The following is a 71434-nucleotide window of genomic DNA, read 5'->3' as shown; positions in this document are numbered from 1 at the left end:
AATCCCAGGCAAATCTGAGTAGTAGAAGGAATGATGAAACTGAGTGCAGTACATCCTTGGAAGGGCCTTTGCATATATAAGTGGTTAATTTATTTAAAGGCCTCACAGAAGATGAACAATGGGAGATTATCGGGGAAACTGGTCAGAGCAGAATTGCAAAAGGCTGCAGAAGATTCTCCATGCTCAGTCACTTTACCTGCTTCCAATTCTCAGTTCAATTCCAATAACTCCTTCCTGACTCCCTCTGGCCATAAGGATTCACTGACAGTCCATGTTCATCACCATCAGAGTGAGAAAAGGGTGGTGGGGAAGCCTCATTTTGCGGTTTTAATGACTCACAATTTGTAAGCCTTCTGCGAGCCTTTGCTGCTCAGGAATGGGGTTTGGATAAGTAAATCAAATCCCCCAGGGAAGAGAGCTGAGAAAGACCCCTCCCGAGTTACTGCCAGTCAGCGCTGACAATGCTGAGCTAGATGGAGCAATGGCCTGACTTGGTAGCTAGAAGCTTTCCTATTCTGCCTTTCATGCTTTGCACCTCTTTTTTAAGGGGGTGTATGCACCTCTGTACTTTTCTTTATTAAAGTAATAAATAAACACATATTAAAGTAACAAAAGTCTCACCCTTCTGCTGCGCAGGGGGAGAATATTATTTTTCTTTTGGTCCTTCACATTGATATGCCACCTCCTTGGAAGAACTCAGGATGGCATACCTGGTTCCTCCCCTCGTTTTATTCTCACAAAAACCCTGCGAGGTAGGCAAAAAGAGCGTGTAACCCGCTCAGAGCTGTGCCCCCCCTTTCGTGTTTGAGGGGAGGGAGATTTGGATGCTGCAAGTTTACCGCTTTAATGACTGCCCCACACTGGCTTGCCACACAAATGGTTAGTGGTAATAGGGGAAGGGGGGAATAGAAGCCTTCTTCTCTTGACTTAATAACCCCTTGGCTGGAACGGCCTGGTAAACAGAAATCTGGAATCTCTCCAGTTTTGACTCGCTGGAGGTCAAAAGATCTCATCATGGGGAGAGCGGCCTCAGGAAGCTGGTTGGGGGGGAGGAAGGGGGAGCTGTCAAGACTGCTCCAAAGCTTTTACATTCCCAGAACTCAGCAGGCCTGTAGCTTTATGCTCTATTAATCCTTATCCAAGTTCTGTCCTCACTCTGAAGCATATGTTTCTTATGAGATCGTGCGAGCCAAGTCTTTTACCAAGAGGAGAACTGGGTCTGCAAGGTTCAGTATAGGACCAAGTGCTTCAAAATTCCCAGAAATTCTTCAGAAAGTTGCAGGTTTCTGTTGTAAAACAAACAAAATTTTTCTCTCGTATCCGTGTGTGTAAATAACACAATGTTTTTACCACTATCCAGGTGCCCTGGGCTTTGCAACAGTGGTTCTCAAAGTCCCGGATCTTGAGAACCTGCTAAGTCTTGGCGGGGACAGACGCAGTAGTGACCACTCTGCAGCAATCGTGGTGTCATCACGAAGAAGGGACCTGTAAACATACCTGGAAGGAAATGGTGGGCATTGGGAGGGTGTGGGAGGCTCACAGCCCCCTCTGTGAGCCTCCCTACAGCTTAGAAAGGCTGTTATCTCCAATTGCAACCTACTTCCTTAAGGGGAAATTGCCATCTTCCAGTTCTCCTGGTGGGTCACGACCCACCGGTTTGAGAACCACTGCTTTGCCATATCAAAGAGGTCTCGTCCCTGCACCAGGTCTCTTATAATCAAGAAATAGGTACAAAGGAGAGAAGGATGTTTGAAATTTCATTGTACCTGGTACAATGACAATAAAATATCTATCTATAGTTGTGAAAATATGCAGTGGTGATGATACTTTATAGTGCTTTCTCAATGTGCAAGTAACCCATCACATATATCATCAGAAGAAGAACCTTATAAAGTAAGTTACTTTATGTCCATTTTGCAGATGGGGAAAGACTGAGGATGAGAGGGAGTGGCTTGTTTAAAGCCACCAGGTGACAATTTGTAGTAGAGGCAAGATTCAGACTAGGAAAGTCCTGATTTGTGGTTCACTCACTTAGCTATTACACTATTTTGTTATGTCCATGTTTGATTTGTGCAGGGCAAAAGAGGTAACAGAGAGGATGGATTTTCAGGAGGTAAGAGAGGAGGCAACAAATAAATGACCTGGTAATGAGTCAGGATGATAGACAGATGATAAAATAATTGAACTAATAATTGGTTAGTAATATTGATGCATTGCTCTAGTGGTCTCCAAAGTGGAAATTGCTGCACGCCAGTAAAGGCATCACTGTCATGGACTGAGCTTACCAATCTGCCCGGGGGGCCTCTCTGTCACGCTGCAGATCGCCCCCAACCTTTGCGCTGGCCAGCTTCTTCCGGGGTCTGACACCTCAGCAGGCTTTGTGAATTTCCGGGCATGCACAGCTGGCTGGTGCGAAGGCTGGTGCAATCTGCGACATAACAGAGAGGCCCCTGGGTGGACCCGTAAGTTCCGTTCACCCAGGGGAAGGATTGTGGCAGGCATTTGATCCGGTCTGAAGGCCAGGGTTTAGCATCTGCTCCTTTAGTTCAGAGTAGTGCCAGAGTTTGGGCCTGCTTGAAAGGCAGGGCTTTGACCTGTAAGCCGTTTGGATCATCCTAAAGCAGGGGTCCCAACCCCCAAAAGGTGGGTCACGAAACTGACAAATAGACTAGACCAGGGATGCTCAATACGTCGATCGTGATCCACTGGTTGATCGCGAGGCAAAATGAGTCGATCGAAGGCTTCTCTCCCGTCCACGCATCCCTGGGAGTGAGCCCCGCCCTGGGAGTGAGGCATCATCTGCTTCCCTCCCCCACTTGTATTGGAATCGAGGAAGATCTGGTGAGGAGGTAGATGTGGTGTCAGCAGTGGCCCCTTTAAGGGTAAGGCCTGGGCATCCAGCAGAGTGTGCTGCACAGCTGCAGCCACTTGAAGGCAATAGGGCCCTCAGGGATATAAGAGCACCTGAGGCAGGAAGGGCTCCACTTATTTATGTGAGTCAGCCTTTTCCTACATGAAGATCATTAAGTCCAAGTAAGTTCCACCATGACTGATGAACATTTGGAAGTGTGCTTGAGGCTGGCTGTCAGCAGCTACTGTCCGGACTATGCATCCTTGGCTGATTCACTTCAGTGCAAGTCATCAAAGTAAACTCAAGTAATTACAAAAAATGTTTATAGTTAATTATGTTGTGTTGTGCACTATTGGCTCATGTGGTTATGCAAGGTACACCAACATACATTGTACACATAAATGTTATATGTTATGATGGCGCGAACATTGTAAAAAAACTCTGGTAGATCTCCAGGCCTTGCTGGGTTTCAAAGTAGCTCTCGAGCCAAAAAAGTGTGAGCACCCCTGGACTAGACTATAACTGGACTAGACTATTAGATTGAACTATGTGCATCAAGGTTAAACAATCTGGGGAGAGCACCATGGCCAAATTACCTTTATAGCCACTGAGGCTTGAGTGGTTGGTAAAGTGTTTATTTTTAGGTGGGTCCGAATGCTAAAAAGTTTGGGAACCACTGTCCTAAAGGCATGTAGGTTGTGCTGACGCAGATGTGGGGGAAAAGCACTTTGTGCATGCCCAGAGGCAATTTCTTACTTCATAGGAGCTGGAGCCCTTGCCACTTAAAACAGGGGAGTCCATTTTTGTGGGCCATGGCTGAAACTAAACCCCAGTATGGGATTGTGGAAATGGCTCATTATTACGAGGAAGCTATAAATGTTTGCCAACGCTCATTTTTCATGCTAGAATTCCATACTGGAACTATGCAAAGTCTCGGAGCATGATCTCACTCAGCATTACCTGCATATGTACATCTATAGGATCTAGGCTAGCAGACCAGACATTGTGACTATCAGGCAGGAGTGAACGCCACTACCTCTCTCACTTGAAGATCCTCACTGTATATACACCAGCTTTGAATTTTTCACATGTTGGAAACTACATCCTTCCGATATTGCGTGGGCAGCCTGGCACTTACTGCGGCAACCAGAATGCAGTGCAAACACCATTCCCCTCCTCCCAGGATGATGGCATTTTGCTTCTCTCATTCTGAGCCAAGAGGAGCAACACTAAAGTCTTCTAACTGCACGTCACTCTTGCTAGTTGGACGTCACTCTTATACGCACGGTAAGTTTTTTGCTCCTCTCCCCCGCTTGGCCCGGTTACCGCATCTGTGGGCCGGACACCCCTGTGCAGTCTTGGAGCGTTTACAGAATCCTTCTCTCTTTCTTGCTCCAGGCAGAACCTTGGCTGATATTCCAGTCCCAGAAATGGGATTCATCAAAGGAACGCTTGAAGCCACAGGGGGTTTTCAAGGCAATTTTGCTGGCCCTTGGTCAGTTTGAAAGGGGGAGGGGGAGTAATGCCATTTAGGGAGGTAAATCTAAAGGATGCTTTCCCACCACCCAGTTCATGTTTCAGAACACATGTGGAATTATTCTTGAACCCGTACATTCCTGGCTTGCAAACTGGGTGCCTCATTAACCCTTCCCACTCCTCTTTGATTCTCCCCTACAGATGCCCCCACAGAGTGTTTTTCTAATTATATTGCCAAATTAGAGCTTGGCTGGGGAGAGCAATGAATTTAGCACAGCCCAGGGGGAGTGTTTGCAGGGGAGAATCAACAGGTAAGCCTTTCCATTTTCCCCCTACAAATATCTCTCCATTCCAGTACAAATCTCATGCTTTTCTTCCACGTTGACCAAACTGTTCTACAGCAGTGCTATAAATTAATGTAAGATCTAGAAAATAGCTGCAAGCTTTTGAAAATATACCAATTTGTCTCCCAAGCCAACCTCCACCAATGGCAATATACCCACCCTGTGCACCACAGGGGTGTAGCCACATTTCTTTCAGGCAGGGCTGTCGCACCCACAATTGCTTGACATGGACAGAGATTCAGATGAATTTCCCATGGTTGCTTCACTGGGCCAGAGGAAAACTTGGCTTGCTGAGAATTGGTGCCCATTATAACAGCAGTTGTTGTTGTTATTAACAGTATTTATATGAACTAAAAGTTCACAAAGCGGTATACAGTTAAAGGCACAAGAGGGAAAAGGCAGGGAAAAATAAATGTGTAACAGCCCCATCTACTCATGTCTACTCAGAAGTAAGTCTCATTAGAGTCAATGGAGCTTACTCCCAGGAAAGTGTAGATAGAATTGGGCTGTAAGTTGGCAACCCTACACAGACGTCTCTGTCAACATTAGGAGTTATAGGAACAAAAGAATGGCATATTGAATGGGTGGTTATTGAGAGGTGGCTTCTTTTTTTTTCAGCAACACAGAGGCGTCTCCAGAGGGCAGCAAGCCCCCTAGACAAGTAGCTCTCCCCACACTGTTGGACCCCTGTGGTTACTTGAAGGAAAGGCACTTTTCATATTCTCAGAGTGTTTCTTAATTACCATCAATCAATAGAGAGAGAGAGAGCATTTCTCCCACGGTCTCGCTTCCGTTTATGTTTAAGTTGGGAGCGTTAATGCCAAATACAGCAGTATTCCTCTTTCAGAAATCTCACATGTGGGATGAAGCTTGGCCATCCCTTCAGACTTGCACTTTGTCCTTTCTGTGCCTCTGAATGATTTTTTTTCTCTCTCTCCTGGTTTTGTGGCTGCAATTACACCTGCATTTTAGGCAGAAAAGCGTTGGGTGCAGTCCTTCCAGCAGGTACATGGGGAGACCTTCACCTCTTATGTGTTATTCTAGCAGGTTAGCAGAAACGCATTTGCCAGGATATAGTTTGAATAATGGGGAAGAGGCTTTATTTTATCGTTTGCCTGGCAGACAGAAATGCTTCAGGTGCAGTTTTGCCAGCACATACATGGAATAAAGGAGAGGTTTCACTTGTTATATTTTGACCTGGCGGGCAGTTGTTAAATATGCAGAAGCTCTTTTTTTTTTTGTGAGTGGTGGTGGTTGGGTAAGGGAGGTAGCAAACCCTCTTTCTTTGGGTGTTGTAGCTCTTTGTGCGTGTCAGTATCAGATTGCTGAATGTCCTTAAACCCCCAAAGCCAAGACAAGTCTACAATACACACACACACACACATGCATATTCACAATTAGTGATTTGTTCAGTGCCTGCTGGATGAAATGAGCAGGAAGGCTTGCTTTTGGAAGGGGGAGAGGGGTGTCCATGAACATTTTCTTGCCGGCCTCTCTCTTCGTTACAGAAAAGAAAAGAAAAAAAAATCATCAGAAATGAAGGTGTGCTGCTGTTTGTTCAAGGCTATCCAAACATTTGCAAAAGCTGCGGCAGCCCAGAGAATACAGGAGGCGTGGGAAAAGGCTGCTCTCCTCAACCTTTACAAGCCTTGTTCCCCTACCACCCCCCCAGGCAAGCAAGCGGTTCAATTAAAAAAAAAGAGAGAGAGAGAGAGAGAAACCAGTGCCAAGAGATTTATTGAGCTGATAATGACAGCTCTAGTCAGCAGCAAGCAGACACAGGAGAGAGAAGGGAGAGAGATCACAGGAGGGGAAGAAAGAGAGGAGAGCAGGCAGCAGCCAGGAAGGAGCTGGTGTCACAGGAAGGTGAGAGAAGCAGAGCTGCTGTTTGCTAGTTTCGGTGCTTAATCTCTAGGCTGAGAGCGATCAGGAGGGTAGGGTTACGTCTCTATTGGCGCAGGCCTCCTCTTTCTCTCTAAAGCTCCCTCTCCCAGACTTTAGACAGCTGACATGCGCTGACTAGGCTGCCGCGTTTCTCAAACTGTGGGCCGGGACCCACCAGGTGGGTCGCGAGCCATTTTCAGGCGGGTCCCCCTTTGTTTCAAATTTTTTTTTTAAAATACATTAGACTTGGTGGTTGGCAACCGTCAGTCTCGAAAGACTATGGTATAAGCCTACAGCACCCGATATTGCCAAGCGGTCTCCCATCCAAGTACTAACCAGGCCTGAGCCTGCTTAGCTTCCGAGATCATGGTAGAAGCCTACAGCACCCGGAATTCCCAGGCGGTCTCCCATCCAAGTACTAACCAGGCCTGAGCCTGCTTAGCTTCCGAGATCATGGTATAAGCCTACAGCACCCGGTATTCCCAGGCGGTCTCCCATCGAAGTACTAACCAGGCCTGACCCTGCTTAGCTTCCGAGATCATGGTATAAGCCTACAGCACCCGATATTGCCAGGCGGTCTCCCATCCAAGTACTAACCAGACCTGACCCTGCTTAGCTTCCGAGATCATGGTATAAGCCTACAGCACCCGATATTGCCAGGCGGTCTCCCATCCAAGTACTAACCAGGCCTGACCCTGCTTAGCTTCCGAGATCATGGTAGAAGCCTACAGCACCTGATATTGCCAGGCGGTCTCCCATCCAAGTACTAACCAGGCCTGACCCTGCTTAGCTTCCGAGATCATGGTATAAGCCTACAGCACCCGGTATTCCCAGGTGGTCTCCCATCCAAGTACTAACCAGACCTGACCCTGCTTAGCTTCCGAGATCATGGTATAAGCTTACAGCACCCGATATTGCCAGGCGGTCTCCCATCCAAGTACTAACCAGGCCTGACCCTGCTTAGCTTCCAAGATCAGACAAGATTCAGCATGTGCAGGGTAACAGTTGACGCTACCATGATATGCGACTGCATTTGGGGAAATGTTATATAGGCATGCGCTGCTTAACAACTGTCCGCTTAAGGACGGACCACATATATGACGGTGGTCAAAGCACAATAAAGATGCTCTTAATGAGGCAATCGTGTCTCCCGTAGCCTGCAGCGGAGTGTCAGTTTACACAACAGAGAGGCTCTTAATACAAAGAAGAGGCAATCAATCTCCAGTAGTCTGTGCAGCCAGCTAGTGTCTGGCAGGGACTGTCTGTTTACACAACAAAGGCAATAGATTGGACTGAATGTTCACTTAATGACCTAATTGCATAACAACGGGGATTGGAGACCGTATCCCCGTCCTTAAGTGGCACACACCTGTACATCTATACTTTTAACAGGCTACTATGTATATGATTTAGGGCAGAATCCTAACCAGGTCTACTCAGAAGTAAGTCCTATTTTGTTCTCTCAGGAAAGTGGGGTTAGGATTACAGCCTTAAACTGATAGTAAATGAAATTTACTGCTGGGTAACTGTGGGTAGGATTGCAGCCTAGGGTGGTTAAAAATTTTCCTGCTTGATGATGTCACTTCCTGTCGTGACATCACTTCTGGTGGGTTCTGACAGATTATCATTCTAAAAAGTGGGTCCCGGTGCTAAAAGTTTGAGAACTACTGGACTAGGTTTTTTTTTCCTGATTTAAAATTTTTAAAAAATCACATTTTGCACTTCACACACACTAGAAAACGGTTGTGCTTAGAGCAGTGGTTCTCACACATTTGGCACCGGGACCCACTTTTTGGAATGAGAATCTGTCAGGGCCCACTGGAAGTGATGTCATGACCAGAAGTGACATCATCAAGCAAGAAAATTTTTTACAATCTTAGGCTGCAATCCTACCCATGCTTACCCAGGAGTAAGTCCCATTTACTATCATTGTTAAAAGAATATACATAGTAGCTTGTCAAAAGTAGAGGTCTGTAACATTTCCCCAACTGCAGTCACATATCATGGTAGCATCAAGTCCAACATATTAAAAATAAAATATTGAAATGAATGGGGACCCACCTGAAATTGGCTATCCTGACCCACAGTTTGAGAAACACTGGCTTAGAGTAACGCACCCACCCCTCTCTCACCTTGGGGTTTGCATGAATCTCTGTCTTGAGTGTGCCTCCTGATTGGAAGGCAGTTAGGTCAGAGGAAAGGCTCGTGCAGAGTTACAATAGTCATCCTCTTCTGTGAACAGGGAATCCTGCTACATTGGGAATGATGCAATCATACTTGGTTTCAGCACCATGACAGAATTACTGCCCCCTACCTTCCTCAGTGGAGGCTGATTAGGAGGCAAGGACACCCTTGTCTGCAGGTAGGTGACCCTGTTACAGTGGCGTCACTAGGATTCGTGTCACCCAGGGCGGGAGGCCTGCGCATCACCCCATGCAGTGGGTGGGACAACACCCCAAGCGGTGGGCGTGGTGATGTACCATCGCCCTGCCCCCACTGGTTTTTTGGCTGTACCTTTTGATAGAACACAGATATTTCAATGTGGTTTGTTTCATTGCATTGTGCATGAAATTACGCATTGATTGATATACAACATGATGGTATTATTCCTCCAAATTCTGATTTTAGTGATTTTGAAAACTTGTAGAGTCACACACACACACACACACACCCCCGTGTCAACTTACTAACACCTTATTGCAGCAGTTCTCAAACTTTTAGCACTGGGACCCACTTTTTAGAATGACAGTCTGTCCAGGACCTATTGGAAGTGATGTCATGGCCAGAAGTGACATCATCAAGCAAATTAAAATAAATAATTATAAATAGTTAAATTAAAATAAAAGAAATGATTAAATAAGGGGGAGCCAGTCCTGTTCCACCAAGTGAGTTTTCTCTATAGTCTGCCTGCAATAACCCCCCCCAAAAGAATCAGTGAGATCTTCAGCCCTCCCAGTGCCCAGTTTAAAGTCCTTCTATTTCAAGCACATCAATACAAAGACCCACCTGGCTTTACAAGTCTGAGAGCCCAATCCTATGGCTGTCTACTCAGAAGTAAGTCCCATTAGAGTCAATGGGGCTTACTCCCAGGACAGTGTGGGTAGGACTGGGCTGTGAGGGAAACTTTGCAAGTGCAAAATAGATAACTTTCCCCTTACCAGTTCAAGCCTCTTTGTTGGTCCTTTCTCGTGGGGGGGGAGGCTGCCTTCTGGGGCTTTTGTTGCGCTCCAGTTCCATCGGATTGGGAACATTCCGGTGTCCTCACATTCTTTGCCTGGCCCGACCACCAGCCAACGCACATCTGCCTACTCACGGGTAAAAACGTGAGGCTGCTTCGCTTCCCATAGGGCTCCATACACTCGCAGTTGGGGGGGAGGGACCTCCTCCTCAGGTGTTTTTGGGGCTGCATTCATTGGATCAGGACCATTCTGACGTACTTGGAGTCCTCTCAGCCTGCCCTTTCCGACGGACTAAGGCAAGTGTGGCTACTCGCGAGTAAATGCAGCCACGTGGTTTCGCTTGCTTTCCATAGGACTGAATAGGGACCAGAAGGACTCCTGAATAGGGGGCTGCATTCATTGAATCGGGACCATTCAGGTGTCCTTGGAGTCCTCTCAGCCATTCCTTTCCGAGAGACTATGGAAAGTATGCCTACTCGCGAGTAAATGCACGATATGGCTCACTTTCACTTTCCATAGGGCTCCATGCATTTTTTCCTTCCGGTTTTTTGGCCATAACTTTTGAAGGAAAGGGGCTATCTCAACGGGGTGTTTTCCATTGTGTTCTGCTGGTCATTCCACATCCAACTGTGTATGGCATGATGCGGTAGCTCGTAAAGGCACGATTTTAGCGCGTCACCCCCCCAGGGCACGTCACCCGGTGACGCCCGCACCCCCCTAGCGACACCACTTCCCTGTTACATGGGGAAGAATCAGCTGATGGAAACATTCCCTATTTCAGTGTCACAGCTGAATTGCTTGACCTCTTCCACAGTGGAGGCTGGTTGGAAGGAGGCCAGGACAGAGCAGTAACTCGAGAGAGAGATGCCAGCAACAGGGAGAGTGAGCGGATGGTTGGTTCTTCTGTAGCTCCGTATTGCAGGTAGTTGCATTCTCCGGTAACACTGTGTGAGAAGTGGGGCAGAATTATCCACCCCAAGTGAAGGTTGATTGGGAAGATACTAGGCCAGAACAGTTACTCAGCCAGAGATGCAGCAGTGCTATTTCCTCAGCTCATCATTACCGAGAGATCTTTCAGAGTTGAAAGGAACCTGAACAAAAAAACTGTTTCAGAAAGTGTTTTTTTTCCTTTTTTTTTTTTTTTTTTGCAGTGAACTGGAACTAAATCCTTAAACACAGGAAAAGAAAAATGATATTGCTCTGCATGAAATGAATCTGTACTTGTTCAGGGCCCAATTCCATCCAATGTTCCAGTGCTGGTGCAGCCATGCCAATAGGGTACACACTTGTCCTGCAGTGGAGGGGCAATCATGGAGGAATGTTTGTTCCCTTGCCTTTGGGTAGGATTGGGCCCTCAAAGTCCAAACTGGCTACCAAACCACTTTTGCAAGTGCGTATCTGACCTGCAGAGACTCGCTCCACGAACCCACATTTTAATGGTTTGAGCGCCTGCTCTTAAATCTCGCCTAGAATTCGATGCTTTTCAATCAAGGACAATTTCATCCCTCATTTGCCGGTCAACAAGCCAAGATCAGCCAAGGGTTAGATAAATATTTTCCAGGGACTGTTGAGTTGTAGCAAATTGTTGCATTCTACTGTGATTCTGCTAAAGTCCCTGTATCTCTGTAGGTATTTACTGTAAATATGCATGTTATATACGTGTATATATACAACACAAACCCAGTTAGGTGAATGGCTGGGTGTGAAGAAAGTTGTGTGTGGAGGCAATAACCATTCTTTGTGTGTGGGAGGTGGAAGGTATTCCTTCCCTCTTTCTCAGAGCCGAATCCTATCCAATTTTCCAGTGCCAGTTCAGCTGTGCCGAATCCTATCCAATTTTCCAGTGCCAGTTCAGCTGTGCCACAAAGGCCTCCCCAAGGTATGAGAATATATGTTCCCATACCTTGGGGCTGCATTGCAGCTGCACCGGTGCTGGAAATCTGGATAGGATTGGGCCCCCAGCTGAGTATTGTTAAAAGGATGCAAGTCCCTCCATGATCCATCTGTGCTGGCTATCTGAGGATGGTGTTGGAGTTGGTACAAGGTTTTTGGATAACAGGTCTTTTACAGCCCTATCTAGAGAAGCTGTCTGGGAACCTTTTACATGCTCTACCCCTGAGCTATGGCCCTATACTTTTTACTGGAAAAACCCAGTTAGATGGGAGAAAATCCCGTCCCAACCAGCCTGTAGAATGTCTCTAGGTCAGTGATTTTCAATCTTTTTCATCTCATGGCACACTGACAAGGCACTAACATGGTCAAGGCACACCATCGGTTTTTAGACAATTGATAAGGTACACTGTGCTGTCAATGGGGGGCTCACATCCCCCAGTAGCCCCATTAATAAATGACCCTTTCCCAAATTCCCACGGCACACCTGGGGACCATACACGGCACACCAGTGTGCCCCGATACAGGGGTTGAAAATGGCTGCTAGATTCTGCGTCCCATCTGGTCCTAGGAACTGTTCAGGCCCCTACAGAGATCAAACAGGCCTCAACCACTCACAGTAACTTCTGCTACAAAACTGAAACGGTTCTGCGTCTCCCCAAGTTCCTTCACAGGACCTTTCTTGTCCTGAGGCCTTCTGGAGTTTGCTTTTAAAGGATCTGTACATGACAATTGGCATTTTTTCAGGCAGTGTGCTGGAGGCCTGGCTGTGGTTATTAGGCAGGCTGCCTGGCCTGAATCTCAAGAAAGAGAGGCTTAAAAAAAAAGAAGAAAATTTCCACGTTTAGCCAGAAGGCTCATGCAAACCCATCCACTTAAAAGATTGTGACTCTGCCTGAGTCATTGCTTTGACTACACCTCCTCCAATCAACCTCCACCGAAGCCTTTTGATTTTATTTATTTGTTTACTTTTAATAAGAGGAGCATTACCTTTATTAAAGATGCATAGTGCAGAAGAAAAATGTCTTACAAAATACAGCATTCCAAAAGGAAACCAGGCATAGCTGTCACAATGTTGAACACTTGCAAGAAATCAACTTTCCCCCCCCCCAAAAAGTTAATAAAGGATTTCCGTTTCTCAGTGAGTATGATGTATCTGATTTTTAAAAATCTATTTAAAAAACTTGTCCATACATAGTATTTGTTAGTTTGATCATCAAGGCAAAGCCCCAGAATTCAATAACTGTTCCTTCGTATTTGCTGCTGTCTGTTCTCCAGTTTGGGGCTCACACGCTCCTGCCGTATCTCTGAAAGAGGTTACGATTGGATTGTCCAGTTATTCTTGATGTAGCAAGATTTCCAGGAAGTATCTCAAACCCCTGTTAGGCCTCCTGATAAAACACTCCTCCGTGAATTCCTCTTTGCTCTGGGTTTTCTCAGTGTTTAACTCTTGTAATACACACCAGGACTCAATCTCGCAATCCATACTCTGCACTGGAGCTGAGCCCAGCACTCAATACATTTATGACACTGGAACGTCTAGGGGAGTACAGGATGGTTTCCTCCCTGTGTGTCAGTAAGCAACAGCGGAAACCATGTCACAAACGTAAGGTGTGACTCTCGCTTCTCTTAGCTGGTGACAGACAGGTAAAAATCACTGGCTTCCAAAGGATCGAACTAAATCAGGATGAGATATAATACGCAACCCTTTATCAAACACAGGTGCATTTGATAGCCGTTCCAGGTTGTGATGACCAGGCTGTTGTTTGTGTGCTCTTGGCTTCAGTTCCCAAAAGCTAAAAGCCACTGTGCCAAATCAAGGTTCACCTCATGGCTGCTATCCTGTCCCCATAGCCAAACGCATCTGAGTGCTCGCAAACTTGGTCTGAAGGTGATGGCCAGTCCCTGAAGTTTGTGCCGCCAGAACTCACAGCAAGACTATCTCTGTACCTGGAGGTTCAACTTAGCTATGATCTGTGTCGCACCAATCTTCCACAACCTTTCTCTAAAGTTTAGCCAGCGGTTCCTAAACTGTGGGTCAAGACCCGCCAGTGGGTCACAACCTGATTTTTGGTGGGCTGCAAAACTGACAAGTTGATAGCTGACAAGGAAAATGTATTGAGCCTAATGGAAACTGAAACAGAGCAGCATGTGCATGTTTACTTGTGAGTTAGCAAACAAGCCTCAGTCCACCTTGAAGGGCAGGCCAAGTGGAATGCAGTGCCACCAGAATGGTCCCAATCCGATGAATGCAAGCCCCAACAAACTTGCGAGAAGAAAGCCAGCTCCTTCTGTATGCAGAGCACTGACACTGATGTACATATCTCCAGACTTCCCGCTATCAGAGTCAGGTAGCACTCACTTGCCCTCATGGTGGGTCAGAGTGGATTCACAATGGACCTACTCTAAGGATTTGCACAAGAAGAGAAAAATATTTGTATTATAGCGGCAAGGCTGCCTGCTGTATCTCTTAGCTGCACTCTCAACCAGAGCAACTCAACCTACAAATTTCTTCATCAGCCACGGGGAAAGTGTGTGGTGGTGGGTGTGTTGGGGAGGGACAAGAGGAAGGGGTTGGGGGCCCGCACATAATGAGAATGTCCTGGGCTCAGTTGGCCAGTCAAAATGTGTGGGGCCACAGGCTGGGGACTTCTGCCCTAGACCCTGAGGTTCACATTCACAATTAGCTGTCTTTAAACCACACCCCAAGGCAACAAATTTGCACAAGTGCAGGCACTGACCATAGCATTTGTTTGTTTATTGCATTTATAGTGTGCGTTTCTCCTACAAAGGAGGTTCAGGGTGGCACGCAGGTAGTTCCCAGGCAATCTCCCAACCAGGTAACAGACAGGTCCTGTGTTAGCAAGGTGGCCTTCAGATCATGGCCAAAGACCAAACAGCGTACAAGATAAGCTTTGTTGACATTAGGGAGTGCTTGTGGCTGCCCCAGACGCAGCTTCACGGCCCACGAGTTTTCAAAGCAAATGTACTGATTCATGGCATCTCTCACTTCTCCAAGGAGATAAAGCTGCGTTTACTGAACCAAACCGCTGGTCCCTGAATCCCCAAACTGTCTGCTCTGACTGGTGGCGCTCTCAGTTCTTTCTCTGAGGCCCGTAGCTAGAGATGGCACCCATCCAGTCTGGGACCTCCTGTGCACGTGGCAAGTGTGTGCCACGGCGTGGAACGGATTTTTACAAGGCCTGTTTCCTGGTGAGCAAAGCGTCCTGGAGACTGATGGTGTGGGTTGGTTTCTGGTTTGTTTTGTGAGCACGTGGAGAGACAGTGTCTCTGCAACTGCCAAGTTCAGTCTTCTGGCTACTATTCCACGTGGGAAGCTTTCTCCCTCCAGCCCTCACCGGAGCAGGAGGCACTGTGGCTCATAACACCAGCCACCAATGCTCTTTATTACATGCCTATCTTCTCAAGCCATCCATACCCCCTTGAGGAAGCATCTTTAGCAATTAGCTAAATGAATGCCTGGATAAGAGGAGGTAGCATCAGCCATTAGGATGCAGACATGCTCAAAAGCAAGGGAGTTTGAGAAGCGCCCGCCAGTCTCATCTTGTTGCTGTCCTTTGCAAGAGCACTGCGGTGTAGGGCACAACAAACAGCTGCACCTAAAGAGATTTCTTTACAAATCTGCACAAAGAATAGAGAGATGCTCTTAACACTCTCACATAGCACCAGAACCAGGGGACATCCACTAAAATTGCGTGTTGGGAGGGTTAGAACAGACAAAAGAAAATATTTCTTTACTCAGCGTGTGGTCGGTCTGTGGAACTCCTTGCCTCAGGATGTGGTGATGGCGACTGGCCTGGACGCCTTTAAAAGGGGATTGGACTAGTTTCTGGAGGAAAAATCCATTACGGTTTACAAGCCATGATGTGTATGTGCAACCTCCTGATTTTAGAGATGGGCTATGTCAGATGCAAGGGAGGGCACCAGGATGAGGTCTCTTGTTATCTGGTGTGCTCCCTGGGGCATTTGGTGGGCCACTGTGAGATACAGGAAGCTGGACTAGATGGGCCTATGGCCTGATCCAGTGGGGCTGTTCTTAAACTACAATTCCCAGGAGGCCATGCAGGTCTCTTGTTATCTGGTGTGCTCTCTGGGGCATTTGGTGGGCCGCTGTGAGATACAGGAAGCTGGACTAGATGGGCCTATGGCCTGATCTAGTGGGGCTGTTCTTATGTTCTTAACTACAATTCCCAGGAAGCCTTGCAGGTCTCTTGTTATCTGGTGTGCTCCCTGGGGCATTTGGTGGGCCGCTGTGAGATACAGGAAGCTGGACTAGATGGGCCTATGGCCTGATCTAGTGGGGCTGTTCTTATGTTCTTAACTACAATTCCCAGGAGGCCTTGCAGGTCTCTTGTTATCTGGTGTGCTCTCTGGGGCATTTGGTGGGCCGCTGTGAGATACAGGAAGCTGGACTAGATGGGCCTATGGCCTCATCCAGTGGGGCTGTTTTTATGTTCTTATGTTAATCATATGTCTTGTTCTTAAAGAGGGAAAGCCATTTCATCCCTTATTTTCTCTCTCTTCTTCCCCCCACCTCCATTGTGGTTATAGATGCATATACTTTTTTTCCTATTTTTTGTGTGTGTTTGCTTTTTGTTGTGTAAATGCACAGGGTCAGACACACAGATTTGGTCTCCTGCTTAAAGCTTAAGTGCTCCACTTCAGGCTGGAGAACTGATAGGTTTGTTTACAGTAAGCAGGCAGCTTGCAAACACGGACAGCCCGAGTGTGTTTGCAGTTGTGTGGCCGGGGCACTGCTCACACACGCTGATCCAGCTGCGTCAAGGGCCCTGCTGGCTGCCAGAATGTACATAGGTCTGGGACAGTGCTCCACAGGCCTCAGGAGAGCAAAGCACATGGGAGCATGAGTGGGACTGTAGTTTTCAAGCTGCGTTTTGGGAAACTGGAAGCTGATGAAAGGACTGTCAAAGGCAGGTGGGTCGGGACCCAAAAGTGGGTCTTGACCCAAATTTAGGGGGGTTGTGACAGTGCACCTTTGCCAATTTCTTTGCAGGCTCAGTCCTGCACAGTATGAACAGTAGCCAGGACTACGGGTCCTGGAGGGGGTAAATTCTGCTGGAGATTTTGGTCGTGGAGGGTTTGCTTTGGCCAACCAAAGCTTCAGTTGGCCCCTTCAATCCTCCCAACTGTCCACCTGCTCTCTCCCATATACCACTCCCTCTGGTTCTCCTTGTGTCTCTTGACTTTTCCAGATTGAGCCCCTGCTGTTCCGATGCCCCTCTCTCCAGTTGGGCTGGGAGGAAAGAGGGGGCCAAATGAAACAGTAGCCCTGCGTGATCCTTGACCCCCTCTGATGGGAAAAGAAGAGACTTTGCTCCTTCACCCACCTGTCTTAGCTGCTATCTAGGATCAGGACTGAAATGTGGGGCAAAGGATTGACTCCCTTCAGCCGTTATTCAGATTGACAAGCCTCCCAAAGTTGCAAAGAGTGCCAGGTTATCAGCCTGGGAAAAGGGGTTATACAAATCGACTAAATTTGCACAGAAGGGAAGTTTATGGGCACAGCATTGTGCATTTAATTTGCTTTCTCCACAGCTAATAACAGCTTGGGGGAATCATTTAAGTTGGGGAATCAGCCTGGGGGCAGATGATTTATTCCAGTGATGTGGACTTTGGCTTTCCCTACTGTAATTAAGGCTAAGTACACACAATGGAAATAAAAGCATGTTCTCCTCCTGTTTACCCCAGGCTCCAATTTGCCTCTTTGCCCTCTTTTGCACCCTTGTGTCTGTTTCTGGATTGTATGCTCCTTGCTGCAGGGAACTGTGCTCTGAAGAATTTTGTAAAGAGGGCTATGCAGAGTGAAGACCAAGGGGTTGTGGGTACGGCTTGCCGGACAAGTTGGGTTTTAAGGAGGGGTCTGGAGGAAGCGGGTGGCATTATGGAGGATTTGGGGGGCAGCAGTCCCTAGCTTGAGGGGCAACATGGGAGAAGGGTGCAGTCATTTGAGGTAGTCATTGATGCAAGGGAGGGCACCAGGATGCAGGTCTCTTGTTATCTGGTGTGCTCCCTGGGGCATTTGGTGGGCCGCTGCGAGATACAGGAAACTGGACTAGATGGGCCTCTGGCCTGATCCAGTGGGGCTCTTCTTATGTTCTTAGCCGGCAACATTTGAACAGAGCAGGGAAGTGAAAATAGGCAGAACACATTTAAAGTCAGTCCTGGTGTTGCAGACTGTGGTTGGAGCCAGGCTCGCAAAAATGTGAAGACTTTTGGTGTGGAAGAGGGAATTTTGGCAATTGCCGCTTGTCACGCAGGACTGGGAAAACCTGCACTTGGTCAGATTCTCACAGTTGTCCCAAAGCCTGCCAGATGAGCCACGAACAGGACCGAACAAAATGACTTTGTCTATTTTCAGTCTTTTATTCCTGAACGAGTCCATTCACAAACCTTAAGAGTTGCAAGACCTGTTCTCAGGCCCTCAGGCACACAGCCCAAAGTATGAGTTTGGGGAGATTTTGTATGTTTTAAAAAAAACGGACCTCAAGCTGCACCTTTAATAGCAGGTGATGTTGTGAACAAAGGGGACTTTTGATTTCTGTGCTTGGCAGGGCCACAAAAAGGGGTTGTCTCTCTACTGAAACAATGCGGGAAGCCAAGCTCTGAGAAGGACTCCCTCATTTGTCTGTGGGTTACACCTGCATGCTTCACCCCCCTGGCAACCGAGAAGAGCTGCTCGGCGCACTGTGATGGAATGCGCTGTCTCTGCCATCCCCGCGTTCACCTGTGGAGAGGGACGAGGTGCGGTGTGGGAATTCTCCACCCTCTTTTGACTCAAAGCAACGGGTTATGTCTATCCTAGGGCGCAACCCAGGCACTTGGGTTAATGAATTACACAGAAGTGTGTGCATGGAGGAGGGAGGCAGGCAGGCACACACACACACACACACACACACACACACACACACACACACAGGCCGACACAGAGCAATAGAAGGGCAGGGCGAGGCCGAGTTTCAGAAGTCAAGTATGCAGAGGCCCTTGACAAACTTTATGGTATGTGATTTATCAGCCACCTGTCTGACAAGGTCTTGCCCAACCTGGTACTCAGAAGTGTGGGAAAAAGCTTTTGAGAAGGAAAGGGGAGGAGACGGCGGAGGAGAGGAGGATTAACTCATTCCTGCCAACTGCAAATCAGTCATCTCTTCCAAGTTAAGAACATAAGAACAGCCCCGCTGGATCAGGCCATAGGCCCATCTAGTCCAGCTTCCTGTATCTCACAGCGGCCCACCAAATGCCCCAAGGAGCATACCTGATAACAAGAGACCTCATCCTGGTGCCCTCCCTTGCATCTGGCATTCTGACATATGTTAGAGATTTTTGTCCATGGTCACTTGTTGTCCATAGAGTACAAGTACTGGAGTTTTGAGTGTGGTTCGAAAAGAAATCAAAGATCCACCATGGGGTAACTTAGAACCTGTATCCCTCCAAATCTATTCTTAATCTGTAAATAGCATGTAAATAAAATTTTCTATATGCTTATAAAGAAGTCTATGTCTGCTTAGCAATTTGACCCAGAGACCAAGTCCCAGAAATCTCTCTATCACATAGCCCATTTCTAAAATCAGGAGGTTGCACATACACATCATGGCTTGTAACCCATAATGGATTTTTCCTCCAGAAACTTGTCCAATCCCCTTTTAAAGGCGTGCAGGCCAGATGCTCTCACCATATCCTGTGGCAAGGAGTTCCACAGACCAACCACACGCTGAGTAAAGAAATATTTTCTTTTGTCTGTTCTAACTCTCCCAACACTCAGTTTTAGTGGATGTCCCCTGGTTCTGGTGTTATGTGAGAGTGTAATGAGCATCTCCCTAGCCACTCTGTCCATCCCCTGCATAATTTTGTATGTCTCAATCATGTCCCCCCTCAGGCGTCTCTTTTCTAGGCTGAAGAGGCCCAAACGCCGTAGCCTTTCCTCATAAGGATGGTTCCCCAGCCCAGCAATCATCTTAGTCGCTCTCTTTTGCACCTTTTCCATTTCCACTATGTCTTTTTTGAGATGTGGCGACCAGAACTGGACACAATACTCCAGGTGTGGCCTTACCTTCGAAGGTTGGTAAGTTGATTTTAAGTTGATTTTAATTGGCCCTTTTAATAATATCATTAATCCTACTATTATTAATTATTATAATTAAACACACACTATTGTTGTTACGGTTCATCTGCACAGCCCACCAGGTGCTGGTGTCTGGATTTGGCCTGTTGGAATATCAGGTTCCTTCCCAAGAACTTGGGATGTTCACAGCTATTTCAGTAAAATGTGTGCTGTTCCAAGTCAGGCTACAAATTTCAGCAGTTGTAATGGACACAAAGGATGTTCAGGTGTTCTTCCAAGCCTTTTGGTATTGCACCTAGAGCAGGGGTGTCCAAACTTTTTGGCAGGCCACATCTTTTGGACGGCCACAAACTTTTGGACGGCCACATCATCTCTCTGACACTAAGTCGGGTCTGGGGAAAAAAATTAATTTACATTTCAAATTTGAATACATTTACATAAATGAATATATTAGAGATGGAACTTATATGAACAAATGAAGGTCTTGCAATAGCTCAAGGCCTATAAAAGGCCTTGCATAAAGCAAGGCCGGCCTTTCCTTTGCTGCCGCTGTTCCATCACAGACGTGAAACAGCAAGCAGTGGAGGAGCCCTCATCCCACAGCTCACGAAAGAGGTTGAACAGTTGGCCGTCATGCTGAGAGCTGTTGCGTCAGGCCAGCGTGGGTCCAGCAAGTCTCCGGAGAGCCAGAGGCTCACTGGAGACTGGGGGCTCCCCGTGGGCCGGATTGGGAGTCCTCGAGGGCCACAAGTGGCCCCAGAGCTGGGGTTTGGGCACCCCTGCTCTAGGGCACTGAAAATGATGATGATGATTGACCCAAAGGAAAAGCAGTAGGGCAGTTGCGATTAGCCACGGAGGGAAGTGTACAGGCACAATTTCTGCCCGTAAGTTTTTCCTTCCATAGCTCATCTCAGTTCCAGATTAGTGGGGTGAAGGGGGGAGGATTTGAATCAGGATCATGACAGGTGAGGGATGGTTCAATTCCTCTCCCCTCTGCCATGGCCCAGTTCAACCCATAACGCCTGCACCACGTGGTTGGCAACCTTCAGTCTCGAAAGACTATGGTAGAAGCCTACAGCACCCGGTATTCCCAGGCGGTCTCCCAGCCAAGTACTAACCAGGCCTGACCCTGCTTAGCTTCCAAGATCAGACACGATCGGGCATGGCAGTGTAGCTGCTTTTAAAGAATGGCTTAGTCTGTGAGAGTTCCCATTGTAGAATTTCCAGGTCATGTCTGGTTTGGCTATTAAGGCCTGCAATTCTAGCAGCCTGTTTCCAGCAGCCTTGATGCCTCTGGAAAGGCCACATGTAGGGCTGGCTCCAGGTTTCAGGGACCCCTTGGCAAATTGCCCTCCATAGCTCTACTTCTTCTTGAGCAGGCTACCTCTACCGCCACTACCACTCTAAAGCTGTGGGTCAGCCCATCCATGAGGCCAACTGGAGCCATTGCCTTAGGCAGCAGATTGGTGAGGGGCCCCCAGCTCTGCCTGCCCACTTGCCTCCAACACTCCTTGAATTGGAGTTGGAAGAGGGGGGCAGAGAGGAAGAGGAAATGGAGAGGGGAGGGGAGCGCTGAGCTAGAACACTGGAGGTGGGCAGCCCAATCCTGAGCTGCCTGGCACGTGGAGCTGCAGTGGTTATGAATTATTTTAGAAATGGGTTATGTCAGAAGGCCAGATGCAAGGGAGGGCACCAGGATGAGGTCTCTTGTTATCTGGTGTGCTCCCTGGGGCATTTGGTGGGCCACTGTGAGATACAGGAAGCTGGACTAGATGGGCCTGTGGCCTGATCCAGTGGGGCTGTTCTTATGTTCTTAACTACAATTCCCAGGAGGCCTTGCAGGTCTCTTGTTATCTGGTGTGCTCCCTGGGGCATTTGATGGGCCGCTGTGAGATACAGGAAGCTGGACTAGATGGGCCTGTGGCCTGATCCAGTGGGGCTGTTCTTATGTTCTTAACTACAATTCCCAGGAGGCCTTGCAGTTCTCTTGTTATCTGGTGTGCTCCTTGGGGCCTTTGGTGGGCCGCTATGAGATACAGAAAGCTGGACTAGATGGGCCTATGGCCTCACCCAGTGGGGCTGATCTTATGTTCTTAACTACAATTCCCAGGAGGCCTTGCAGGTCTCTTGTTATCTGGTGCGCTCCCTGGGGCATTTGGTGGGCCGCTGTGAGATACAGGAAGCTGGACTAGATGGGCCTATGGCCTGATCCAGTGGGGCTGTTCTTATGTTCTTATGGTGCCCGAAAATAGCTGCCGCTGCATTCAACATACTCCAGGCAGCTGCCGCCTCCTCCTTGGGAGATGGGGACTTTCATCCCCTTCCCCTGGGTAAAGTGAGTAGTCCTGCAGTGGGGCTACTCGAATCTACATCTACCCGAAGGTCGGTGTAGAATGAAGAGCCTCTGTGTTGGGCAGCCAGCCCAGCATGGAGGCCCTGGATCCAATGAAGTGAAGCTCCACCAGTCCCGCTTCCCTTCCACCTGCCCGGCACACCTCCTCCCCGCTCTCATCCCGCCCTCCCTCCATCTCCCCCCTGCCCTAGAACGCCTCCTCCCTGCCTCCCCCCACGCCCCCCACCTACCTCTCCACTGCTCGGCAGTCCGGGCGACAGCCGAGTGGTGGAGCTTCAGTGCTCCACCAGCATTAGCCCAGCACCAGCCAGAGCTGGGCTAGCACCGGCGCTAGGGCCCACAAATGTGCCTTTTCCGACAGTGCACGCTGGCGGTGACCCAGCACGCGAAGCTTAGGATTGGGCCGTGGGAGGTGAAGAGCCTGGCACATCATCAGGTAAGGCATGCGGGCATCAGGAGGACTTAGGCCGGCTTTTGCAGCCGTATAAATGGCTGTCACAATAATATTTTAAAAGCATTTCATTTCTTCTTATGAACAAATGAAAATGTTGCAATTTTTTCCACTGGAAGCACTGGGAGAAAAGAAACTTTAGACTTTATCACACTCACACACACACACACACACACCCATTTTTCTTTTTTCTCATCCCTTCACTGTGGGTGTTGGTCCTGGCACCAGATTTTTTTTTTTAAGCATTCTCTCTGCAGCCATGTGACATCGCCAGACCCCACCTCCTGAATCGTAGGTTTGGGTATCCTCCACTTCGGCAACCATCTTTCCTGATGGGTAGAATATGGAGCTGAGGACTTCCCTCTTATGGAGAAATATGTACTACCTCTGACACTGAGAACCTTGGTTAGAAGGCAGGGTGTAGTTATTTGAGAAGGCAGGCGTATACACACACGTATATAACAATGAAGGTTTCATTCCTAACTACCTTGACTAATAAAAACATCAAAAGGGCCCTGCTGGATCAGGACATTGCCCATCGAGTTCAGCATCCTCTTTCCTACTGCGGCCAACCAGTTTTTCCAGGAAGCAGGACATGAAGGCAACAGCTGCCAGTGCTACTCAGAGCTAGACTGCCCCTGTACACGGAGGCTCAATTCCTAACTACAATGGCTGATCAAACTTCCCCATCTAGTCCAGGAAACTCACCAGAGATGACTAAGAAGCCCACCATCGAGAGATGGAAGGCATACCTGCATCTCCTGCAGTTGTAGACCAGCATCCGGTACGCACCTGAACATCTGTATTCTGTGCTAGTCATGATGGCTAATAGGAAGAGTTTTCTTGCGGGATCAGATCTAGAGCCCAACTAACACTAGTATCTTCTTTCCAACAGCAGCCCACCAGCAGACCCTTCCCCTATTTCTTGCCACGTATATCGACTCTGTTCACGGGGGCTTTGTTGGGCGCTGAGCTTGAGTAACCAGTGACAGACCTTCCCCCTTTAACGCCTCACTGTAGCGGACAGTCATCACTGCATCTTATGCTAGCAAATTTAACTAGTTAACTCTCATAGAATCATAGAGTTGGAAGGGACCTAATTGGTCATCTGGTCCAACCCCCTGCCTTAGGCAGGAAATCCTCTTACAGCATCTCCAACAGGCGCTTAAACTATGCATCCACCTGTTTGATTTCTGCCATTTAGGCTGCTATGTGCTGAGGTGCGGGAGGGGTTAAAACGAAAAGAAGTTGGGAGCCCTGATTTCTTCTTGGCATGAATGGAGGAACAAGAGTAGAATCTTGGGGTGCCCCAGTTAATTTTTTTTTTCCTGGTAGGCTGCTGTGCCTTAAGCGGGCATCTGACGACTGCAGTGTTTTGCCAAAATCATTGGCTGTCAGTCACAAACATGTTCTCAAGTCTGTTCAGGAGGGTGAGTCAGTGCACCGAGATGGAAGGTTCTCTCCAGAAAGCTCCACCCAGTCACTCCACCCGGGTCATCACCACAGAAGGCACAACTAAACCCTTTGTTAATTGGGGTGCCGTGGGACAGGTATACAAGCTGAGGCACTGTCGCAAGCCCTGGTGCCATTCCTGCTGTGGGCTGCGAGGCCTTACCTAGGAATCCTGCAATTACTGTGTCTGTCTCATGGCCGGAAGCCAGGTGAAGACTTTACCATTCACACCTCCCTTTCCAAACATGGTCTTTTGACATCAGCGGCATACCGGGTCAGTAAAGTCTTGCTGTCCATTTCTGCTTTGGCTACCTATGTGGCAAAGCAAGGGTGCAACTTCCCCGTGTAATCCTTCGCATTGAGCCTACTGCTCGCTTGTGGAGGAGGAGGAGGAGGAAGATGCCTTTGCGGAGGCCACTCTAGCCAACTCTTTTCTGCCCTGGAGGACAGAAGTCATTAACGTCTCTTGTGGCTGAAACTCTTAGTCATTTTCTTCAACTCTAATGAAGCTGAAAAGCATTAACTGCACTTTTCTTTCTGCTATTCTTGCTTCTCTCTCCCTTATCCATTGTGGCACTTTACTTTGCAAGCTCCTTGCGGGCAGGGGCTTGCCTGTTTTGAAACAGTGAAAAGCCTGGGGTTCATGCCATGTGTGAAGCTCCCCTTAGATCAGGAGTGTTCAAACCCTGGCCCTTTTCTGGCCGGGGGGGGCTCCCCATCCAGCCCCCAAGGAGGTCCCCATCTCCAATGCACACACGGCCTGCTGAAGACTCGCCAGAGCCCATGGTGGCCCTACGTACAAGCTCTGAGTATGGCGTTCCCTCCACTGCCTTGAGCTTCTCATCTGTGAAGCTTACCCAGGAGCAAACTAAAGACCTGCCTCGCCTTAGATCAACTCTAAATGCAATAAAACAGTGTTTCTCAAACTGTGGGTCGGGACGCACTAGGTGGGTCACGAGCCAATTTCAGGTGGGTCCCCATTAATTTCAGTATTTTATTTTTAATATGTTGGACTTGATGCTACCATGGTATGTGACTGCATTTGGGGAAATGTTACAGATCTATTCTCTTAAAATGCTACTGTGTACATGATATTAAATGGGACGTCCTCCTAGGTAAGTGTGGGTAGGATTGCAGCTGAGGATTGCTAAAAATGTTCCTGCTTGATGATGTCACTTCTGGTCATGACAGCACTTCTGGTGGTTCCCGACAGATTCTCATTCTAAAAAAGTGGGTCCCAGTGTGAAAAGTGTGACTGCAATAAAATAATGAGAAGTTTCGGTCTTCTTGTTTAAAACAACTTTAAAAGGACAGATTTTGGGCAAGCACTTTCAACTCGAAGATTTATTCTCCAAAACTTGGAGCTTTGGCAAACAATAGAGGGAAGGAAAGGGGAAGTCGCTATTGTCCTGACTCCAAGGTTTGGTCCTGGGGTTTGTACGTTAACACCTTGGAACTGAACACTTACATTCCTCCTCTTGTGGGAAAAGGAATCCAAGCCTCTCTGGCAGTAGCCACAAGCAACTGAAAAAAGAGTAGCATTTTCTTGCTCTCAGGCTTGCCGCGTCCAGCTGCTGCAGCTGGGTCCCACGCTGGCAGCTCCGGGCCTGGCTGGATTGAGAAACAACTTGCTGAGCCAACGGAACGAGGAATTACGCCACCACCTGGGTGGCGCTCCCCAACCCCAGCTGCGTCTTCGAGGTGTACATTTCAAGACAACCTGTTTCCCAGAACTTCTGGCATCCGTCCACCATCTCCCTGTGTGCGCATCATCATTTTACTTGGCCAAGCATCCTCCCAAGATATCTGCCCTCCCCCACCCACTTTTGCACTCTTTTGCTATGTTTTCATTAAAACCGAACTCTCCAGTGGCTCCCAAATCCCTGCTATAGCAGGGGGAATGTTGGAATTCGGGACCAATCCTTTCCAGCTTTCCAGCACTGATGCATCCATACCAAGGGGTCATGAGCTGCATCCTGCAGTGGGGAAGCCGCCATGGAAGCTTTCTCATGGTAAGGGAATGTTTGTTCACTTAACTCGGGACTGCACTGTGGCTGCAACAGCGCTGAAAAGTTGGGTAGGATTGGGCCCTAAAAATAGGAGGAGATATGCAAATGCTTTCTAGAGCTAGGAACTAGAGGTGCCAATGGGACTTTGCCTCCTAAGTCAAATCACGGCCATAGGGGAACCTGATCCATATTGGGCCCATGGCAGGGCAAAAGATTTATACCTCTTTCTCTCCCCCCCCATCAGTATTCCCCCATGTGGATGCTATTTAACACAAAGTATGCTTGCCAAACATCCCACAGCACAATCCTATGCATGTCTACCCAGAAGTTGTTGGCATCCTTCAGTCTCAGAAGACTATGGTGTCACGCTCTGAATGGTGGTTCTGGAACAGTGTGTCCTCTCCAGTGCGCGAAGCCTGGGTAAAGTAGATATGGAGGATAGACTGTTACCCATGCAGCAGATCCCCCCTCTCCACATCACTGAAATGGTCCAATGGAAAGGCAGAAGCCAATACGGTTGGTTCCAGCGGCGTCGCAGGAGTTGCCAGAACGTGTCTGTATTCAGCCATGAACTGCCTCAGGGACTCCGGCTCCGGATTTTGCCTCGAGGTTGACTCCTGAAGCCTTTTCCATAACTGGATGTAGCCACAAGGCAGCGGAGGTTTGGGGTCAGAGTTTTCCTTCTCTCAGATGAGCTGCCTTCCCAGGCTAACGAGTCCCATCTACCCGGTGGCTGTTTAGTCGCCTCTTACGACAAGTACAGCCAAACCGAGGGCCTATTCTTATCCCCCAGCCCCCAGGGGTTACTCAGAAGTAAGACCTGTTGATTTCAATGGCACTTACTCCTTATTGGTTTGCAAACTTAGTGTTTTTAGTGTGAAAGCATAATTTGGCCTCCATCTAATCAACCTGGCGGGGACCACTATGAACTTCTTGGCAGACAGGTGGGTAAAAATGTATGAAAGAACATCTCAGCAGTGAGGATAGTGATATCAGGAAATTGGGTCTGTTTCTGCTAATAGGGGCAGCTGCAGGGGGGATGCTGTTAGAAGGTACGTGAATGGCTGGATATCTGGACAATTGCATCTTCGAGGCCTCAGGGTGTGGTTAAGCCCGGTGTGTTTTAAACCCAGCTAGAGTCAATGAGCAAACAGTAGTCTCTGAAATTAACGAGGCAGCTGCTCTTCTTAGGATGATTAACTGAAGTGCTAAGCAATTAACTTTGCCTCTAATCTTCCCGGCATATAACTCAGAAGGGTGACAGATTCCCTGTTTGTTTGTACAGGTTACTAAAGGGGGGAAAAGAAAACAGCCCCACAATTTATGGCTGGGCTTCCAAGGACAGGTCCAAAAACAGAGGGACTTGACTTTCAAGATCAGGAAGCCTGGACTGCCATTGGCAGTCTCATTATACGGTCCATTTCACACACAGCATAACTCCAAGTCTGGATTTTACCACCAAAACACGGTGTGGAAAGCCAGGTTGGTGTAGCGACTTGGACCTGGAAGATCCAGGTTCAAATCCCTGCTCAGCCCTGAAACTTCCTGGATGACCTTGGGTCAGTCACTGGTGGGTCACTGTGAGACACAAGAAGCTAGACTAGATAAGCCCTTGGCTTGATCCAGCAGAGCTCTTCTTACATTCTTGGCTTAATTTTGCCAGAAGCAGGGCAGGATCCATTGAGACTCCAGGTTGAAAAAGGAAACGGCAGGAAGTCTAACCTGGAATATTGAGCCTTTCCACCCATGGGTTCTAGTCCTGCCCCCTGGGTTCATGGAGAGCAAGTCCTCCCCTTCTTCTGTGTGACCAGCCTTCCGCTACTTGACGATGGTTATCCTATCTCCTCTAGGCTAAACCAAACTCCTTTAACCTCATATCACTCGCTTTCCAGACTCCTCGCCTTCTTTGTTGCCCCACTTTGAACTCCTTCCAGTTTACCAAAGCACTACTTAAAATGTGGTGCCCCAAACTGGATGGAGTATATCAAGTGAGGCCTGACCAGGGCAGAATAAGGTGAAACTGTTACATATCGTGAGCTGGGCTCCATGCCTCTCTTAATGCAGCCCACATGTTCTTACGCTCTCCATTCCTTCACGTGTTTGCTCTTGCTGTGAAGAGGAAGCTCAGGGGTCAAGGCTTGGCTCCCCCTCCCCACCTACTCCAAGGCAGCGTTGTTGTCCAGAATGGTCACAGTCGAAGTGACTACTAAAGTCATTTCCAACACATCAGCAAACAGGTAGATGATTCCTGATTATTTAGACAAAGCCTAGCCGGTCAAACTGTTAGCCTCCATCCAGCACAGGGTAACGGTGGGTTTTGAATCCCATAAGAATGAATGATGCGGCTGTTGGCTGTTGGCAACCTTCAGTCTCGAAAGACTCTGGTATCGTGCTCTGAAAGGTGATTCTGGAACAGCTTCTAGTGTGGCTGAAAAGGCCAATTCGGGAGTGACAATCCCTTCCACACTGGGAGCAAGTGCAGTCTATCCCTGGCCTGTCTCCCTGGCTATGGGCCTTCCTTCTTTGCCTCTTTGCCTCAGACTGCTGGCAAAGTGTCTCTTCAAACTGGGAAAGGCCATGCTGCACAGCCTGCCTCCAAGCGGGCTGCTCAGAGGCCAGGGTTTCCCACTTGTTGAGGTCCATTCCTAAGGCCTTCGGATCCCTCTTGCAGATGTCCTTGTATCGCAGCTGTGGTCTACCTGTAGGGCGCTTTCCTTGCACAAGTTCTCCATAGAGGAGATCCTTTGGGATACGGCCATCATCCATTCTCACAACATGACCGAGCCAACGCAGGCGTCTCTGTTTCAGCAGTGCATACATGCTAGGGATTCCAGCACGTTCCAGGACTGTGTTGTTTGGAACTTTGTCCTGCCAGGTGATGCCGAGAATGCGTCAGAGGCAGCACATGTGGAAAGTGTTCAGTTTCCTCTCCTGTTGTGAGCGAAGAGTCCATGACTCGCTGCAGTACAGAAGTGTACTCAGGACGCAAGCTCTGTAGACCTGGATCTTGGTATGTTCCGTCAGCTTCTTGTTGGACCAGACTCTCTTTGTGAGTCTGGAAAACATGGTAGCTGCTTTACCGATGCGTTTGTTGAATGATGAATGATGTGGAGAGGTGCATTCAGTTCAATGACGCATGGAATTTAGCCCTCCAGAGTGTCCCCTGTTGTCATACTAGAGCTTGAAAGAAAATGTCTGTATCCTCAGCAGTTTTATGGAGTTAAACCTAAGTTTGACTCACTTTGCTTGCTACCGCTGTTGCTGCTGCCTTCCTCTTCCTCCCCTGTTGGCCATTTCAAAAGCACCCCATGGCTTCCCCCCCCCATTTGTGGACCTACTTTAATCTCAGTTACAACCATTTTAGCCTTCGTACCTCCTGCCATTTCCCTGAGCCATAAGACAAAGAGCTATTTACACTAATAGAGTGCCAGGCCAAGGAAGACTGAAACAAACAACACAGTGGAGAATGCATTGAATGTAACATTTGGACATTTTTTTTGTGCTTCTCCCCTGTCTGTCCCTAAAACCAATATTGACTTGAGACCCCCCCACTTGGCTGCTTTTAGCTGGAAGTTTTGGCGCACAAATCTGGATTTTTCAGAGAGCCAAGCCCTCCCAGGGGATTGAGTTCGAGGGGGAGGTGAAGACAAAGCACCTCTCGGGATGGAAGCAAACCCCCACTGGGATGGCAAAGGAGCCTCGCATCATCAGATGGTGTAAAAGGGGTCTTTCCCGCTCCTCGTCTTTTTAGCCAGGCCCATCCAACCGGCCCTGAACAAGACCACGTGAGATGGAAGTCGATTGTGTTTCTCCTTAGGAGCAGCTCGCTGTCTAAATAGGAGTCGTGAAGATTTGGGAATTGGGGAGGTGGGGGAAGGAGTTTTTTCCCCCTTAAAAAGCAGCAGATTACGTTCAATTAAGAGGCACTAATGGGGTCTGGAGCTTGGGCCAAGCGAGGCAAAAAAAGGAGACCGGGGTCATGACAGAACAATGTCTTGTTGACATCACTTGAAGGTCCAATTCATGAAGTGGGAAGTGGATGGGGCTTGCTGAAATATTCCCCTCTCCCCCATCAAAGGGGACTCTGAACTCTTCTTTCTGTCTCTGTCCTCACGCCTCTTGCTTTTCTTTTATTAGGCACCAGTTTCCATGAGGTGCATCATTAAAGGAGGCTAACAGGGTAGGGTGGCCATATTGCCCCCAGCTCACCAGCTGAGCAAAGGAGCCACATTCTTTTGTGGGGTGTGCGGCAAATGGGACTGAACCAAGGGGTAGCTTGGCAGGGGGAGAAGAAGACCTCAGGGGGAGCAGGATTCGGATAACCCATCTCATTAGCGGTCACATGACATCATTATCTCCCATTAGTGACACTCTTGCCGCAGTAATTGGGAAGCCTCTAGAATGGCCTGGATGACCCTTAATTATCATGGCAGGCTTTTTCACCCCCTTGAATGCAATTCCTTTTTGATTTTTTTTTTTTATCCGGTTCGGCACCAGGCCTTGTTAGGATGCCAACATGGGGGCGAGCACCAAGCCCATGCAGAGATCTTCTGAAGCTCATGGATGAAAAGGAAAGATACATTTACAATTGCCAGTGACTCCCATTTCCTCGGTCTCTTCTGTAACCCATCATTTGACCTTCGCCCACCAGCAATCGGCTGAGGAATTACCTCAAGCTGACCCACCGCTGGGTTGATTAGCTGGGCTGAGCCCCCCCCCCAGCAAGATCTGTCCACCCACCAGCTCCAAGTGCCTCCCCATTGAACTCTATGGGGGAAGCGAAGCAACCAGCCGACCCCTCTGGGCAAAAGTAACAAGCAGTGAGCTTACAGAGCAGATGTATTGTGGAGCAGCCAGTGAATCAAGGAAAAAAAAAAGCCCTTTGAGGTATTTCTTTTTCATCAGCAAAAAGGCTACACTGGAGAAGCCCTTTGGATCCCACTCAAGAATGAAGTGTTAGGGAAGGAACGAGGCAGGAGGTTGCACAGAAGGGTTTTTTTTTTCCAAGAAAGCTCAGGAAACTTTGGTCAAGCAACTGATCAGAGGGGTTATAAGGGCAGAAAGAATGACTGCAGTGTCACCTAACTTTCCTCTAACAAGCAGTGCTTAGGAAACATCTGCACCACACACTATATCCCCCCCTTTAGTTGTAACCATGCTAGGCCGCTTCCAAGGAACCTGGAGCTCTAAAACCCTTTCCAGAATGCAAAAGCATAGAGAAAAAAGGACTTCTGTTACGTTTTTAGTTGCATCCTGAAGCTTTTGTTGATGTTGATGACTACTGCGCTTGGGAATTCCAAATTTATGTTTTTCTCAACAAATAGAGACATGGGGGAGCGCATTGGGAGGGAGGGCTGTGTTCTGGATCAGAATTGTAGCGAAAGGATTTAACATCTCCCTGCTGGGTTGCTTTCTTGCCGAAGAGTTGCCCTAGAAGTGCTACCTTTCTGCAGATTGTGAGTTTTGGGGCAAATAGCAGCTTTGGGGGCAGGAGACTTTTCAGTGGAAAAATGGTTCAGACGGGAGGGTTAAGCCTCCTCCCTCCTCAGTATAGGCCTGATCCAGATCCAATCCTCCAATTGCTTTTTGACATTTAAAAATGCACTTCGGAGCCCCAAGCACAGAATTCAGCATTGTGTATACCATCGTGTCCTAGTCTGACCTAGAGCTACAAATCAGGGAACTGCCAGGTTCAGATCTCGCCTCTGGCACAAATTCTGAGGCTATCTTTAAACAAGCCACCGTTTCCCAATTCTGGGGCAAAGGGGTCATCAAGTAAAGCAAACTGCTGGGAGATGGAGGGTGGACACAAGGAAGAACTCCTTCACACAGTGCTGAATTTGTCAGTGGAATTCATGGCCACTGGCCTAGGGTGGCTTGAGAAAGGGAATTAGACAAATTCATGGAAGAGAAAATTGTCTATTTATGCCAACTAGTCATGATGGCTATGCTGCACTTCCAGATTCAGCAATAGTATGCCTCTGAATACCAGCTGCAGGAGAAGAATGGTGAAAGGGGAATGCTTTCATCACCTTCTTGTGGACTTCCAGAGGAAGCTGGTGAGGCGCGATGGGATCTGGACCACCTGGAATGTTGGTCTAGTCCAGCATGGTCTTTCTTATATTCTCATGGTACATGAGACATTACTGTAAAGACCTCAACCAGAGCAGAGGCACTGGGAGAGAAGGTGTTTAATCCTTATCCTCCATGCCGTATTCTAGATTGAGTCCTCCTTCCTGAACCTGGAAACTGCTATTTGCCTTGCAGTGACAAAATATAGAGAGAGAGTGGTAGCTGTATTGTGCTTTCACTTCCCTCCACCCCAGAGTTGGCTAGCGGTTTAAGTAAAAAAAAAAAAATTATGGAGAAAATGTTTAATGCATTTTGCTTCACAGCAAAATCAGAGCTCCCCCCCCCCCCAATAACTACCTTAAAGCAAATGAAAAATGAGAAGATCAACCTGTCTCCTGTGTCAAAAGTGGTTTGGTGCTCAGCTGTGCCTCCTTTGATATGAGAAAAATAACACCTACTTTGCAGGGTTGTTGTAAGTTCTGCTACAAGATAATGTACGTTGGTTGCGTTGAAACTCTGAAGTGTTGTACAGTTGCTCAAAAACATTAATATTGTGTGTGTGTGTGTGTGTGTGTGTGTGTGTGTGTGTGTGTGTAAAAGTAACTACTGGTTTAATTCAAGTCAGATTGGATTTCAGAAGGCAGCAGCTGCTGCCTCCCCAGGAAATCCTTTGCTTTGCCAGAGAAAGTGTGGGGGGACGGGGACTGGACTGGAAGGGACTGCTGGGTGTGTGCTGTGATGTCTTGCAATCTGACCCTATTTCCTCTGGTTCCACTTTGAAGCCAGGAGATGGTAGGTGGGCTCGGGTGGGGGTAGCTCAGCATGGCGTCAGGCCCACCGCGAGTGGGAATAGCCGCTCCAGCCCTGGACCTTGTTCCGCCCGGAATGCAATCCGACTTGGCAGGCCTTGGCGAGAGTAGGTGGCGGAAGACCAGGGAGGTGGAGGGGTGAGAAGGACGAGACGTGAGTGTTGCATGTGGCCTAATTGAATCCTGCCGATGCAGAACAGATTTTCATGCAGGTGGGGTGGTGAGGAGGAAGGCACGGAGGGGGGGGAGATGTTTGAGTCTGCAGGGAAATGAATCAGCTGCACAGGAAGGGGGAGAGAAGGCCACTGAGGCTGGGCTATAAATCGCAGCCAGGAAAGGGCTGCTTCTACGGCCGTGCCACTGGAATCGGTACAGTCCTCCAACCGCAGAGATGAGCTCGATTCTGGGAGAACTAGGGGGAGATCATGTGATTCCTGCCAGAAGCCTTGTGCCAGAGCATGTGGTTTGCATCTCCAGTTTAAAGGCTCCCAGAGAGCTGGGCCAATGGCCTGCCTTGGTATAAAACAGCTTCAGATGTTCATTCCGTCATAGAGTGGGAGAGTCAGAAAACACATGCTTTCCATATCGGCGGTTCCAGGTTCATTCCGTGGCATCTTCCAAAAAAAGATGTCCAGGAGCAATCGGGAACCTTACACTGACTCTGCCCATCAGAGCGGCAATACTGAGGTCGGTGCGCTGTTGGCCTGGTTTCATTCGAGGGCTTTGGCTCCTCCACACCTGTGACGGCTTTACTACCCGACTGATGCCAACACTGTTACTGAACCTGACCTGGCCTCTAGGCCTCCAGACGGTTCTGGCCCCCATACTAGATGTATGTACACCCCACTCCCCCAGTTCCTCACTGCTACCAAGAATACAGAAGTTGCCCACTCTGAGTACAACTTAACTCTCTGGCCTTGACTGACACCTAGTGGTCAAGGCAGAACACATAAGTGGGAACCTTCTGTTTTCTTTATCTGACCTTTAAAACTATCCCTGCCTTGCTGCATCAAGGCAAAAGACCCTTCTAGCCCAGAATCCTGTTTCCAGCCTTCCTCCCCTGCTGTGTTTCTCCCAGCAACTGTTAGTCAAAGGTAAAGTGCTATTGAACATGGAGGCTCCATGCACCATCGCTGAAGATAGAGAAATGACCAAGGGCCAGTTGACATACAATCACACCCGTAGGAAAGGGCCACAAGAACCTCATCCCTGTGGTACTGCCCTATGATCAACTTCTAAAATTATCTATCCAAAGGTGTGTGCCTCCCCATCCAATGCCAGAAAGTACATGAGTGTGAATAAACCACTTTGTTGTCATCCCCCCCAATCCCAATGAACTGGTGCCCTGGCTTTGTTTGTTCTCAAAACCCAGTGTCAAGACAGACAGTCAAATACAATCTGGGGTCACAGCCACACTGCAAAGTTAATCTACTTTTAAACTCATCATGGCTCCTAAATCAAGGGACTCCCCGGAAAGGAGGAGGAATTCTCAGCCAGAAACCAGAAGTCCCCCTGTTTGGGTCACTGCCTTGTTTTCTGTTGGGGTACCATGAACCATACCGGGTAGATGGGACTCCATAGCCCGGGAAGGCAGCTCATCTAAGAGAAGGAAAACTCTGATCCCAAACCTCCTCTGCCTTGTGGCTACATCCAGTTATGGAAAAGGCTTCAGGAGTCAACCTCGAGGCAAAATCCGGAGCCGGAGTCCCTGAGGCAGTTCATGGCTGAACACAGTCACGTTCTGGCAACTCCTGCGACGCCGTTGGAACCAACCATATTGGCTTCTGCCATTCCATTGGACCATTTCAGTGACGTGGAGAGGGGGGATTTGCTGCATGGGTAACAGTCTATCCTCCATATCTACTTTACCCAGGCTTCGCGCACTGGAGAGGACACTCTGTTCCAGAACCACCATTCAGAGCGCAATACCATAGTCTTCCGAGACTGAAGGATGCCAACAACCAACCAACCATGAACCATAATAGGCAGAGAAAAAAGAGATCTAGTTTCTCCCAGGAGGAGAAAGTAGCAGCAAAAATATATTCACCTGTTGATTGTCTGCCTGTCATGACACTGTTTTATGCGCAGGAGTCCTGCCAGGGAAAGTTGGCAACCCTGTTTTATGGGTGAAGCCATAGTAGGGAAGCCAGTCCCAGGCCTCTTTTAAAGTTGTAATGTGCCGTATGTGTCTGCCTCAAGTCTGCCTCAGACACACCGCAAATCAAAACAGGTTTGCTGTTCAACAAGAAAAATGCCCCAAATCCCACACAGAGTCTAAGCTCTCAAACGCACCTAGTACATCTCTGAGATCAGTCCGGTTCAGTCAGTGGTCCAAGCAATTGCCGAGAGCTTTACTATCTGCAGGTTTGCGCTGTTGGGAAAATCCTTTAAAAGAATCACATATTCCTCAGAAACCTTTTCTCTTGCCCTTGAAACTTGATCAAGTTTCTTTTCTGTATTTATTCATCATGATTAATGCACGTGGCACTTAGTACAAGAGAACAGTTACCTGCCCCAAGGAACCTACAGTGTTAAACTTGCCACAGAAGAGGGTATCAAAGGAAGGAGCAGAAATGGAGGCAAGGGAAGGATATGTACTGCAATTATTTCTGCCGCAGGTTCTCAGGCATACTTAACAGCAGCATATGGGGACTAGGGAGATGAGCTAAAGGTGTGTTTTGAAGGACGTTAAAGAGATTGCCTTGTGGAGGTGTTCAGAGAGGCCGTTCCAGGCATAAGGAGAAGCAAAGCAGAAAGGGGGGAGATGTTGGAGGGAGCAGGAGACCTTCAGGTGGCTGAGAGTGGTGCAGCTGGAGGAACAAAAGCTACGAGTAGGAGTGTAGTGGAATATGAGAGAGCAGAGAGAGGGACATAGAGCAGTGGTTCCCAAACTGTGGGTCTGGACCCACTGGTGGGTCGTGACCTGATTTATGGTGGCCCCCATATCATAAACTGCTAATTACCAAATAGCTGCTAATTGCTCTGCGAAGAGCTAGATCCTTAAGAACATAAGAACAGCCCCACTGGATCAGGCCATAGGCCCATCTAGTCCAGCTTCCTGTATCTCACAGCGGCCCACCAAATGCCCCAGGGAGCACACCAGATAACAAGAGACCTGCAAGGCTTCCTGGGAATTGTAGTTAAGAACATAAGAACAGCCCCACTGGATCAGGCCATAGGCCCATCTAGTCCAGCTTCCTGTATCTCACAGCGGCCCACCAAATGCCCCAGGGAGCACACCAGATAACAAGAGACCTGCAAGGCCTCCTGGGAATTGTAGTTAAGAACATAAGAACAGCCCCACTGGATCAGGCCATAGGCCCATCTAGTCCAGCTTCCTGTATCTCACAGCGGCCCACCAAATGCCCCAGGGAGCACACCTGATAACAAGAGACCTGCAAGGCTTCCTGGGAATTGTAGTTAAGAACATAAGAACAGCCCCACTGGATCAGGCCATAGGCCCATCTAGTCCAGCTTCCTGTATCTCACAGCGGCCCACCAAATGCCCCAGGGAGCACACCTGATAACAAGAGACCTGCAAGGCTTCCTGGGAATTGTAGTTAAGAACATAAGAACAGCCCCACTGGATCAGGCCATAGGCCCATCTAGTCCAGCTTCCTGTATCTCACAGCGGCCCACCAAATGCCCCAGGGAGCACACCAGATCCTTGCAAACTGAGCTCCTGCAGTTTGCAAGCATATGTAAATAAGGGAGATAAAGTTTGAGCATCTTGGGGGGGGGGAGGTTATTATTACTTGCAAATTAATTAGTTAGCTTCCCCTTATGCCAGGAACTGCCATAATTAATTAATCCTAGATCTCCTTTTATACAGTCTTGTAAATCTAGGTGGGTTCCAATACAGTGTCATTTTAAATAGTGGGTCTTGGCACTAAAAAGTTTGGGAACCACTTTGAAGGGAAGGGTGAGGAGTGTGTAAAGGATCTAGAAGCGTACAGGGCACCAGTGTGAGGATATGAGGGTTCCCAAGTGACCTTTCATGCAACACTGCCCAGACCCAAACTTGCTTTGCTGTTTCATCTCATGCGCCATAAAAGCAAATGTAGAAGTCTCCATATCTGGACTCCGTTCTCTGCCATGGCTGAGGAATCAAGAAAGACATGGAGAAGGAAGCACAGACCCCGACCACGCAACAAAACTGAGGGTTAAGGGAAACTGCTTGAGCTAGCACAGACCCAGTCCAAGCCCTCTCTTGTACAGTGCTTATGGGAGGCCAGAATCCATTGCCTGAAATGCTGCATTTCTGCAGCAGGGCCAGCAGATGGCGACCTTCAGCCAGCATTCTGTCACTTGGTGTTTTATTTTACTCCTCAAGCACAGGGATCAACACTTAGACCAGTGATTTTCAACCTTTCTCGTCTCATGGCACACTGAAAAGGGACTAAAATGGTCAAGACACACCATCAGGTTCTTGACAATTGACAAGGCACACCATGCTGCCAGTGGGGGGGCAGGGGGAGGCTCACACCCCCCATTGTTCCTACTAATAAATGACCTTCCCCCAAATTCCTGTGGCACACCTGTAGACCACTCGTGGCACACCAGTGTGCCACAGTACAGTGGTTGAAAATGGCTGACTTAGACCCTCATAGAACTGAAAGACTTGGCACCTCAATAACCTCCAAAAGCCTTGTCACGTTTTTTTTGTTTTGTTTTCACAGTTCCAATATGAAATAAAAAGTGCCCAGTTTTTCACATGTCTAGTTGTTGAGACTTTTCCTTCCCACAAAATATCTGAGCAGTCTGCACTTAATGTGTTCATTAACTTCCCACTTCCCCACCCCTTTGCCCATATGCAAGGGCAGATGCAAGATCCTTGCCAGATGCAAGGCAGGGCACCAGGATGAGGTCTCTTGTTATCTGGTGTGCTCCCTGGGGCATTTGGTGGGCCGCTGTGAGATCCAGGAAGCTGGACTAGGTGGGCCTATGGCCTGATCCAGAGGGCCTCTTCTTATGTTCTTAACTACAATTCCCAGGAAGCCTTGCAGGTCTCTTGTTATCTGGTGTGCTCCCTGGGGCATTTGGTGGGCCGCTGTGAGATACAGGAAGCTGGACTAGGTGGGCCTATGGCCTGATCCAGAGGGGCTCTTCTTATGTTCTTAACTACAATTCCCAGGAAGCCTTGCAGGTCTCTTGTTATCTGGTGTGCTCCCTGGGGCATTTGGTGGGCCGCTGTGAGATACAGGAAGCTGGACTAGGTGGGCCTATGGCCTGATCCAGTGGGGCTGTTCTTATGTTCTTAAACTACAATTCCCAGGAAGCCTTGCAGGTCTCTTGTTATCTGGTGTGCTCCCTGGGGCATTTGGTGGGCCGCTGTGAGATACAGGAAGCTGGACTAGGTGGGCCTATGGCCTGATCCAGTGGGGCTGTTCTTATGTTCTTAAACTACAATTCCCAGAATGCCTTGCAGGTCTCTTGTTATCTGGAGTGCTCCCTGGGGCATTTGGTGGGCCGCTGTGAGATACAGGAAGCTGGACTAGGTGGGCCTATGGCCTGATCCAGTGGGGCTGTTCTTATGTTCTTAAACTACAATTCCCAGAATGCCTTGCAGGTCTCTTGTTATCTGGTGTGCTCCCTGGGGCATTTGGTGGGCCGCTGTGAGATACAGGAAGCTGGACTAGGTGGGCCTATGGCCTGATCCAGTGGGGCTGTTCTTATGTTCTTAACTACAATTCCCAGGAAGCCTTGCAGGTCTCTTGTTATCTGGTGTGCTCCCTGGGGCATTTGGTGGGCCGCTGTGAGATACAGGAAGCTGGACTAGGTGGGCCTATGGCCTGATCCAGTGGGGCTGTTCTTATGTTCTTAAACTACAATTCCCAGAATGCCTTGCAGGTCTCTTGTTATCTGGTGTGCTCCCTGGGGCATTTGGTGGGCCGCTGTGAGATACAGGAAGCTGGACTAGGTGGGCCTATGGCCTGATCCAGAGGGGCTCTTCTTATGTTCTTAAACTACAATTCCCAGAATGCCTTGCAGGTCTCTTGTTATCTGGTGTGATCCCTGGGGCATTTGGTGGGCTGCTGTGAGATACAGGAAGCTGGACTAGATGGGCCTATGGGCTGCTCCAGTGGGGCTGTTCTTATGTTCTTATGTTCATAAATCCAAATGGCTATTTGGATTTAAACATGTTCCTTACTAAGACTCCGTGCTTTGTTCTTACAAAACCCTCTACACCAGTGGTTCTCAAACTTTTTAGCACCAGGACCCACCTTTTAGAATGACAATCTGTTTGGGACCCACTGGAGTGATGTCATTAACCTGGAAGTGATGTCATGGCATGTCAGAAGTGACACTATCAGTGACACCATCAATTTAGGCTTTGAACCTGAGCCGCGATCAGCCAAAGCTCCCGTTACACAGTGTGCTCGTGCTGTTATTTTGCATAGCTTGGAAGTCAAAGCAGAATCTTTGGATCCACACAGCCCTCCCCCCTCCCCACCTATTCAGGGCAAAGCACTCTACTTCTCTCACACAGGGAGCCCACCCCGCCCAGCAGCTCCATACCCTATATTTTGGGCAGGAGGTCTGGTCTAGAGGGTAGAGCCTCCATTTGCCTGAAGATTAACATCCACAAGGTCGGCAGTTCGAGGCCACCAGCACCGTGCGACCTTGAAGCAGCCGGCAAGTTGCAGCTGAGCTGTTCCATCTGCTCGGAGCGTGGGAGGATGGAGGCCAGAATGTGAAACCAGATCGGAGTGTAACACCTTGAATGTGGTGGTTCTTGAAAGAGAGAACCTTCTTTCAATTTGTAAAAATCCCTGTGTGGATTTAATAAGCCTGCCTGTGTAAACCGCCTTGAATAAAGTCTTGAATAAAGACCAAGAAAGGCGGTATATAAATACTGTATATTATTATTATTATTATTATTATTATTATTATTATTATTATTATTATTATTATTATTATATTTTCAGGTCTGTATTTTCAATGACGCCTGAGCTTGGTGCTACGCAACCCACCTGAAACTGGCTCATGACCCACCTAACGGGTCCCAACCCACAGTTTGTGAAATGTTGCTCTATACTTCCCCAAAAAGCAACTGGTATCATTGCTGCAGCATACCCAATAACTCCCTTTATGGCTAATATTTAGCCATATAGTATACGCCCCCATTGTGTGCATGAAAAAGCTTCTCCACCTATTCCACCTCTCCCGATTTTCCTTCTGCTGTGATGTCAACCCTGCTGGCATTCATCAAAACACCATAACATTTCTTTTCTTTTTGTCCGCATAAGAAGAGCCCTGCGGGATCAGGCCAAGGGCCTGTCTATCCAGCTTCCTGCATCTCCCCAGATGCCTCAGGGAGCACGTAAGACAACAAGAGACCTGCATCCTGTTGCCACTCTCTTCCCTCTGCATTTCAGAGAACCTGAAGGCTGTGTATACCCATCATGGCTTGCAACCTGTGATGGACTTTTCCACCACAAATGTAGGCCAGATGGCGTCACCACACCCTGTGGTGAGGAGTTCCACAGATTAATTACATGCTGGGTGAAAAAATACTTTCTTTTGTCTGTTCTAACTCTTCTGCCACTGAATTTGAGTGGCTGTCCTCTGTTTCTGGTGTTGTGTGAGAGAGAAAAGAACATCCCCCAACCACTTTATCTATCCCCTGCATAATTTTGTATGTCTCAGTCATGTCCCCCCTCAGGGTGCCTCTTTTCTTGACTTTAGAGCACGGGTGCCCAAACCCCGGCCCGAGGGCCATTCACGGCCCTCAGGGACTCCCAATCTAGCCCATAGGGAGCCCCCAGTCTCCAATGAGCCTCGGGCCCTCCAGACACTTGCTGGAGCCTGTGCTGTCCCGATGCAACTGCTCTCAGCTTGAGGGCAACTGCTCAACCTCTTGTATGAGCTGCGGGCCGAGGGCTACCTCCACTGCTTGCAGTTTCACATCTGTGATGCAGCAGCGGCAGCAAAGGAAAGGAAAGGCCGGCCTTGCTTTGTGCAAGGCCTTTTATAGGCCTTGAGCTATTGCAAGAACTTCATTCATTCATATAAGTTCCATCTCTAATACATTCATTTATGTAAATTTATTCAAATTTTAAATGTGAATTAATTCTTTTTCTCTTTTTTCTTTTTTGCCCCCACAGAGAGATACTGGCCCTCCTGCCAAAAAGTTTGCACACCCCTGCTTTAGTGCCCCAAATGCTATTGTCTAGGGCAGGAGGTCTGGTCTAGAGGGTAGACCAGACCTCCTTTGCCTGAAGATAACATCCGAAGGTCGCCAGTTCGAGGCCACTGGCACCGTGAATGGCGAGACCTTGAAGCAGCTGACAAGCCTAACTGAGTTATGCTGAGTTATTCCACCTGCTCTTTAGCCACTGTCAGCCTGTGTGGGAGGAAACTGGAGGCCAGAATGTGATACCAGATCATTAAAGATCCATCTGAAATGTTGTGGTTCTTGAAAGACAGAACCTTCTTCAATTGTAAAAATCCCTATTGGGATTTAGTATTGCCTGCCTATGTAAACCGCCTTGAATTAAAGTCTGAGGAGAAATCTGATGACCAAGAAAGGCGGTATATAAATACCTTTATTATTATTATTATTATTATTATTATTATTATTATTATTATTATTATTATTATTATTATTATTATTATTATTATTATTTCCTCACAAGGAAGCTGCCCCTGATCACTAATCATTTTGGTCACTCTCTTCGGCACCTTTTCTACTGTATCCTTTTTGAGATGTTGTAACCAGAACTGCATGCAATACTCCAGACGTGGCCTTATCAAGACAATGTGCTCGTGGATTCTTATGGCAAACTTGGGCAAAAGAAATAACTTTTTTTTTTTTAATCTAGAAAAGCATTTGCATTATCCATACATTATGATCGTTCAGTTCTCTTGTTCTTTGAAACTTTACTGTGTATATAATTCACATTACCGGAGAACCATCTAGTGTTCCAGTGTGTCTTTGTTTATCTCCCATCTTCATGATCTGATTAGGATCCAGAGGTTAACATTTTGAAGATTCAGCTTGGAGGCAGGCTGTGCAGCATGGCCTTTCCCAGTTTGAAGAGACACTTGGCCAACAGTCTGAGGCTAAGAGGCAAAGAAGGAAGGCCCATAGCCAGGGAGACAGGCCAGGGACAGACTGCACTTGCTCCCGGTGTGGAAGGGATTGTCACTCCCGAATCGGCCTTTTCAGCCACACTAGATGCTGTTCCAGAACCACCTTTCAGAGCGCGATACCAGAGTTTTTCGAGACTGAAGGTTGCCAACTAAAACATGCAGGGTCGTGTGTGCGTATTTGTGAAAAACCCTGTTGCTGCCTTCTTCACGTCAGCAGTTTTGAAGAGCATTCAAGTGTTGTGAGAGAGGTTTCAAATCACTTGGCCTACACACACACACACTGGACCTTTCCCCCATCTTCACCTCTGCTGGAAGCTGATTGTGGTTTTTAAAAAATACAAAAACATGTTGACTAGAGGCACGAGCAAGAAATCTCTCCTTCCTCTTTCCGGGGTCAGTGGGGGAACAATGATCTCTCCCCAGCCTATGTTTCTATGAGACTTTGGAAGGGGTGTGTTGAAATCTTGTATGGTGGCATTGTGGTTTGTGCTGCAAGGCTATTGATAGTTTTTCCTGTTTCTGGCTTTCGAGTCAGCCTGCCTGCAACCGTATCCTTTTTTTTGCATCCAGACTAGTGCGGTTTGCAGGTTTCCTCGAGTCAGCCCTTTTAACCAAGAGGAAGTTCACCAGTCGTCGGCCCCCCACTTCCAAAAAGCAGGAAATGAGGTATTGGGTAAGAGGCCACGCTGGTCCACGTTGGCATCATGTAAGATAGATGGAGAAGTGCCCCAACTTCCTTCTTTTCCAGACAAGCTCACTTGAAGTGGGGGAGCTGGGGACAAAAATGGTGTTGCAGAGCATCCAAGTGGCTGAGCTGGAAATCAGGAGATCCCCAGTTCAAACCTCACCTCTGCCATGAAGTCAGTGGGTGACCCTTGCCATGCTGCTCTCAGTCTTCCCCATCTGCAAGTAACAACAATACTTACTTTTTAGAATTGTTGCAATAAGGACTACAAATGGTTGGCAACCTTCAGTCTCGAAAGACTATGGTATAAGCCTACAGCAGCCAGTATTCCCAGGCGGTCTCCCATCCAAGTACTAACCAGGCCTGACCCTACTTAGCTTCCGAGATCATGGTATAAGCCTACAGCACCCGGTATTCCCTGGCGGTCTCCCATCCAAGTTCTAACCAGGCCTGACCCTGCTTAGCTTCCGAGATCATGGTATAAGCCTACAGCACCCGGTATTCCCAGGCGGTCTCCCATCCAAGTACTAACCAGGCCTGACCCTGCTTAGCTTCCGAGATCATGGTATAGGCCTACAGCACCCGGTATTCCCAGGCGGTCTCCCATCCAAGTACAAACCAGGCCTGACCCTGCTTAGCTTCCGAGATCATGGTATAGGCCTACAGCACCCGGTATTCCCAGGCGGTCTCCCATCCAAGTTCTAACCAGGCCTGACCCTGCTTAGCTTCCGAGATCATGGTATAAGCCTACAGCACCTGGTATTCCCAGGCGGTCTCCCATCCAAGTACTAACCCGGCCTGACCCTGCTTAGCTTCCGAGATCATGGTAGAATCCTACAGCACCCGGTATTCCCAGGCGGTCTCCCATCCAAGTTCTAACCAGGCCTGACCCTGCTTAGCTTCCGAGATCATGGTATAAACCTACAGCACCCGGTATTCCCAGACAGTCTCCCATCCAAGTACTAACCAGGCCTGAGCCTGCTTAGCTTCCGAGATCATGGAATAAGCCTACAGCACCCGGTATTCCCAGGCGGTCTCCCATCCAAGTACTAACCAGGCCTGACCCTGCTTAGCTTCCGAGATCATGGTCTAAGCCTACAGCACCCGGTATTCCCAGACGGTCTCCCATCCAAGTACTAACCAGGCCTGACCCTGCTTAGCTTCCGAGATCAGATGAGATCAGGTATGTCCAGGGTAACAGTTGCTGCTATAAGAACTACATCAAGTTTGTAAATATGGAGTGTGGGTGCACACTCAGAAAATGCTATACTCATGCTAATTAATGATTCCAACAGTGAATGATATGTATTTTAGTACAGGAATTCTGGAATACAGAATATTCTAAAATATGGAACTTTTTCAGAGCCAACAATGCTTTTACCCTCTTTTTTGCATAAAGAAATAAAATCGCAAACTATGTTTCATGCACAAACCTTGTTTCATGCGCAAGACGATTAAAATATTGTATACAGTTACCTTCGGGCTATTCTGTAGAAGGGGTATATGAAACATAAATGAATTTTGTGTTTAGACTTGAGCTCTATCCCCAGGATCTCTGATGTATATGCAAGTATTGCAGAATATGGAAAAATTCAGTATCCAAAATGCATCTGGTCCCAAGCACTTTGGATAAGGGATGCCAGACATGTATCTTATGTAAAAATAGAGGAATATAGCTGCTGGATCAGACTAGAGTAGTAGTTCCCAAACTGTGGGTCATGAAGAAGAAACAGAATGCAGACGGACGACACCCCCCCAAAAAAATTCTCTGGAAAAGACACTATGCTGGGGTGAGGGGGGGCAATTGCTCACCCCCTGCTAAATATAGAAGTAGTAGTAGGCAACCTTCAGCCTCGAAAGACTCTGGTATCACGCTCTGAAAGGTGGTTCTGGCACAGCGTCTAGTGTGGCTGAAAAGGCCGATTCGGGAGTGACAATCCCTTCCACACCGGGAGCAAGTGCAGTCTGTCCCTGGTCTGTCTCCCTGGCTATGGGCCTTCCTTCTTTGCCTCTTTGCCTCAGACTGTTGGCCAAGTGTCTCTTCAAACTGGGAAAGGCCATGCTGCACAGCCTGCCTCCAAGCGGGCTGCTCAGAGGCCAGGGTTTCCCACTTGTTGAGGTCCACTCCTAAGGCCTTCAGATTCCTCTTGCAGATGTCCTTGTATCATAAGAACATAAGAACATAAGAACAGCCCCACTGGATCAGGCCATAGGCCCATCTAGTCCAGCTTCCTGTATCTCACAGCGGCCCACCAAATGCCCCAGGGAGCACACCAGATAACAAGAGACCTCATCCTGGTGCCCTCCCCTACATCTGGCATTCTGATTTAACCCATTTCTAAAATCAGGAGGTTGTGCATACAACCGCAGCTGTGGTCTACCTGTAGGGCACTTTCCTTGCATGAGTTCTCCATAGAGGAGGTCCTTTGGGGTCCGGCCATAATCCATTCTCACAACATGACCGAGCCAACGCAGGCGTCTCTGTTTCAGCAGTGCATACATGCTAGGGATTCCAGCACATTCCAGGAAGAGAACCACTTGAAAATGTGCCTCTTTGCCCCGTTAGACATTTGTCCTATGGACTCTCAAGTAAGGACTCAAAGGAACACAACCTCAGACCTAAGAAGATTAGAGGGTCAAGGGCCAATCTAGTCCAGCCTCTTCTTTCCCACAGACAGTGGCCCACCCAGTCTCTTTAAGTAGCCCACACCACGTCTATTCATTTCCTGTGATTTGATCCAACCTTTCCTCCATAGACCTCCTGAAGGTATGCAGGCTCTCCCTGTTCCCGTTTTTCTCTCACAATAACTTTGCAAGGTAGCTTAGGCTAGGACTGATCCAATGTCACCCAGTGAGCTTTGCGGCTGTATAATGATTCAGACCCAGGTCCTTGCCTGATACTCCAATCACTATGCCTGTGTAGCTCATGTCTAGTTTGTGTTGGCATCCTTCAGTCTCGGAAGACTATGGTGTCACGCTCTGAATGGTGGTTCTGGAACAGAGTGTCTTCTCCAGTGCGCGAAGCCTGGGTAAAGTAGGTATGGAGGATAGGCTGTTACCCATGCAGCAAATCCCCCCTCTCCACGTCGCTGAAATGGTCCAATGGAAAGGCAGAGGCTAATACGGTTGGTTCCAGTGGAGTCACCAGAGTTGCCAGAACGTGACTGTGTTCAGCCACGAACTGCCTCAGGGACTCCGGCTCCGGATTTTGCCTCGAGGTTGACTCCTGAAGCCTTTTCCATAACTGGATGTAGCCACAAGGCAGTGGAGGTTTGGGATCAGAGTTTTCCTTCTCTCAGATGAGCTGCCTTCCCAGGCTGACGAGTCCCATGTACCCGGTGGCTGTTTAGTCGCCTCTTATGACAAGTACAGCCAAACTGAGGGCCTATTCTTATCCCCAGCCCCCAGGGGGATAAGAAGAACCATGTTTCAGCCGTCGCCGGGCCCGTACGGGGGCCCGGCGACGGCGGCAAACCCGTAGTAGTTACTGGCCGCCATCTTGGTGGCCCTTAGTTTGGCCCTTAGTAAACTTACCACGCCAATGTTTGCAGCTACCTTCCGCTGAACCAGAGCACTGGTCTGTGTAGCCAACCCTGGCTGGCGGCAGCTCTTCAGTGTGTTTCTGGTACACGGGGTCCTTTAAAGTGGCCAGGCTTTGGATCTGGGACTTTCAACCTGCAAAGTAGATGCGTACATTCAGGTACAGACTCTGTGCTTTCTCCTGAGTCAGTGTTGTGATGCACCCAGCTTAAAACTGGCAGCATCCCTCCAAGGTCTCAGAGGGGGGTCTTTCCAAGTCCCACTTGGAGATGCCAGGACTTTGAAGCTTATCTGTGCAAAGCAGGTGTCCTTCCACTGAACTCTTTATATGTGAATTCACTGTCCGCCAATTCCCTTATCTGCAGAGTTGCCACCCATCTCTCATTATCTGCGACTGTGTTCTCATTATCCACTAATACTGTGCTGGTGCGGCATCCAATGGGCATTGATATTGGTCTGTGGAGAATTGCTGGACACATTTGTGTCAGCTTCCAGACTTGCCCACTATCTTTGGCACCATTTTGGGGACTCCAGCTGAACTCATGAGAGGCTGATGACGAGAGGTCTCTAGAAGGCTACCTGAGGGCTGCTCTGGGGCTGGAGCAAGCCAAGGAAAGGAGCCAAGGTGGAGGAGAAGGACAGGTGAAGCAACCCCCTCTCCACTGCTGAACTCTGAGGTCATTTTTTGGGGTCAGCAACCTTCAACAGGTCAAGGGATAGTCAGCACAGAGAAATCACCATCAGCATCACCACAACCTTCAACACATGGAGAGATATCCAGCACAGAGGAGGAAGCATCAGCCCTTGGAATGTAGATGAGCCCTCGTTATCACCCATCCCCATATACTTCAGGATAAGATTCAGGTTTATGAAGCTCATAGCATGTGTGGTGAAAAGAATCCCCTAGAACAGGGGTGCCCAAACCCCGGCCCTGGGGCCCCTTGCGGCCCTCAACGACTCCCAATCCAGCCCTCAGGGAGCCCCCAGTCTCCAATGAGCCTCTGGCCCTCCAGAGACTTGCTGGAGCCCATGCAACTGCTCTCAGCATGAGGACAACTGTTTGACCTCTCACCTGAGCTGTGGGTTCCCTCCACTACTTGCTGTTTCACGTCTGTGATGCAGCAGTGGCAGCGAAGGAAAGGCTGGCCTTGCTTTGTGCAAGGACTTTTATAGGCCTTGAGCTGCTGCAAGACCTTCATTCATTCATACAAGTTCCATCTCTAATAAATTCATTTATGTACATTTATTCAAATTTTACCTGTAAATTAATTCTTTTTTCCCCCGGCCCCGGACACAGAGTCAGAGAAATGATGTGGCCCTCCTGCCAAAATGTTTGGACACCCCTGCCCTAGAAGAGTGGTTCTCAAACTCACAGGGAGTTTGAGACCACAGGTAGGTTTTGATGAGGGGGGGGAAGGCAGTGAGGGGAGCGACAGGATCACATGGCTGCTGGGCTCACAAGGGCTTTTAAAAAACCTATCCCTGCCCGACACAGCTTCCTGGGAGTGCAGGGAGCAAGGCTCACCGCACCGCAAAATAATAAAAAAACGTGATCAAAACCCACTTCTGGTTTTGCAATCATGACCCGGAAGGGGGTTGCGATTGCATTTTTTTATTATTTTGAGGAGTAGGGGGCCTTGCAGAAGGCTCCGTGGAGCTCCCCACACCTCCAGGAGGCTCCTGTGGGCAGGGATAAGTTTTGAAAAAGCCCCTGTAAGTCTGACAGCAATGCAGTCCTTCGGATCACATGGCTGTCTTCCCGCGTCCCTGCCCCTTAAAGCGCCAGAGGCACTCATTCTCAAGCTTGTGGGTCATGACCCACCAGTCTGAGAACCAAGCCCCATTTCCCCCATAGGCTCAATGATTCCGAATCCGCTTATTCAGTATCCTTCCCCTGGGGGCTGGGGATAAGAATAGGCCCTCAGTTTGGCTGTACTTGTCATAAGAGGCGACCATTTCAGGGACATGGAGAGGGGGGATTTGCTGCATGGGAAACAGTCTGTCCTCCATATCTACTTTACCCAGGCTTCGCGCACTGGAGAGGACACTCTGTTCCAGAACCACCATTCAGAGTGCGATACCATAGTCTTCCGAGACTGAAGGATGCCAGCAAAATTCAGTATCCACTAGGTTTTCCAGGTACCTAACCCTAGCAGATAATGAGAACTGACTGTAATATACACTAAGAGTATTAGCTTCTAGAGCAGTGGTTCTCACACATTTAGCACTGGGACCCACTTTTTAGAATGAGAATTTGGCAGGACCCACCGGAAGTGATGTCATAACTGGAAGTGACATCAAATTTTTAACATGCTGCAATCCTACCCACACTTACCAAGGAGTAAGTCCCATTTATTAACATTGTTAGGGCACAATCCTAACCAGGTCTACTCAGAAGTAAGTCCTATTTTGTTCAATGGGGCTTGCTCTCAGGAAAGTGTGGTTAGGATTGCAGCCTTAAAAGAATATACATTGTAGTTTATTAAAAGTTCAGGTCTGTAACATTTCCCCAAATGCAGTCACATTCCATGGTAGTATCAAATCTGTTATATTAAAAATAAAATATTGAAATGAATGGGGACCCACCTGAAACTGGCTCACGACCCACCTAGTGGGTCCTGACCCACAGGTTGAGAAACACTGTTCTAGAGTCCTCGGGGAACGGCCAAGAACTCTAGGGCGCTTTTGCGCACTCTGACAACTTTTGAAGGGCGCAATCAATTTAGAGGTAATTTTAAAAAAGGGTCCATCCTGGATAGATTGGGACGGTCAGAAAGTATTCTTTTGCGTGTCTGTGGGAGGGTTGTTGTGCTGTTGTTTTTTTGCCATGAGTTGTCTTCTATTCCTGGAGCAGCCCTTTTCATTTATAGAATTTCATGTGACAGGTTCAGGGAGGGAGGGGCTATTTTTGCCCTGCGAAAGGAGCCTCTTGCAAGTCTCGCTGCCCGTCCTCGCAATGTCAAGGGTACCAGGCACAGCACTATGTCCCACCAAGAGAACTTTGCTGCGCTTTTTCCAGCGTGGCCCAAACACCATCGTGGGCTGTTTACAAGGTAGGATCTGCAGAATTCCCCCTGATCTGCTTACTTCTCTGGATCAGCAACAGTGTTGGCCTTTCTGCTTGGTGGGTGAGCAGAGACTCCCTCAGATTTGGCTCCCTGGGATGGGAACTCGTGAAGGACAGGAGAGTTTTTCCCTGGGAAAGATCACCCAACAGGGCACTTCAGTTGAGCATATAAAAGGGGGGCTTATAATGAATTGGGGGGGGAGAGATTACATCTGTCACAGGCATTACTTGCTGATCTAGCAGTCTGGAGAGGTCATGATGCAGAAGGATCAAGGCCTTGAAGGTTACGCTTGTTGATGGTGACGATTTACTAGCAAACAGCCTGTTGTGACTAAGGGATGGTGTGTTTGCCTGAGAGGATTTTTCTCTGAAAGGACCACAGGGGGTGCAATGCATCTCTCGCAGTTTGAGCACAGAGAAACTGTGTACCCAACCACTGCATGATCCATGTTCTTAAGGGCAAGCCGGCCAGTGTAGGGACAAGGAACAGGAGAGTGCATCTCAGCAGAACCCCTCAAGTGCAGCATCTCACTCTTCCTCTGATAGCCATACATTGGCACAAATGACAGCACAGGAGGAAACAAAGGTGAACTCTGAGATAAGACTGGGCTGGGAGGACTAAACTTCCTCCCTGCTCCTGGTTGTTGAGCACTGAGCCTTCTATTATGTGCAAAGCCCCACTTCTGTGTTTGCATAATCCCACCTTGTGATCTATTTCCTAGTCACCCTGCAGTGTGATGGAATGTTGGGGGTGTGTGTGTGTGTTTTTGGCTATAACTTTTGATAGAATAGAGATATTTCTATCTCTAGAGATAGAGGTATCTAGAGAGATAGATATATGTATCCTCTGGGGGCTGGGGATAAGAATAGGCCCTCGGTTTGGCTGTACTTGTCGTAAGAGGCGACTGAACAGCCACCGGGCAGATGGGACTCGTCAGCCTGGGAAGGCAGCTCATCTGAGAGAAGGAAAACTCTGATCCCAAACCTCCACTGCCTTGTGGCTACATCCAGTTATGGAAAAGGCTTCAGGAGTCAACCTGGAGGCAAAATCCGGAGCCGGAGTCCCTGAGGCAGTTCATGGCTGAACACAGTCACGTTCTGGCAACTCCTGCGACGCCGCTGGAACCAACCGCATTGGCCTCTGCCTTTGCATTGGACCATTTCAGCGACGTGGAGAGGGGGGATTTGCTGCATGGGTAACAGCCTATCCTCCATACCTACTTTACCCAGGCTTCGCACACTGGAGAGGACACTCTGTTCCAGAACCACCATTCAGAGCGTGACACCATTGTCTTCCGAGACTGAAGGATGCCAACAAGAAGATATATGTAGAGATAGAAATATTTCAATGTGGGTTTTTTTTCATTGCCGTCCACAATGAAATTACACATCAAATGATATAATGTAAAAGTATTACTTAAAATTACCAAGATTTTAAAAATTTTGGCCAATAGTGGTGTCACCCCCTGTGCATGTCACCAGGTGTGGCCCACACCCCCTGCAGCCCCTCTAGTGTTGCCACTGACTATATTATGTTTATTCTTGCGCTTATATTTATATTACACCTTCCACATATATAGTGTCTTACAGAGTTGCGTAGGCTGGTCGGACAGTTCCTGCTCCCAGGAAGCTTAAAATCTTTAACAGGCAGTGAGGAAAACTCAGTTGTAGGGAGATGGGAAATGGGAGGTCTGAGAAGGAATGTGGAAGAAGGGAGAAAGAGGGTGTGCTTTGCATGGTGCTTTGCAAAACAGCCTATCTAGGCTTTAACAATCTAGGCTTTACAGCAGAGCAAGACTGCAGAAAGAATCTTGGATGAATGCATGAAGGGGGCAAGAATTTGCATGAAAGCAAACCACGGGAGGGGACACAGTGGCCTCAAGGCTAAAGAAGCTGCCCAGTAATCAGAAAGTTCCCACTCTTGTATCTGCCAGGAATTACCCGGGCAACTTACCCTAGGAGCCATAACCTTCCGACCTCAGTTTCACTATCTGAGTTAAGGGGAAAATCACACTGACTTGCCTTATAGGATGGTTGTAAGCTCTACCACAGCCATTTTCAACCACTGTGCCACGGCACACTGGTGTGCCGTGAGTGGTCCACAGGTGTGCCATAGGAATTTGGGGGAAGGTCATTTATTAGTAGGGCCAATGGGAGATGTGAGCCCCCCCCCCCATTGGCAGCATAGTGTGCCTTGTCAATTGTCAAAAACCTGATGGTGTGCCTTGTCACTAAAATTGGCAGCATTTTAGTGCCTTGTCAAGTGTGCCCTGAGATGGAAAAGGTTGAAAATCACTGCTCTACCAAATTGATGTGCCTGAAATCCCTTGATCGCTATAGCTCCCACGGCAAACATGTTCATTTCCTAGTCTCACGAAATGTCACCTGTTTCTCTTCCCCTTTCCCACAATCCCACCTGTTTTTCTCCTCCCAGATGGACAATTTTGAATACAGCATCCAGCTGAATGACCGAGATTGGGCTGAATTCTACTTGGCCGCCGAAGAATGCAATTTGATCCAGCCGGCCTTGGCCACAGCGGAGGAGCAGCTTCTCAGTGACCTTGAGGAAGGGGAAGTTGAAGAGGGCAAGTTGTTTCGAGTGAGGGTGGGCCCTGCTTTGGCCCACAGCTCAGCCAGTCACCTCCCACGTGCAGCCCCAGGTGGACATCTGCTTGCAGAAGAGACTTGGTCCGGCAGTGAGGACGAAACGGATCTGAGCTCAGTCAACAGGTTCTTATGCAAGAACAGCCAGCTTGGCACAGTGTGTCCTCAGTCTTCTGAGTCCCAAGAAAATCAGCAATCCCGTGTCACTTTGAAGCCACCAGGAAGTAAGTTAGCATCTGCTACACAATGTGACATTCTGTGTGCTGCAGAGGAGAGAGAATCAGATATTGAGGATCAGCCCAGTTCCTTCTCAGTAGTTGCTGGTGTAGTCCGAAAGGAGGACTTGCAAGGGCAAAACCCAAAGCAGGAGATAAAAGAAAGACTTGCTTGTGCCACACGTACACACCTGAACGCTTCAGAGAAGATGGATAATCAAGAAGGAAGCAGTACCCTCTCCTTGGCACCGCAGCACCCTCAAGGTGATGCTTCCCAGAGAGCTCCTGTTGACAACCAACTTCCAACTTTGCTAGGGAATACTGCAGTTGGTGGGAACCCAGAATTTTTGGAGCCAAGAGATCTAGCTGGATATCCAAGATCTGTACAATTTTCATCTCTGGATTCCGCAAAGCGTGAAGGACCTGAGCATCTAGAGAAGGGCACTATGACCTATCAAGTCACCTTGATGGCAAAGTCAGTGCCATGCCAGGAAGAGCCACCTGCCTTTCACGGACATTCAGTCCTGGCGCCAACTGACCCACTGTCAGAGAGTCGCATGGAAAGTGCTGAGAGACGGAGTAGCAAGGCAGAAAAAGATGTCGCAAACTGCAGAGGTGAGGGGAGAGTGGACACTAGTGAGGACGTCACCTGTGATGTCCTGAAAGAGGAATGTCCGTTGGACCATGTGGTGAGTCCTACCAGTGAGGTGGTAGAACCAGAAGACAAATATCTAAGACCAACACCCACAGTTGATGACTCCAGCAAAACATTGGATAAACACAGAGACACTGCTTCATTGACAAGAGGGCCAGAGAAGAAAAATAGTGGTGAATCTTTCCACCATCTTGGCATGGCTGTACCACTGGAAGAGGAATCTCATCTTCTGGCTCCTGGAAGCCAGAGAGCTGACTTCTTCCAAGAAGCCATCCACTGTAGTCCAGCTTTGGAGACTTCTCCAGAAAGCAATGTAACTGTTATGACATGGCCAGAGATGTGTGACTGTTTTTTTTGTGATGACACCCAGGAACAGGGAGGAAAGATGGGGGAGAGGATGGGGAAGGAAAGACTGGTCCCAAACAGGGATCCAAGCCTTCCTGAAATGTATGGGCCCGACATGTATGAATATTTCTTTAACGAAATGGGTGAGGCCAAGGCGAGAGGGGGGGACGGAGGCACAAAACTGGAGAAAATCAGCAGCTCTGGTCATCAGTCAGCTCCCCCCGAGGACTCAGAGGATCCAGACTCCCACCCAGCTGACTGTGCCATGCAAATATCCATCCCAGAGGTGTATGAACATTTTTTTGTCAGCAGAACAAAGGACAAGAGGACCTGGAGGGGGTTCTTCCTGAGCATGCCAGCCTCGGAGGCAAAGAAGGCTGCAAGAGCATTGACATCTTTGTTCCTCAAACCAGTACACCTGTTCAAATCCCGGCCCACAAGGCAGGGGGCTCTGCTTCGGAGAGGATCCCAAGGGAGACTGGTTCTTCTGTCTCCAAGGCTCCTGCAAGCATACCAACCAAGAGCAGAAGATCCCGCAACGGCTGTGATGGTTCCAGGTACCCCTTTGTTATGGAGGCGGCTTTGGGGTTGTAACTGCTTAAAATCTCTTGCTTGGGTTTAATTTGTGAATAAACATCAGGACTGGCTCATCTGCGAGGCCAGTTGAGGCAGCTGCCTCACCTGCCCACCCACTTTCACTTCTTCTCCTCTTCCTACGCCCTGGATTGGGAAAGGAAGAGAAAGATGGAGCAGAACAGGAAGTGTGGAGAAGAAGAGAGGTGGTGGGCTAGAGTGTCTCTGCTCTGGCCCACCACTGTCCTGTGCACTTCCTCTTCCACTGCTTCCCCCTCTTCCTTTTCCAATCCAGGGAACCGGAGCAGCAGAGGTTGACGCGTCGTTGCATACGTCAGGGCCGCATTGGTCTACGAACGCAGGGCCGCATTCAGGTGCCAAGAGGTCTACGACTGACTGGGGAGTAAGATTCATATGGCTGAAAAATTGAGGGGACTCTGGCGTGTTCTCGATCAGGGAGCTCCAAACCGTGGCCCGCGGGCCTGATCCAGTGCCCTCGCTAATCCCTCCCCTGAGTAAACAGAGCTTACCATTCCACCGGGGAGGCTGCCATTGTCACCATCAATCTCCCCCCATATTTGCTCCACCCAGCTGCATCTGCATCTACATTCTCCCACCCCGGCAGGCTCTGCACCAGAAGTTCCTGGCAGACACGGTTGGGTAAAGTGAACAGGGGGGGAGAGCCGCAGTGACAATGGCAGCCTCCCCAGCAGAACGGTAAGCTCCGGTAGTGCCAAGGAGGCTGTTTGTTTCTAGATTGTAGGTGCTGGCGTTTGTGTGTATTTGCTGTTAACATCCCAGGCAAGGCGATAACCGTGGAACGGGACGGGCTGCAAACGCCCAGCTCCCTATAGCAGTGTTCTTCAATCTGTGGGTCGCGAAGCTTCATTTGGAGGGTTGTGACAAGAGAGGGTTGTGCAAGAGAGGGCTTGGATCCAGTCCGATAATGGTACTGCCTTATGAAAACTGAGTTCTTGGTATAATCCTGCACAACCTTTTCTTTCTGTCTTGCCCTGCAACAACTAAGGGCAGCCCTGCTTGGGCTACTACTTGTCTTCTGTGAAGACAGAACAGGTGGGGGGGGGGGAAAACAGGACAGGTGGGGGGTAGATAGGTCGGGTCTCAGGAGGGAGGACAAGATCAGCAGTGGGTTCATAAGAACATAAGAACAGCCCCGCTGGATCAGGCCATAGGACCATCTAGTCCAGCTTCCTGTATCTCACAGCGGCCCACCAAATGCCCCAGGGAGCACACCAGATAACAAGAGACCTGCAAGGCCTCCTGGGAATTGTAGTTAAGAACATAAGAACAGCCCCACTGGATCAGGCCATAGGCCCATCTAGTCCAGCTTCCTCCAAATGCCCCAGGGAGCACACTAGATAACAAGAGACCTCATTCCAGCTCCCTCCCTTGCATCTGGCCTTCTGACATATCCCATTTCTAAAATCAGGAGGTTGCACACGCACATCATGGCTTGTACCCCGTAATGGATTTTTCCTCCAGAAACTTGCCCAATCCCCTTTTAAAGGCGTCCAGGCCAGACGCCATCACCACATCCTGTGGCAAGGAGTTCCACAGACCAACCACACGCTGAGTAAAGAAATACTTTTTTTTTTGTCTGTTCTAACTCTCCCAACACTCAATTTTAGTGGATACTTGGTTTGTTGGGGTTGTGGCACAAAAAAAGGTTGAAGATCACTGCCCTAAGGAGTATTCCAGGTTTTCCTGTCATTTTTCCTTAAAAAATAGAGCTTTTAGTTCCTCTTACCTGTGAAGATATAATAAAAAAAAAGTCCTGCCAATGTTATACCCAGTCCAATAAGTGCAAAATCTTTGGGATAAGTGATGAGCACCATCCTGACCTTTTTCTTTTTTTTTAATGTTTATAAAATGTATTTTCAATATTCAATACAATTAACTAATTTTAAGAATATTGTTCTCCATGTATTTTTGTTTCTGGCAGTTAAGCACTGATTTCCAATTCCAAACCACAAAATATTCATGCTGAAGCCCTTTGTTAAGAAGTACCCTTCCAGGGAGGAGGGGGCATTCTGCACATGTTCAGAGATGCTGTGGCCTTAGGTCCATTTTCTTTAAAGCTGAAGCTGGTTTCTTTCCTTAAAAAAAAAAAAAAGATGCTTGCCAGATACGCTCTGAGGCATCCAAAGCATATGCTTTGGATGATCCAAAGCTCCGAGGAAGCCCAAAGTAAAGAAACATTTGAAAAGTTTCAATTTTTGAAACTTCTGAAAGCCTTTTCTCCAGGAAAACACCAGAGCATTTGAAAATAACCCTGTATGGAAGTTGCAGGCCATGCTGTCGATTCAAGACTCACTACCAGCCTTGGGCATTGCTGTGAATTCCTGACAAATGGAAAATTGCCAGAAATTGGACCGGGAAAGAGAGAGAACATATAGGAACAAGAACCAAGAAGCCAAACCTGTCTTCCTTGCTTCTTACATTGCCAACCTTTTTCATCTCACGGCACGCTGACAAGGCATTAAAATTGTCAAGGCGCACCATCAAGTTTCTGACAATTGCCAAGGCACACCATGCTGCCAGTAGAGGCTCACATCCCCCATTGGCCCTACTTATAAATGACCTTCCCCCAAATTCCTGTGGCACACCTGTGGACCACTCACGGCACAGTGGTTGAAAATGGCTGTTCTATACTCAAGGCCGACCTTGTTATTTGCTTAACAAAGCTCTCTTGCGCTGGTGGCAACTAAGTAATCACCAAACCTTAATTGATAGCCTAGATCAGGGGTGCTCAAACCCCAGCCCCGGGGCCACTTGCGGCCCTCGAGGCCTCTCAGTGCGGCCCTCAGGGAACCCCCAGTCTCCAATGAGCCTCTGGCCCTCCAGAGATTTGTTGGAGCCCGTGCTGGCCCGACGCAACTGCTCTCAGAGTGAGGGCGACTGTTTGACCTCTCGCCTGAGCTGTGGGATGAGGGCTGCCTCCACTGCTTGCTTTTTCACGTCTGTGACGCGGAAACTGAATGCTTTCCACATGCGCTGCCTCCGACGTATTCTCGGCATCACCTGGCAGGACAAAGTTTCAAACAACACAGTCCTGGAACGTGCTGGAATCCCTAGCATGTATGCACTACTGAAACAGAGACGCCTGCGTTGGCTCGGTCATGTCGTGAGAATGGATGATGGCCGGATCCCAAAGGATCTCCTCTATGGAGAACTCGTGCAAGGAAAGCGCCCTACAGGTAGACCACAGCTGCGATACAAGGACATCTGCAAGAGGGATCTGAAGGCCTTAGGAGTGGACCTCAACAAGTGGGAAACCCTGGCCTCTGAGTGGCCCGCTTGGAGGCAGGCTGTGCAACATGGCCTTTCCCAGTTTGAAGAGACACTTGGCCAACAGTCTGAGGCTAAGAGGCAAAGAAGGAAGGCCCATAGCCAGGGAGACAGGCCAGGGACAGACTGCACTTGCTCCCAGTGTGGAAGGGATTGTCACTCCCGAATCGGCCTTTTCAGCCACACTAGACGCTGTTCCAGAACCACCTTTCAGAGCGCGATACCATAGTCTTTCGAGACTGAAGGTTGCCAACAACTAAGATGCAGTAGCGGCAGCAAAGAAAAGGCCAGCCTTGCTTTGTGCAAGGCCTTGTCTAGGCCTCGAGCTATTGCAAGGCCTTCACTCATTCATTCATATAAGTTCATCTTTAATATATTCACTTATGTAAACATATGTAAATTTATTCAAATTTTAAATGTAAATTAATCCTTTTTTTCCCCGGCCCCCGACATAGTGTCAGAGAGCTGATGTGGCCCTCTTGCCAAAAACTTTGAACACCCCTGGCCTAGATCAACTAAAGAAACTTACAAGGCCTTAATTCTTACAACATACCCTTCAAGTTTTTGAAGCCTGGTCCTGAGCATATTTACGCCGAGGGAAGCGCCACTGTGTTCACCATACAATTTGCTCCCAAAGAAGTGATCATAAGATGGGACATCAAGGTGGAACATGGGAAGTGTACATTTACCTGGCACTGCCATTATTTGTCTTATTTTACTGTTTATTTTTCCTATTTTTATACTTCCCTCCCTCCAAGGAGCTCGAAGTGGTGTTCATAGTTCCTTCTCTCCATTGGTGTAGCTGGGGGGGGGGCACTAAGTTTTGCAGAGAGCAGCTTGAAAGCGGCTCATTTCTCCCCTTTGGAGCCACTTTGGGAGGGGGGGGAAGAGAGGCAAAAGGCTCCTAAGTGGAGGGGGAGGGGCCGCTTGAACGCTGCAGGGAGGCTCCCTGCAAAACTTAGTGTCCCAACCCCCCTCTAGCTATGCCAGTGCTCCTCTCCTTGTGTCTTCGCTGCAACCCTGTGAGGGAGGTGAAGCTGCGAGAGAGTGATTTGCCCAAGGTCACCCAGGAAGCTCTGTAGCTGAGCAGGGACTTGAACTTGGATCTCCCAACCCCAGAGCCACTATACCACGCTGGTGGAAGTGTCTGTCACCTGAGTCAGACCTTTTGTCCATCACTTGCAGTACCGTCAGCACTGACTGGTTGTTACCAAAAAGGCTGTTTTGTTTAGGGGAATTATTTATATTAGCCTTCTGGAAACTTTTGGGACCATAGGCTGGATACAAGACAGCGTAGAGCAGGGGTGCCCAAACCCCGGCCCTGGGGCCACTTGCGGCCCTTGAGGCCTCTCAATGCGGCCCTCAGGGAGCCCCCAGTCTTCAATGAGCCTCTGGCCCTCCAGAGATTTGTTGGAGCCCACACTGGCCCGACACAAGTGCTCTCAGTGTGAGGGCAACTGTTTGAAGTCTCACGTGAGCTGTGGGATGAGGGCTCCCTCCACTGCTTGTTGTTTCACATCTGTGATGCAGCAGCAGCAGCAAAGGAAAGGCCAGCCTTGCTTTGTGCAAGGCCTTTTATAGGCCTTGAGCTACTGCAAGACCTTCATTCATTCATATAAGTTCCATCTTTAATATATTCATTTATGTAAACTTATGTAAATTTATCCGAATTTTAAATGTAAATTAGTTCTTCCCCCCCCCCGGCCCCCAACACAGTGTCAGAGAGACCATGTGGCCCTCCTGCCAAAAACTTTGGACACCCCTGGCGTAGAGCAAAGAAATCGCTTGTTTAGCTTAATGAGGAGACTGGGAGGAAGGTAACTTTCAATCAAAGGATTATATTTTTATTGCAAAAACACACAAAGGTAACATAATACACATGGAGAATCGAGAAGTATATACTTGTCTGTATATACAGAAGTATATACTTATACCTAACTCGTGGTGGATGCATGTGCTATGTATCTGAGTGCACCCGAAAAAGAGACAGAAATGGTTAGGGTGTAGGAAGGTATTTTAGGGGTTCCTTAATCTGCTAAACCCAGTTGCTGACTAAAGATGGGGGGAGAAGGGAGGAATAGGTAGGGAAGAAGGGGGGGAAGTTTAGACACACGATATATTTACCTGTTGGGGGGGGCAGTTGGAGGAAGAGTCCCGCAGGACCACTCTCGCAAGAGAGCAATCAGAGAGAGACCGCATGTGCTCCGAGTTCTCTCTTAAGAGTTGTCTTTGACCTGGAAGTCAATCCAAACTGACCGGACGTATCCCAGAGCTGTGGGCATGCTCAGTAACACTTGGAGTATGTAAAGAAAAGGTGGAAGGGTCCAGAACTCAGTTATCAGCAAAGCTTGACTCTGGGGGAGGGAGGCAATTTGCATAAGGTGCTTAAGAGTGTTAAAGCTACAACAAAAGAGCAATGGGCTTCCTCCTCAGTAGGTGCATGCTTGTTTTGCATAATCAGGAGACACAGTGATTAGGTTCTACATTGACCTGTGGAACTCTGTGGAACTCCTTGCCACAGGATGTGGTGCTGGCGTCTAGCCTAGACGCCTTTAAAAGGGGATTGGACGAGTTTCTGGAGGAAAAATCCATTATGGGGTACAAGCCATGATGTGTATGCGCAACCTCCTGATTTTAGAAATGGGTTAAGTCAGAATGCCAGATGTGGGGGAGGGCACCAGGATGAGGTCTCTTGTTATCTGGTGTGCTCCCTGGGGCATTTGGTGGGGCCGCTGTGAGATACAGGAAGCTGGACTAGATGGGCCTATGGCCTGATCCAGTGGGGCTGTTCTTATGTTCTTATGTTCTTATGACCTGCAAGGAATTGGGGGTTTGTGTAATTCTTGTGCTTGTAGCTTGGCCATGGCCCTTAGAAACATGTGCTGGGGGAGGAGTGGCCTGCTTGCTTGGTCTGTAGAGTCCAAAATGCATAACTAGATATAAAAACACAACTTGGAAGGGAAAAGGGGATTTTCACGTAACATGGTAGCATCTCTCCAAGGTTTCAAGCTAGAGTCTTTCTCATGCCTACCTGGAAATGCTGCCAGGGATTGAACTGGGAACGTCTGTGTGCCAAACCTGTCCTCAGTAGGTGCCGCTTCCGCAGCCCACTGCAGAAGTGGAACTGTTGCTTGAGTCTCTCAAGAGACACGAACAAGCACGTCCAGTTAAAGGATGCTCCTTGTGGAATTATAACACTAAATGGCAGACGTTCAAAAGCCATTATTGAGCGTGAACCTCAGAACAGATCGAGCATTTTTCTAGCCCTTGCAGGTGACCTGAAAGAGCACACACTGGAACACAGCACCAGGTGTGAGATTAGAACTCAGAATTTCAAGCAAGGCAATGTATGCCCTGGGCCAAGCAATACTTGATCTGTTTACATTCAGGTGGGCTCAAGGCAACAGTACTTCTGAACATGTGCCAAGTGCCTTTCATGTTGTCATCACAGTCACCGCTCTCGTGTTGGGTTAAGAAGATATTCAGGTGAATGGGTATGGTAGTTCCAAGGGCAGCTCTTTGTATTGATTTATGGGTCAAATAAAGGGGCAGGAGGTCTGGCCTAGAGGGTAGAGCCTCCATTTGCCTGAAGATTAACATCCACAAGGTCGCCAGTTCGAGGCCACCGGCACCATGCGACCTTGAAGCAGCTGGCAAGCTGCAGCTGAGCTGTTCCATCTGCTCGGAGCGTGGGAGGATGGAGGCCAGAATGTTAAACCAGATCGGAGTGTAACACCTTGAATGTAGTGGTTCTTGAAAGAAAGAACCTTCTTTCAATTTGTAAAAATCCCTGCGTGGATTTAATAAGCCTGCCTATGTAAACCGCCTTGAATAAAGTCTTGAATAAAGACCAAGAAAGGCGGTATAGAAATACAGTATATTATTATTATTATTAAATAAACTGTATGGATAGAAGACAAAGAATTACTAGCTTTCAATAGAACAGGAGGCATATTATTATAAGGAGATGTTAGAGATCCCTTTATCTCCCTTTAGGATAAGCAACACCAGGGTGAGCAAGTTCAGCCTTGCTACTTTTCACCAGAAACTCCTTGGTCTTTTATTTCCAGAAAGGCCCCTCCAGCCAGTTTTCTCGCAAAGAGACATGTGTCTGGGTTTCGTTGCCTTCGCTTCGTGGGCTGTGAAGACCTCCAATTTGCAGTCCCCAGATGCTTGGAAGATTGGTAAGGCCTGCGTGGGAGGCACAGAGCTCTGGGCGGATTTGGGGAGGGGGCAGATTTAAGCCTTGAAGATAGTTGAGGAATGTTAACATGCTGGTTCTGTCCTGGGAAGAGGCAGAATCAGTGCCGAAAACGGTCTCTCTTTTGCTTTTTACTTTTTAAATTATGGCCCTCGTGTCTTCTAGAAACCATTCGTTCCTTGAATCAAAGCGGGAGCCGTGCTTCAATCTGCTCTGAAAAAAGATTCATCATAATACAGTGTTTCTCTGCCAGTGGCACGGGTTCCACCAGTCACTGGCGTAGCTAGAGGGGGGGCGGCACACTATGTTTTGCAGGGAGCCTCACCGCAGCGTGCAAGCAGCTCCTCCCCTCCCTTTTGGAGCCATGTGGGCGGGGGAGGGGAAACAGAGGCAAATGGCTCCCAAGGGGAGGGGGAGGGGACGCTTGCACGCTCCCTGCAAAACTTAGTGCGCTGCCCCCCCTCTAGCTATGCCATTGCCACCAGTGGTAGCTGAGGTGGTGTCTGGTGGTACTCGCAGGACCCCTGGACCCCTGTTGCCTGGCAGCGAGACCAGGAATGTGACGCAACAGGCAGCGGTATGAGGCTGCGCTCAGTGGGTAGAGCTCCAAAGCATGCTTTTCAGTGCTTGAAAAAACCCTCCCTTCCGCCCTGATCTTCTCTTACTGGGGTTTGTTGCATCGATGATGTCATCGACATGTGTGATGTCATTGATGTGTGGTTGATGATGTCATTGCCAATCCCTTCCAGTGGTACTTCAGATGTGAAGTGGTGTGGTGAAGGCCCACTTGAGAAACGTTTGAGAAACTCTGTCACCGGCGTACTTTTGGTCCACTTAATTCATTATTGCCTGCATATACTGGCAGTGGTTCTTCGGTTAGGGGTCTTTCCCAGCCCCGTTCAGGAGATGTTGCCAGAGATTAAACTTTGGACTTGCGTGTTTTGCTACTGAGCTGCAGCCCTCCCTGATCAAATGTATGTGAAAGGTAAGATTTACCTGCCCTAAGACCGTTTGTGTTCCTGCATGAGCCGTATGGCTCCATTTTGCCCTCCCCCCACCAGGAATGGCTTCGAAGAGAGGGGCTGCTCGTCCCTCCGTACCCCCCCTCCAGCTACACCACCGGATGAATTTAATCCCTTTGGCCTGCTAGCAGTTTTTTTTACGGCACCCAACTTGGAAAATTCTGGTTCTGTCCACAACTCCTCACCGTAGTTTTCCTCTTACTCCTTTCTCTGTCACACTTTTAGCCTTTATTAACTCCAGTGATACTGACTTGCTCCTCACTCGAACTATCTTCCCACTGATTCAATCAGCAGCCAGCCAGGAAAGCGGATAAGTCACCCGGCTATCACCCCATCTGTATCATTGCACACCCTGCGCTAGGTGGGGTTTGTAGCGTCAGCGCCACACCTTGCTACCCTGTATTGCTCCATGCCTTCCTCTGGAGCTTTATCAAACAGGCTGCCCAGTGTATGTGTGTGGGGAGATCCATGCTTCCAGCCACGTCCAAGCCGCCCCCGAACACTTAAACTACCTTGTTTTGTTGGTAGTTTACCTGACTAAGGCCACAGGGTCGCTGAACCATTGGGGACATCTCCAGATTCACAACAAAGGGAGTAAAAAAGAATACTTACCTGTCACCACGCTTAACATTTATACAGCGTGCTATTTGTGTTGATGCAATCAGCTCAGTCAAAATTAACGCAAGGAATAAATGTCAAGCAGCAACCCGAGAACACACAAGGGGGAAGCAGAACACTAAAATGAATTGTGCGGGGGAACAGAAACATCTTTGCCAAGTGATGAAACACCAGCAAAGTGGGGGGCCAGGTGGGTTTTTCTAGGTCAGGAGCTCCACACCGGTGGGATGCTATGTCAGATCAGCCCCTGGTTGCCACCTCTTTGGCTTCTCACACCAGCTCCAAGCAGGAGCAAAGACTGGGGAGATGAGATGGCAATTCTGGTGGCTGCTAGCTTCTGAGACAGGCCTGGTGTTGACAGCCCTTAGGAAAAAGGTCCCCAGGCAGCAGGTGGCAGAATGCACACAGTCTTGGTTCACCATTTCTGCTAGAGAGGGGCTTATGCAACAACTCTACTGTCTTTAACCTTCACCTGTTTTATGGGCACATTCCTTTCCTAGTGTTTCTGGCCAATTTTGGCACCCTCTCTGCTATCCGATACTTCCGACGTCAGGTCGTCACAGGGGGAAAACATGGAACTTAAAGTGGCAGCAGAGGATAATCCCACCCCCATTCCTGGAAGGCTGTTTGTGGATGATTTGGGAAGAATACCATGCAATCTGCGGAAGCAAGGAACAGACTCTGTGGAACCCCAGATTCCAGGGCCTGCTGGTATCCTTCACTACTCCTGCTAGGAAAGGAAGCAAGGAAGTCAGAAAGAAGATGGGAGTTTGTACGGAAATTAGATTTTGATTCCTGCGTTGTAGGCATCAAACAACCTGGAACAAGTATTCCTCACTCCTCTCTCCATCAGTAACTCATCCTGAACTCACGAGAGAAGACAATCTTTGAATTAATTACCCAATAACCTTCTGGCAAACTAGCTAGGCAGCTGCATACTATAGACCTGCAATTGGAAAGTGTCCTATTTTAACTACAGTGTTGGAAGGGTTTAGAAAGTGTTGTAAGGATGTTAAATGGGAACTCTCAAAGGTAAGGCAGATGCTTGGATTGGACTGGGATGCATTTAATCCAGAGGAAAGATATGGGCTGAGACACTAATATTAACATAGAGGAAAGTTTCCAGATACGGAGACAGGGTTTTGGTGCATCTAAATCAGTATGGCCCATGCTGGACATTATTATCTCTCTGAAGTTTCAGGCAGGGGGCTTTTAAATGGTCTTATGCAGAGAGGATAAGGATTGAGCCTGGGCCCCCCAGCACGTAAAGGAGGTTTCAACCTGTGATTTTCAACCTTTTTCATCTCAAGGCACACTGAGAAGGTGCTAAAATGGTCAAGGCCAAACCCCATCAGTTTTTTGACCATTGGTAAGGCATACCATGCTGCCAGTGGGGGCCTCACATCCCCAATGACCCTATTAATATATGACCTTCCTCCAAACTCCTGGGGCACACCTGCAGACCACCCACAGCACACCAACGTGCCGTGGCACAGTGGTTGAAAATGGCTGCTCTGTGGCATGATGCAACAGTCACTTCCTCAGAACCTGCACATGAAGCTACCTTGCACTAAGTGAGAACATTCGCTCATCTAGCTCAGTTTTGTCGACACTCAGCTCTTCAGCATTTCAGACAGGGGTCTACTAGAGATGGTGGAACTTGGAATCCTCAGCATTCAAAGCTCTGCTACTGAGCACAGATCTCTCCAGCTTTTGACAGTATTTATAAAATTGACAGCTTCTGGTTATTTAAAAGGATGCTAAAATGCAAGACAGCTGAAGGAAACTCACGGTTTCTGCAGAAGGCAGAAGCAAAAGTTTTAAAGGAAAGTGTATTTAGATTTTGCTAGAGGGGGGATTAAAAGCCTACAAGTTTAGGAGGCATTTAGCCACAGGACAGGAAGAAGCAGAAACGACACATTTATAGCCCACCTACAATATGAGGGCAAGTTTTTCAATATGATTACACCTCCCCATTTAACAGTAGTTCAAATAGGGAAATTTGGGCTGAATATCAGAATGTATCGCCTTGTGTGTTATGAGAGACAATCGACTGAACAGATCTCTTTGTTCCTTAGGAACATTAAAACAATGTGTGGTTCTCTTATATGTGTTTTGCAGAGCTAAATTGTTTTTCTTCAAGGCCAGCTCTGCCTTGAACAAACAAAATTTACTAAAAAACAAAAGTTACTAAACAAAATTTGCACTAGTAAATGATCTGCTTAAGGTGAGAAGATGCTACTGGAACAAAACGGCCTGGTGAAGAGTTCTGTGTAACCCAAACATTTGCAGATTCCTATACCAACAGAAGTTGGGCCAATAAAATATATCCAGTCACCTATTGGGGTTTTGGTTTTTTGTTAAGTCCTAGCCTTCTACAGCTGGATGCTGCATTGCACCAAGTGAGACTATTCATTCATCTAGCTCAGTTTTGTCAATGTTCAGCTCTGCAGGGTTTCAGACAGGGGTCTGAAGAAAGAATTAACAGAGCTCGAATCATCTTCAAAGTTCTTCTTTGTACAAATCGATGGTGAGGCCACACCTGGAGTATTGTGTCCAGTTCTGGTCCCCACATCTCAAAAAGGACATAGTGGAATGGAGAAGGTGCAAAAGAGAGCGACTAAGATGATTACTGGGCTGGGGCACCTTCCTAATGAGGAAAGGCTATGGAGTTTGGGCCTCTTCAGTCTAGAAAGGAGACGCCTGAGGGGGGACATGATTGAGACATACAAAATTATGCATGGGAAGGATAAAGTGGATAGAGAGCTGCTCTTTACACTCTCACATAACACCAGAACTAGGGGACATCCACTAAAATTGAGTGTTGGGAGAGTTAGGACAGACAAAAGAAAATATTTCTTTACTCAGCATGTGGCTGATCTGTGGAACTCCTTGCCACAGGATGTGGTGACGGCATCTGGCCTGGATGCCTTTAAAAGGGGATTGGACAGGTTTCTGGAGGAAAAATCCATTATTGGTTACAAGCCATGATGTGTATGTGCAACCTCCTGATTTTAGAAATGGGCTATGTCAGAATGCCAGATGCAAGGGAGGGCACCAGGATGAGGTCTCTTGTTATCTGGTGTGCTCCCTGGGGCATTTGGTGGGCCGCTGTGAGATACAGGAAGCTGGACTAGATGGGCCTGTGGCCTGATCCAGTGGGGCTCTTCTTATGTTCTTAAACTACAATTCCCAGGAGGCCTTGCAGGTCTCTTGTTATCTGGTGTGCTCCCTGGGGCATTTGGTGGGCCGCTGTGAGATACAGGAAGCTGGACTAGATGGTCCTATGGCCTGATCCAGTGGGGCTGTTCTTATGTTCTTATGTTCTTAGAACAATTTATTATAGATCAGTGGTTCTCAAACTTTTAGCGCCTGGACCCACTTTTTAGAATGAAAATCTGTCAGGACCCACTGGAAGTAATGTCATGACTGGAAATGCCATCATCAAGCAGGAAAATTTTTTAACAATCCTAGGCTGCAATCCTACCCACACTTACCCAGTAGTAAGTCCCATTGACTATCATTGTTAAAAGCATATACATAGTAGCCTGTTCAAAGCACAGATCTGTAACATTTCCCCAAATGCAGTCACATCCCATGGTAGCATCAAGTCTGATATATTAAAAATAAAATATTGAAATGAGTGGGGACCCACCTGAAATTGACTTGTGATGCACCTAGTGGGTCCCGACCCCCAGTTTGAGAAACACTGTGATCGTTCAAACTAACATTTTTAAAACATGGTATTTTAACAGCACCTTTCAAACATACTTCACATATATTATAATCATTGTAAAGGCTCTTTCAGGCAGGTCAGCTATTTTCTCCGTGTTGCAGATGGAAAGACATAACATCTGAACATGGCCACATATTAGCTGCTGCTCGTACATTCCAAATTAGTTCACCATCATGAATAGTACCGCTCCAAGAACTAAGTGTTGTCTACTGACGTTCCACTAACTGTGCAACTATTAGACGCATAGGAGCCTTGCTAGGAGAAAAGGGAGGGGTAATTTCTCCTACCTAGAAATGCACAAACATTTGTGCAGAAACATTGAAACAGAAACAGAATTTCACAAACATTTGGTGTCACTCCAATTCTCTTTGCAACCAAGCCCTGGAAAAGTCTCCAGTTCAGCCCACTCCAGGAGGAAGAGAGAGCTAAAGCTACCTTTATGGAGATCTTATCGGACCTGCATGGTTGCTGCTGTGTTCTTGACAGATAGGCAAAATATATCCCTGTATTAGAGATGGGGTGGCAATGGCCCTCATCACCCCGGACAGGCCCTGGCAGAGAGAGCAAGGAGTATCGAGAAACAGCAGCTAGCAGTGGAAAATAAAAACTCAGAAGTTTCTGCTGGACTTGTTAGGGCAGCAAAAAGCGAGCAGGAAGCAACCAGCCTGGGCTTGCCTAGAAAAGTTCCCACATCTTTGTTTATTTTGCCGTTCTAGGTAGCCAAAGGCTGGCTGAAACGGCTGCTCTGAGCAGCAGGTCGTGGGAAGCAGCAAACATGCAGGGGGGTGATGGTACTGACATGTGTGGAATTTGCCAATGTTTTAGGTGACAGGTTAACTGCAGGGAGAATTGCCATCTCTCCGCGTTTGATCCACATGCACCAACTTTTAACCCTTGCAATAGCCTTGTAAAGTGGGCTTGTATTATACCCATATTGCAGCTGGGGAAGACTGAGGCAGAGAGGGAATGACTTGCCTAGGCACCCTAGTGGATTTATAACCGGTGAGATTAGAATCAGGGAAGTCCTTTGGAGAAAGTCTTTTTTTCTTCTCCTTCTTCGGTACAGGTTGCAAGCGTGTTGTTCATCAGGGTTCAGTTCCCACTCCAGAATCTCTGCCAGGGAAATCTCCCAAGTTGGCTGTAATGGCGGGTGCTTCTTGCCTCTCTAACATGCATACATGGAAATGCACACATATGTTCATTAAAACATCATCTTGTAGTACGTGGCCCACTGCAGTGTTTGCTGGGCGGGCCACGTATATTTTCCTACCATGTCTTTGACCATCCTAAAGAAACAGTCCCTTGGCTGAGCAAGATGCAGGATAAACAGTTGCAGATTCATTTAATGTGGCAGATGAATGAAACGCTTGGGTAATAGTGAGGGAGGGCCTTTGGGCAGGAATCCTTGATATGGGGCAGCACAAAGCCTGTTCTTGCTTTCATCTGTGGAATGTTGGTGGATACGGGCAAAAAGCCAAAATCAAGGGGGGTTGTCTTATTTTCTGCTTAGCTGCTTTTGCTCTGCTCCATGGCCTTCAGGCTCCACAAGGCACCAAGCACAGCCAGGCTCTGACTGCCCCAACTGGGTACCACCCCACAAAATTCTGCTCTTGACTGGCCACGTAGAGTCCTCTGGGTCCCAGGGTCTTTGTTTCTGGAGACCTGGCAGCACTATTTAAATTAAAACCGCCATGGCTGAAATTCTGAGCATGCTTCTCTAGGAGTAATCCCTCTGAAATCAGCAGGATTTACCCTGCAGAGGCATGCATGGGATTATATCCTTTGCCACATCCACATTCCCAATTCCCAGGCTGCAGGAAAAATATATATATATATATATTTTGCTGGTAGCCTCTACCTTGGACTGGTAACCAAACCCCCATCACCCATACCCATTTAACACCTCCCCTTCAATCTTCCTCCTAATTGACCAGTTTTCTTTAATTAGCCCTACTGCTACGAGCTCAGAGGGTTGAACTTCTGGGCAGACTTCAGTGACTTGATGATTTTATTTTTAGAAAACGATTGCCCCCCCCTCCCCAATACCTGGCTGAAAGGGCAGATGCCAAAGTTTCTCTATTCGATTCTTAGTTCTTAACTGTTGACAAGAGATCCTCTCTATGCTTCACCAGGAGTGACCTTGATGTGTCCATCCCAGCCTTTCATTCTGCAAGAACCATGCCAAGCAAACCTGAACTGGTTGGCATTTAGAGCCACTAAGGGGGTATCATAGTACCTGGCACAGCCTAACCCAGCATTCACCCTGCCCAGCATCTGACAGCAGCTTTACTGACAAGCAGATGAAAAAGTCAGACAAGTGTTCCTCCGGTCATCCTTGCCTCCAAGTTTCAGCTCACCATCTGTGCCAGCCTCTCCCTGCACTACCCGTGAAACATAATGCTGAAGGTTGGTGATGAATGAGTGGCCTGGATTCTGTCTCTGCTTTTATACATCAGGGGTGTCCAAACTTTTTGACAGGAGGGCCACATCATCTCTTTGACACTGTGTCGGGGGCCGGGGGGGGAAAGAACTAATTTACATTTCGAATTTGAATAAATTTACATAAATGAATATATTAGAGATGGAACTTATATGAATGAATGACGGTCTTGCCTATAAAAGGCCTTGCAGAAAGCAAGGCCAACCTTTCCACTGCTGCCACTGCTGCATCACAGATGTGAAACAGCAAGCAGTGGAGGGAGCCCTCATCCCACAGCTCATGCAAGAGGTTGAATAGTCGATTGGGCCAGTGCAGGCTCCAACTAATCTCCGGAGGGCCAGAGGCTCATTGGAGACTGGGGGCTCCCTGCGGGCCGAATTGGGAGTCCCTGAGGGCCGCAAGTGGCCTCCAGGCTGGGGTTTGGGCACCCCTGATAGGCACTGAAGCTGAAAGAAGTATGCTGAGCAAACCTGAGCTCTCTCTGAATACCAATGGCCAAATCCATGCCTGTAAATCTCAGGATATCTGAGATTTGCAAAGAGGATCCATTCATACCTGAGAGCTCCCGCAGGCAGTCAACCAGGATGTGGGCTGTATACCATTGTAAACTAAGAAATCGACTCACACAACTGAACACTTCCACACAAACATAATTCTCTGCTCGAAGAAAACTAGATGTCAAGGGACAGGTTCAAGAGATAAAACCAAGAACGGATCTAGCCCCAAGTTGCATAACTCCCTCTGTTTACAGAGTCCCGGCCTGGCTTCTGTTTCTTGGTCATGCTTTGAATGTGATGGAATTTGGGGAACTGACCTTTTAAAAAAATGAGAAAAAAATTCACTTCAAGGAGCTTCAAGGGAATTAACATTTGCAGTCGCAGTACCTGCAAGATGTCTTTTCTGGTTTGCTTCTCCAACCAGAGGGCTCCACCCTCCCAAAACCAGATGGCAAGAGAGATACTGGTCTCAAGTAACACATTCCCAGGAGATCAGCTCTCCCTTGCAACTCCAGGTGCTTTTGACTTCTCCTTGGCATTGGTTTGGAAATGTGTGTCACACCTGCAAGTATTTCAGTAGGAAGGTGTGAGAGGAGTAAAGCCAAGTAATTTCATGGCACCGATTTAGGCCTTGCCTTGTAGATGTGAGTTTGTCAGGGACGCTGCTTTTATACTGATTCGAAATGCCCTTGCAGTTTGATGACTTGCGAGGCGGGTCCACTCTTCAGATTCTGGTCTGTGGCCAATAGCAATCAGGGAAAGGACTGACCCTTGAATCCCTGGCTTGAATCTCACCGCACTGGATGGCCTAAGCTAGCTGTGCCCTCTTAGCCTCAGTCTTCCCCATCTGCATTATAGGCATAATAAGAACCTAACAGGGTTCTTGTGAGTATTACAGCCAGAGAATACACACAAAGTACTTCACTATTAGAAAGTGTTCTAAAAATGCAGTTGTGTCATCTCCATTATAAAGTTGGCAGCAATTTTTCTCTTTTTTATAGTCTCCATTTAAAAAAAAAAATTCTCTTTTCCACCTAAAAGACACTCAAGACAGTTTAGGACTAGGAGGAGAATTGCCAGCTCAGTGTCAGCTCCAGCTTTTGGGGCTGAAGTCCAAGGGCTCCCCAATGTTGCACTCCCTTCATTTTTTGGAATGCACCACGGCGCCAGGGAACCAGGCAGTGGATGGGATAGGGTAAGACAGTCCTCTGTCACTCCCAGCATTGTGGTTACTGATGGAGGATTTGCTTCTGCTTGCATGCTTGTAGCGGAGTTCACGCTTGCTTCCTGCCTTCCTTGAAACAGCCCCTTCCAGGCGGCAGGCAGGCAAGATTCTGGCATGGTAAACGGGTTGAGATTCTTGGATTAGCTGGGCGATAGTGAGAAAGGACGAGAGGCCTTTGTAAGAAAACCACACTGAAAATCCCAGCTTGCCCCCAAATTCCAGCCTTTGATATGTGCTTTAGAAAGTTAGCATCAAGTCTTTTCTGGTTTGCTTCTCCAACGGGCTCTACCCTCCCAAAACCAGATTGCAAGAGAGATACTGGTCTCAAGTTTGCATGGGAAGGAAGAGAGGCCTGCTTCTTCAGCCCAGACGAGCATTTGATATGGCAATCAGCGGGGTGGGAGGGGGGAGAATACCATTTGTACAATTCCTATCTCATCTTGGGGCAACCAACTAAACCGAATCAAAGCAATGTTTGAACATTCTCTGTTCAACCAGGGCAGGGCCAGCCCAAGACTTCCTGACATGAGGTAGCACATCAAATGCTGCTTCCCTTATCTGATGATGTACCAGCCTCTGTTCCTACAACTCCCCTTCCCCCTCCACATTTTCTCTTCCTCTGTTTCCCTCTTCATTTTCCAAACCAGGGGCTAGGAGGAGGAGCCGTAGGCCCTCCCCAGGGGGAGTAGAGCTGGGTACCCCCCACCAATCTGCTGTTTGAGGCACCCATAAGAA

General features: G+C 48.3%; 1 protein-coding gene and 1 pseudogene across 1 annotated transcript; one reads left to right on the top strand and one right to left on the bottom strand.

Moving 5' to 3' along the window:
- Window positions 1–43744: 43744 nt before the first annotated feature.
- Window positions 43745–43867, bottom strand: LOC136660793 (5S ribosomal RNA; annotated as a pseudogene).
- Window positions 43868–49099: 5232 nt separating this feature from the next.
- On the top strand, window positions 49100–65142 carry PERM1 (PPARGC1 and ESRR induced regulator, muscle 1). The gene is made up of 4 exons (XM_066637687.1): window positions 49100–49245; window positions 51694–53635; window positions 61031–61144; window positions 63302–65142. Exons 2-4 carry the CDS (start codon window positions 51694–51696, stop codon window positions 63382–63384), a joined length of 2139 nt encoding a protein of 712 aa, XP_066493784.1. The 5' UTR covers window positions 49100–49245; the 3' UTR covers window positions 63385–65142.
- Window positions 65143–71434: the final 6292 nt, after the last annotated feature.

This window comes from Tiliqua scincoides, chromosome 9, assembly GCF_035046505.1.
Source record: "Tiliqua scincoides isolate rTilSci1 chromosome 9, rTilSci1.hap2, whole genome shotgun sequence".
In the NCBI taxonomy this organism is placed as follows: Eukaryota; Metazoa; Chordata; class Lepidosauria; order Squamata; family Scincidae; genus Tiliqua; species Tiliqua scincoides.
The sequence above is the reverse complement of the archived record's forward strand: the minus strand, read 5'-3'. Positions and strand labels throughout refer to the sequence as shown.

Excerpts from the sequence above, each read along its gene's own strand:
- PERM1 (XM_066637687.1), top strand. The coding sequence starts at position 51,694 with ATGGACAATTTTGAATACAGCATCCAGCTGAATGACCGAGATTGGGCT. Across the intron at positions 53,636-61,030 it reads AACGGCTGTGATGGTTCCAG|AAAGGCCCCTCCAGCCAGTT; the intron begins GTACCCCTTTGT and ends TTTTATTTCCAG. Across the intron at positions 61,145-63,301 it reads CCCAGATGCTTGGAAGATTG|TGTTTCTGGCCAATTTTGGC; the intron begins GTAAGGCCTGCG and ends TTCCTTTCCTAG.